General features: G+C 38.3%; 3 protein-coding genes across 8 annotated transcripts; 2 read left to right on the forward strand and 1 right to left on the reverse strand.

The window, feature by feature from the left end:
- Window positions 1-2412: 2412 nt before the first annotated feature.
- Window positions 2413-11355, forward strand: LOC133852767 ((-)-kolavenyl diphosphate synthase TPS28, chloroplastic). 6 transcript variants are annotated; one of them, XM_062289516.1, is made up of 15 exons: window positions 2413-2563; window positions 3401-3493; window positions 3575-3651; window positions 3803-4115; window positions 4227-4410; window positions 4617-4831; window positions 4964-5084; window positions 5161-5273; window positions 5384-5610; window positions 5721-5836; window positions 7084-7182; window positions 7277-7516; window positions 8122-8245; window positions 9350-9544; window positions 10744-11355. In XM_062289516.1, the coding sequence occupies exons 1-15, from the start codon at window positions 2479-2481 to the stop codon at window positions 10978-10980; spliced, it is 2439 nt and encodes an 812-aa protein (XP_062145500.1). In that variant the 5' UTR covers window positions 2413-2478; the 3' UTR covers window positions 10981-11355. The 6 variants fall into 6 exon arrangements, with proteins under 6 accessions (XP_062145500.1, XP_062145499.1, XP_062145501.1 ...); XM_062289515.1 differs by having other exon boundaries at window positions 2414-2563; window positions 8119-8245; XM_062289517.1 differs by having other exon boundaries at window positions 2414-2563; window positions 8119-8245; window positions 10747-11355.
- A 3112-nt stretch (window positions 11356-14467) lies between these two features.
- LOC133851753 (N-terminal acetyltransferase B complex catalytic subunit NAA20) lies at window positions 14468-34005 on the reverse strand. Its single transcript, XM_062288320.1, has 6 exons — window positions 33825-34005; window positions 33647-33737; window positions 29718-29850; window positions 27396-27465; window positions 14926-14986; window positions 14468-14828 (listed from the first exon to the last, which is right to left on the reverse strand). Exons 1-6 carry the CDS (start codon window positions 33900-33902, stop codon window positions 14737-14739), a joined length of 525 nt encoding a protein of 174 aa, XP_062144304.1. The 5' UTR covers window positions 33903-34005; the 3' UTR covers window positions 14468-14736.
- Window positions 34006-35387: 1382 nt separating this feature from the next.
- LOC133851583 (uncharacterized) lies at window positions 35388-42810 on the forward strand. The gene is made up of 2 exons (XM_062288053.1): window positions 35388-36299; window positions 42222-42810. Exons 1-2 carry the CDS (start codon window positions 35466-35468, stop codon window positions 42636-42638), a joined length of 1251 nt encoding a protein of 416 aa, XP_062144037.1. The 5' UTR covers window positions 35388-35465; the 3' UTR covers window positions 42639-42810.
- Window positions 42811-72039: the final 29229 nt, after the last annotated feature.

Genomic DNA, 72039 nt, shown 5'->3' on the forward strand with positions numbered 1-72039 from the left:
GAACGATCACAAATTTTTAGTCCCTCCACCGCGTCATCGCAAGAAGAAATAAACCGAGCAGTCAACCTCACCATATCACTTGAGGCTCGCGTTTTTGAGCTCCAATCTATGATAGAATCTCAGCAAAAGGTGGCAGAGGATCGGCTCAATATTGAGATCTCAAGGCGCGAGGATGCATGGGCAAGAGAGAAGGCTGAGTGGGAGTCTCGTTGGAGCAGCTTCACATTGATGATGACCCCATCCACATCCGCGCTCGCAACCTCTTAGAATACCCTCGCGCCTGTCACAGGTGATGCACCTCGCCAGCTTGTGGGATCATCTGTAGATAGCGCTCCCGGTATAATACGTCATCAACGTTTGTTTACATTCCCCATGTTGCTAAATGCAATATTTCTTGACATGATTTTATCATGTTGTTTGCTAACTCTGTTTGTTTTATCATTCGTAGGTGCTGCTGTTCAGGTTGATATGGTTGATCAAGACCATGGAGTTGCCCATCCGGATCAAACAACAACGACCGATATAGATAGTCGTGACAAACCAACACCTTTGGAATAGTTGTATTCATAATTTCATAATTTTATTAGAAAGTAACTTGTATTAACTTGAGGTTGATTGCTTTTCGTTATTGTAGCTTGTGCCTTAATTTTCAAAGGTTGTGCTAGATGATGAATGATGAAAATATATCAACAGCGGAATATAAATATGGGAGAGCAAATAATTAAAAATCATATCATGTTAAGGTTTAAATATTAACACCTTAAACACTATATATATTATACCATAACCATTTATATTATCTATAAAGTTTTAATATTAACTATATATATATAAACCCTATATAGTATAAATGCAAAAAATATATATTATGCTACTAATACATAGAGCATATTTGATTAAAATATATGGTTAAACTAAGGAGGTTTATGGTGCATTTGAGTTTTCGATTTATGAAATCAGAATTCAATTCTTATTTGGTGCACGAATTTCAAGGTTCGACTTTGTGAGATGAAATTAGAAAAATATGAATAAAATATAATTTGTTTAGAAAAAGTTAAATAAAATATAATTTGTTTAGAAAAAGTTAAATAAAATATGATTTGTTTTTGAAAAAATTGAATAAAATATGATTTGTTATTTAAAAAAGCAAACACTGTAGCAAGTAAAAAACGTTTTTTTACTTGCATCTGAACAGACCATTAGGGTTTACAAATTTTGAACTTTGACATGTGGAAAAAATAATGACGTGGTAAATATCCACGTTACTAAATTGACTATAATTGGAACATGCTATATTTATTCGTTATTATATAGTAACAAGCAAATTTACACGTCCCAATTATAGTAACGTGTAAATAAAGCACGTTCCAATTATAATAACGTGTAAATATAGCATGTTTCAATTATAGTAACGTGTAAAATTATAGTAACGTGTAAATATAACACGTTACTATAATTGGAACGTGTAAGGTTTCCACGTCACTACTTTAGTAACGTGCATCTTACACCGCGTTAGTATAATTTTTAATTTATATGTATTGTAAAAAAAAAATTATTCGAAATATATCTTAGTAACCTACAAAAGATAGCACGTTACTAAATAGTAACGTATGATGTTTTACACGTTACTATATAGTAACATGGAATAATTACAGGTTACTATTTAGTAACGTGTAAATTGTTATAACGTTACTAAGTTTAGTAGCGTGCTAATTTCTGCACGTTAGTAATTTTTGGTTTTTTTGTGATGGGAGATGAATAAGAGATACGTAAGAGAATGAAACCAAATATTTCTCATATATATATATATATATATAGAGAGAGAGAGAGAGAGAGAGAGAGAGAGAGATGTTAAACAACATTTTGCTGTACATTCCTAGTCCTTCTCTTTTGTAAATTCATCATTAGATTTGTAGAACTCTATGGGTGGGTAGGTTCTACAAATCCAATTGTAGATATGCAAATCTGTTATACGGAGATGTACAACGAATTTTCAGCGGCATAATTTCTATCATTTTTCTATTTTTGTTTTTTTAAATAAATAAAAAACAATGATGTGTAAGAAATTGAGGGTGTGTTTGATAAACTGTGAGTTTTTTTTTTTTTTTTTTAAATAGTGTAAAAAAAAAGTGATTAATGTGATATCAAGTAGAAAGAAGTTTTGAATTTTTGTACGGAAAAATGAAAAAAAAAAAAAAAAAAATTGTTAAAAAGTCATTAATGTGATATAAAAAATTAAATGATTTATTTTTTGAAGTTGTGGGGTGGAGTGTTTCATTTTTTATAAATTTGGAAGAGATCGAGGAAAAGGTCAAGAGTGCCCTCAATTTCATGTTTTTGGCCTTTGGATGATCGATCCCATGCACCTATTAGCGGGAATCTCTTGGGAAGTCGTTTCTGTCCGCTTGCTTCCCTCTATATGGTTTTAAATGCTCCCCCCTGTCGCTACCTTACTCTCCACAGCAAAACACAAACATCATGGCCCAATATCTATCTAACCTTCTCCTGCATCCCCCTCCTACACTTCCCGGCCTTCCAACCCGATCTTCCTTGTCCCTCGAGGGTAAGTTCTTCACCTTTAGCCTATTATATGCTCCGCTTAACGTTTATTGTCTCAATCCCATCTCTCTCTCTCTCTCTAATATATATATATATATATATATATATATGAACCTAGCTATAAGTAGATGATATTTATAGCATGTTCAAAGATAAAACATGAACTGGGCGTTTTGAAAAAGGTTTATAATTTATATTAGTTTCTGAGTACGAATTGATGAATACCCATATCATTTTTTTTAAGTACTCCGATCAGATCTTTCTCTTGGAATATTGTTTCGTTTGATTGCTGAGAAAAAAGGTAAGAAAATATCGTAAAAGCTGGAGAGCTTGATTTTTTTTCTTTTGGCTGGCTGCAGTTAAAGGTCGGGAGTCAAAAAGTGTGTAATTATGGTTTTAGAAAGGCAAAAAAATGCAATTACAGTCAAATTTGTAATGAGATAGCTGGTTTAGGTTCACGAATTCATTGCATAGAAATACGTACAGTCCTAAGAAACTGCGTTCTGCAGTAGTTTTATTTATTACTGATCAGCTTTTCACTTGTGTATATATATTATTTCTTTTATTAATTCTTGAATTTCTTTTGAAGAATAATGGTGTGGATAAGCTTTTTCCATTCTCTTTCAAAATAATTAATTAACCAAATTGTTTCTCAATGGCAGCATCGTATATTTCACTACCAAGAGGGCTGCATTTTGTATATATATATGCTCAGCAAAATGTTTTTTCTTTCTTTTTCTTTTTTTTCTTGGCATAGTTTTCATTTTTAGGTAGTATATATATAATTAATTAACAAAATTATTCAAGCAATTGATTGATTGCATCGCTATCATATTTGTAGGTGTCTGGTCATTCGGGGCTAAAGACAAACGAGTTAACTCTGAAAATTCTCGCTTTGGATATTGCAGCGCTATATCCAAGCCTCGCATTCAAGGTATATATATATATATATATGCTTATCCAGAATGTATTTTTATAATTTATATAAATGAATTATTATTTGTTCAATACACAGATGTGTTTCAAAATGGCCTGCCAGTCTTAAAGTGGCATGAGATTGTGGAGGATGACATAGAGAGGGAAGCTCTGAAGGTGCTTTCAAAACTACTCTCAACTTTTTCTTTTGTTTTGGTTTTTTTTTTTTTTTTTTTTTTTTTTTTTGGGGATTTTTCCAACCCTTTGACATATGAACTGTTTGTGTTTGGATCTTCTGCTTTTTTTTTTCTTTTTTTTTTGCTTTAAGCAATTAAAGGTTTCCACATCAAATCATATAAAGGAACGTGTCGAGTCCATCAAATCGATGTTGGGCTCCATGGAAGATGGAGAAATAACCATTTCAGCTTATGACACAGCATGGGTTGCTCTGGTTGAAGATATTCATGGAAGTGGTCTTCCCCAGTTCCCATCCAGCCTTGAGTGGATTGCCGACAATCAGCTCCCCGATGGTTCATGGGGCGATAGTGAAATCTTTTTTGGTTATGATCGGATAATCAACACCCTAGCATGCGTTATTGCATTAAAATCGTGGAATATTCATCCTGAAAAGTACGAAAAAGGTATGTGCATGCATATATTAATTAATTAAAATAAAAAAGTCTCTTTCAAGTTAATTAATCAATCAATATTCTAACCCATATCAGTTTTGTCATCGTAATACATATATATAGGAATTTCGTTTCTGAAAGAAAAAATATGTAAGCTTGAATATGAGAACGCTGAGCACATGCCCATTGGCTTTGAAGTTGCTTTCCCTTCGCTACTGGAAATAGCTCGAAGTTTAAACATTGAAGTACTGGATGATTCCCCTGCCTTGCAAGAGATATATGCAAAGAGAAACATAAAGCTAACAAGGTAGTATCCGATGGAGCTCAGACTTGACCCCCGGCCCGGCCCGGCCATGATTATGTTTGCTACTTTTTATAAATGAAATTAGTTAATTTATAGGGTGGGGGGTGGAAATTAAATTAAATTAAAAATAAAAAATGTTGTGAAAAAAAAAAGTTGTCTTTTTACATGTGTATATATGTAATGATGATAGTGTGTGTGTATGGGGATAGGATACCAAGGGACATAATGCACAAAGTGCCCACAACACTACTCCATAGCTTGGAAGGGATGCCAGGCCTGGACTGGGAAAAGCTTGCTAAACTTCAGTCCCAAGATGGGTCATTCTTATTCTCTCCATCATCCACTGCCTTTGCACTCATGCAAACCAAAGACGAAAACTGCCTCACATATTTAAATAATGCGGTCCAGAGGTTTCATGGTGGAGGTAAAGTACCTTTTTACCCACCCTTTACAGGGAAATTAATGTTACTTTCACTTTCCATATGTATGTGCTTGCTTTCTAATCCTCTTTGATTAATTTCTTGCCTTCCTTCCTTGTGCTTTTAATTTAAATTAGTCCCCAACGTGTACCCGGTGGACTTGTTCGAACACATGTGGGCTGCGGATCGTTTGCACCGCCTAGGAATCTCTAGATACTTTCAGCCTGAGATTAATGAATGCGTTAATTATGTTTACAGGTATATATACATAATTGTTATTAAAAAAATCAAAATCTATTATTAATTAATGGATCGGAGGTATTAAAAAATTCAGATATTGGACTGATGAGGGGATTTGCTGGGCGAGAAACTCCAAGGTTTATGATGTTGATGATACGGCCATGGGATTCAGGCTACTAAGATTGCATGGACATAAGGTTTCAGCTGGTATAATAATTAATTAGCTTAATTCATGTTACTATTATTTACTTATTTTTCAGATTCCAGTATATATATATATATAGTGATTAATTATATTGATGTTTTGTATGTAACAGATGTGTTTCAGAACTTTAGGAAAGGAGACGAGTTCTTCTGCTTTGCCGGGCAGTCGACACAAGCTGTGACCGGAATGTTTAACCTGTACAGGGCTTCTCAGGTGGTCTTTCCCGGAGAGAAGATCCTCGAGGATGCAAAGCAGTTCGCGTTCAACTTCTTAAGAGAAAAACAAGCTGCTAATGAACTCTTTGACAAATGGATCATAATGAAGGACTTGCCTAGTGAGGTATATATATAGATATATATATCGATGCCTTCAAATTCAGGAAAGTATATATATATATATATATATATATATATATATATATCTAACAACAAACAATATTATACTAATAGGTAGGCTATGCACTGGAACTCCCCTGGTTTGCAAGCTTACCTCGTGTGGAGACCAGATTCTACATAGAGCAGTATGGCGGCGAAGATGATGTTTGGATTGGCAAGACCCTTTACAGGTACTTCTCTCCTTAATTTCCTAAGTATCACGTGATCACTTTAAATCTTAACCAATTAAGAACAGAAAAATATCTTGTTCGACATGAACTAAAGTTCACGTAATCGGCCCTCAAACTACCCCCTAATTTCTTAATGTAATTTTAAACTTTTAATATGGACAATATCGATCCCTCCAAAATAAAAATTATATATATATATATATATATATATATATATATATATATATATATATATATATATATATATATATATATATATATATATATCAATATTTTCATTAATGACAAAAATATCCTTCATAAAATAATAATAATAATAATAATTAAAAAAAATAAAACTAAATTAAAAAAATTAAAAAAGAAATACATAAAAATTAAGGGTGGCCAAATTTAAAAATTATAAAAAAAAAAAAAAAAAATTTCCTAAAAGAATTTTTAAATAAAAATTTTGGTTTTTTTTTTTTTAAAAAAACATATATATTTTTTTTTTTGAATTTATAGGGGTATTTTTGTTTTATTGAAAAAATGTTAAGGTTAATTTTATATTTTTGCCGATCTTTGAGGTACATTAACAATATTTTAATAGTTTCAGATAGACATTGTTTCAATTAAAAATTTGAATGAAACATTATTAATTGAGCGATAATATGAAGAGTATTCTATTTTTCCAAATAATTTGTAAACAACTTTCGGTAAAAACTGTACTATATATTCTAGAACTGCATGACTCATATCCTTTTAATAATGCATAGATAATGGGTTTTTACTTTAGGACTTTAACTAGTATACGTGTACGTTCTAGAAATATACACACTTCTACAAATTAATTAAGCAAGGAAACGACTTGTACGTATGTACGAATAGCCATTTGTAGTTGTAGCTGACTTTTTGTTTGTTTGCATACTAGGGTACATGTATATAGCTAGGGATAGAATATGGTTATTTATACAGTACGAATGTCCCACATTCTCCTGAGTATAAAAATTATGACGTGCTTATATGTATGTATATTCATATCCGATCTTCTTAATACAACATGTTTTGAAGTTGCGATGGTCATGAACATATCAGAACTTCGCATTTAAGCGGATAGTAATATCAAAATGCCAAAACAAATAATATTGTATCGTTGAAATGGATCGTTATAATAATCTTCCTATATGACGACGCACATAATTAACTAACAAAAAGTTTCTAGTTTAAATATATATTTGAATTATCATGATGATGAATGTAAATTACCTCAGGATGCCCTATGTGAACAATAAAACATATCTGGAGCTAGCAAAACTAGACTACAACAATTGCCAAGCCTCGCATGGGATGGAGTGGGAGAGAATTCAAAAGTAAGTAGCAATTGAAATCTCATTAATTATTATGTGTACGTATATATATATTTGGGTGGTCTTTAATTGCCATGATCGATCTTCGATCATGCAGGTGGTACTCAGACTGTAATCTTGGGGACTTTGGATTAAGTAGAAGGACCCTTCTCTTTGCTTATTTTTTGGCAGCAGCCAGTATTTTCGAACCGGAAAGGTCCAACGAACGACTTGCATGGGTTAAAACGACAGCCTTGGTCGAGGCAATCACGTCTTACTTTGATGAGGAGGAAACGAGGAGAGCCTTTCTGCATGAATTCAGAAGCAACTCTGATCCACGGGACTCCATAAACAGAAGGTACGTAGGCAATCACGTCTGCTTTGTTGTTTTCGTTGTTTCCTATAATCATATATAATACTGTCATGCATGCACACGGACGACATAAACTCCAGGTGGCCGGCATTCATATATTTTCTCAAATTTGTTTTTTCCTTCAATTTTTCTTTCGTCGCGGTTGGTATTTACTATTTAGGTCTCTGTCTTTTATACATTTTTTATTCATTTGTTTTATAAATTTATGCATTGTCTTTTGCCTTTTGGAGTACATCCATCATTTGGGCTAGCTAGCTCATCAGTAGGCTAGCTAGGTACTCTTTCTTTCAAAGAAACAGTACTCAACAGAATAATCCACTGATATCTAGTAAGAACAATCCAACAAGGGCATGCATATATATCAAAGGGATAAGCAGCCCAGCATACGAAAATTTAGAAAGTCCAAAATGCATTAATGGTGGTAAGTGTCTGCCATACGTACCCTTGTGGACTTACAGTCATTGAAAAGTCATATTCATATGCATGGAAAGTTGGAAAGTCCAAAAATGCATTAATTTCTAAGTGTTTGCTATGGCCCTAAAGTCATTGAAAAGTCATATTCATGTGATTTCTCTTTCTGTTTGAAGAAGGTCAAATACGAACAAGGCAGAGCTGGGACGACTCCTCGGGACCTTGCTTCAAACCCTTAACCATCTCTCTTTGGAGGCCCTGGTTGCGCACGGTCAAGATATCGGCCGCCATTTACGACAAGCGGTGAGTTAACCTTACTCCAAAACATTTTTTTTTTTTTCTTTCATGTTTATACTTTTAAAGTTCGTACATTTAATAATGTACATAATTTTACATTGTTTAAATTTTTTAAAAAACATGTTAATATTAATTTCATATCCACTACATACAGTTAGTTGTATTAACTTTAAATCATAACTATAAAATGAAGACTATTCATTTTATTGAAATAGAGAGAATTCTGTAATAATTAATACATTTATACACAAATGATAATTAATTATATATGTTTTCATATGAGTTTTACTAAAAGTATTATAGCTCTTAGGGGCAAAATTAAAATTTTAGGTGAGAGGCAAAACTTAAAGTGACCCGTTACTATTTCAACTCTTGTTCCACTTTTATTCAACATTCTTTCAAAATAATCATGGGATCTGTTTTTCTAAATCTAAATCATATATATATATATATATATATATATATATATATATATATTCAAATATTGATTTTTTTATTTTTTATTTTTTAAAAAAGGTTATTAAAGTTGGAAATAAATTAAAGAAATAGCGTTTCTGAAACTTGAAAGAAGCTTTCTTGGGAGGTAAAACATTAGTTTTAGACAATCTAAATACATGCAAGAATCTATATAACTTTCGAGGAAATTTTAAAGTTTTGAGATTTGTCTCTTACAACTTTTATTACAAGTCTTTTACAAAATGACATGACAGTACGTCTATGTGACAATTTTTATTACAAGTCTTTTACAAACTGACAAGACAGTACGTCCATGTGACACTTATTATATATGTATGTCAAGTACTAAATAATAAAATTTTTACCAACCAAATTTTGTTGATTAATTCTTTGTTTCCATCTATGTTATTTTATGTGGCACCCACTCATGTAGATCGACCGTGACATGAGTTTTGAAAGGATTTCATTATATTCTACTAAACAAAAATTCAATGGGAAATATTCGCAGTTCCATATTCCATCAACAACGTCAGCTAATTTTGTCAATTACCCCAATATTCATTATTCGTACAATCTAAGAAATAAAGTAATTGTAATATTTTTAATTAATTTGGTGGCTTTTTTGTTTTTTGTTATTAAAAATATTGTATATAGTGGGAAAAGTGGCTGCTGAAGTGGCATAGTGAAGGCGATAGGCACAAAGGAGAGGCAGAGTTGCTGGTGGATATGATAAATTTCACTGCAGGCCGCTCGGTTCGGAAGGAGATATTGTCCCATCCTCAATATCAGCGACTATACGAACAAATCAACAGATTATACTATCAACTTTGTTTTTACCAAAAGCACAAGGTTAGTGAGGGAGACGACAAAAGCCTTTTTTATTTATTTATTTATTATTATTATTATTTTATCATTATGGCTGCAATGCATGCTCTTCTGTCACCGTTTTCAATTGATTTTATATTCCTCTGCTCTGGCCAAGAAGCACGCCGTAAAAAGCAGAGTTTGAGTACAAAAGCAATTCCCTGTCACATTTCTCTGTCACATCTAAGCTTCATGTTATTTTAATAAGGATATATCGGTTGTTTTTTTTACTTGTTATTATGATTAACATATTTTTCGTTTTTTTATTTTTTTTATAATGTAGACAAATTTAAGTAATAACGTATTGGGCAAACACCAACCAATATCAAGATAACAAATTTAAGTAATAACGTTTGATTTTTTGTTTTTTTTTAATTATTTTTTTTCTCGGGCATTTCACTACAAACCAACAGATAAAATTTGAAGTACAAAAGCAATTCCCTCCATAAATTTGTCTCTGAATACCCAATCCATAATTATGAAAATATTAATTAAATAATATTTTATTTTTGATTTTTTATTAATTTAAATTTTTAGAATAAATAGTAATTTAATATGGTATTAGAACAAATGTTTTGAGTTCGAATATTATCACCGTCATTTACCTCTCATTTAAATTAAATATTCAACATGTTAAGCTTCACTTATTTAAAAGAAACTTTGAGCCTATACGTAAGGGTGAATATTATAATATTAATTAAATAATTAAATTTACTATTTCACATCAACTTAAGCTTTTGAAATAAGTGGTTGTTACAAAATTATGGTGAAGTTTTATTAACCCTAAATTATTCTTGAAATTTGACTTTGTAAGTCATATTTTACATGCTTGCGGCATTTTTTTGAAGATAGTGCTGATACAATATTTTTAACTATTTATTCTCAAGTGCTCATTCTCTAACGTGGCAGTGTTATTTAATGATAATTTTCACTATCACGTCAAATGGTGAGCACTTGAGAGTATGTGTAGCATTTCTCTTTTGTAAAAGACATAGCTGTTTGGTTAGGCTCAAAAAGAGACCAATGGTTAAAAAACTTTAGCTTGAATAGAGGGTAAAGTAACTGAACCTGACTCAATTGCATCAATAGCTTCACTAAATGCATGCAACTTTCATTTGCATGGTTCATAAACCTCTTTCAAAGCGATTAGGTTCTTTTCTGACACTTTAATCTTCTAAATCTAGCAGGAATATAATCATGGCAGTCACTCTTCATATCCTGACAGCATCACAAGCCCCGACATAGAATCCAACATGCAAGAACTTGTGCAGTTGGTACTTCAGAACTCCTCAGATGATATTGATTCTGATATCAAGCAAACATTTCTTGCAATAGCAAAAAGTTTTTATTATGCAGCCTATTGTGATCAAGGGACTATCAACTTCCACATTGCCAAAGTACTGTTTGAAAGAGTAGTATGAATTGTCTTTGTAAATGATGTGATTTGTGAATTAAGCACATTCTTCTCCATCAATACATGGGATTAAAAAGTAAAAATAGAAGTGATTCAATCTTTGTCCAAGTGCCCAAAAAAATAGATCGATTATGTTCAAATTAATAGCTACTTATTTGTAAAAGTGAAATTCATAATTACATTAATATAGCACAAGTAGAAGAAGAATAAGCAGAGAAGGAAAGAGCCAGGCAAAAAACACAAAAGTAACCAGTTGACAGAAAGAATGGCTGCACCATCCAAATCTATCTACCATACACCTGTGACAAACGAAATGAAAATATTACCCAAAGTGAAAATTTTATCCGAGAAGATCAGTGCTTTTAAATTTGAGAAGTATAAATGGAGTCGAAAAATCATTGCTTTTTAATTTGAAAATGATACAGTATATGCAACATCAGAAACTAAATCTACCAAACATGCTTAAATACTACTATTTTGATTCTGTACTTAAGAAGTATTTTAGTCCAGAAGTAGCCAAGACATAATTCAGAAGACAAATATTCCAACCAAAGAATTAGATAAAGTGGTGTGCAAGATTTTAGATAGTGGATGAAAATGGTAAACCAAAATTTGTAGTTTTGTGAAGAATATGCAACTCTTTTGAGCTAGTTGACATATTTGTCTCCTTCTTAAGTGTAAGCAAAATCAAAAAATGGCAGACAAGTATCACGTACAAACACGTGACATAGTTGGTGCTTTGGTCTTTAACATGAAGTGGAAGTTCACCAAATCCCACATAAAAGATTTGTTGAGATAAGAAATAAAGAGAGAGAGAGAGAGTGAAACCCTGACTACACCTACTAACTAGTCCCATCTGCATAAAGCTAGGAACCAACTCTTATAATGTTTTGACTGGTGCCTATGACCTACCATGATTTAGCCAGCCGACCAATTCAATGCCACTTCCAAGAACGGAGACTCAGAACTAGCTAGTAAAGGCAAAGAGATTGAGGGCAAAACTAGGGAGAAGTACAATTACAGGAATAGCAGAATGCAAAATAGAATTTCAATCTCTCACTTTTCTGCCAGATTTAGACTGACAAACATAACTGTAAAACGTTCATACGGCAAGTCATTTCCATCCAAATCTCACTCTGGTTTGCAGCTTCAACACGGTAGATAGTTTGTTTGTTTCACAACTTGCAATCTAGAAAGGAAAAAGGACTGAGGAGGGAAGACAAAAAGGCAAGAGAATGAATAAGCGTGGCCACAACCAAAAAAATATAAGAGGAAGAAGCACACAAAGATTAGACTCTTTTTTGATCTTTTAAATTATATACCTTGCAGTGCAAGTTACATTCATGAAAATCAACAAAAAAAATTAGGGAATGAAAAAACACGACCATTTAGAGCCAACTGGAACAGGGCATTTTGCTCTGTGCATGGCTGGATCCTTATAAAACGAACAAAACTAGGTATAAGGAACATGGTGGTAGTTTTGGATCAGCTGAAGTGATAAAGGGGTAGTGTAACTTATGCTCTATCACATGGCAAAATAAACCCTAAGAAAAAAGAAAGAACGCTACACATATTCCCAAATGTTTGTTGAATGCTTGTATTTTCGTTTGTTATTTCATTCAATAGTGATTTTTTGAGAATGAACACTTGGAGAATATAGAGTAGTCAAAAACTTAGGTCCATCCGGCAATCTAGGACCACTTGGAAATTATTCAACTGGTAGGGAAACCTCCAAGTCACAAACACCTCCATCTGGCTGCCATGTTGTACTTGTATGCTACACAAAAGCAGGCCTATACCCATTAACCCAAATAAAACAAAACAGAGACAGAGGGAGAGACAGAGAGAGAGAGAGAGGGAGAGGATATGGTTGGCATCATTAACTGCTAAGAATAATAATAGGGGCCACGACAGGATAGGGAAAAGGCTTAAGGGAATATCAATGGAAGAAGGAGATGAAGGTTGAATGTCAGTACAAAAAGACAAAAAAGGGCGACTCTGTTCGGACGGTAACCCGTTTTAGTAGTGCCCCTCCAATCTCCATCAAGTCTTTGTGACTTTGATGTGATTCAATTTGGGAATAAGGACAAGAACACGTGAGGACCTCTTTTCCTTGCCTGTTTCTTTCTTCTGCAAGCGGCGAACATGCAGATGGCATGGAACCCATCTCTCTAAATGGCGGGGCCCCTACAAAGATTGCGAGGAAGAAGTCAATTGGGTTCGAATTCTGCTGACTTTAGTGTACCTTGGTGGTCACTGGTCAGGGTCTGGACTCTGGACCACTCTTCGTGCTGTGCTGCCTCTTTTTTTTATGCTTGGGAAATAGAACCGAATTTCGTCTTTTAAAAGGCTGTACCATGGGATAATTCCCTCCTTTTCTCACTTCTTATCCTTTTGATTGCAGTGATATATATATATGACCAAGATTTCTTCACGTTAACCAACACACCCTACCCTTTTCTCTCTGGAAAATGAAAAGAAATGAACTAGAAGGAAGCAGTTGTTCAAATGACCGGACATCTCCTGTAAAGGGTTTGAACAGTCAAGATTTAATAACCGAAAACAATGCCGTTGATTGACCGAATTTTACATTAGATGCTAAAGGCAAAACAAACGCCATTTCTTGGTTCTTCCTTGTCTACAAACTTTGGTCTTTCTCTAGTGGTTGCTTTTATTTCTCGTCGTTCATCACTCACTGTCTCACTCGATGTAGAAGAAATATAGAAAGAATTAGGTATTGTAGGTAGGGTTGACAATTTTTGAAATGACTCGTAAATCTAACATGAAATTAAAGGGTTAGAGTTGAAGAATCTGACATGTTTAATTAAATAGATCAGGTTAGGGTTGACCAATATAGTCTTATATCTATACTTCGACACGACTTGAACCTGACACGTCCTATAATAACAACTAATTTTTTACATAGCCTGCAAACTTGACACTACATCCCAAAATTAGAGGATTCAAAGACGAAAGAAGTTTGTCTAAATTTGAAATTGAACACAACGAGTAGGCATTATTCCACCATTTCTTCCTCAGGTTTCTTCCCTCTCCTATGTTCCATGACGTCGTTTGCCCTGGACCCTCAATTTTTTTTTTTTTTTTCCTTTTAATTCTAGGGTAACCTGGGCCTACTCGAGCTGATTTGAGGATGCAAACCTCTGAAAGTATGTTCCATATGTATGCTTTGAGCCCACTTCAAATTTTGTATGTATGCCATGGATGGTACTTCCATTGTGAATGAACTCTTTAAGACTTGGATGAAAATGCAAACTACTCATTCACAAAAGAAAAAGGTAATAATTCTAGGATAACCTGAGCCTACTCGGGCTGATTTGAGAATGTAAACTACTCATTCACAAAAGAAAAAGGTAACAATTCTAGGATAACCTGGGCCTACTCGGGCTGATTTGAGGATGCAAACCACTGAAAGTATGTTCCATATGTATGCTTTGAGACCACTTCACATTTTGTATGAATGAACTCTTTAAGACTTGGATGAAAATGCAAACTACTCATTCACAAAACGAAGAGGTAATAATCTTTTTTGGGCATGAGAAAGAGGTACTAAGGGTACAAGAACTACAAAACTTTAGTTACGGTACTGGACAAATTGTATCAGCAGATTTCCGAAATCATATCTCGAAATAAGATTCTAAAACCAATCTAGGATGCCTAACCACCACGTCAAGAAAAGTCTCAAACACAACATGGTAATGAATAACCATTTAATTAGGTGGCAGAAATTCCATAGAACGCAGATCTAATCATACTCTAATTCATCGGGAGTAATCGGCCGCTTAAGGGGGATGACAGACTTTTTCTCAACATCCTGAGATAATGCTTTCCTCATATCTGAAAACAGAAACACATTGATAAAAGAAGATAAGATGGCATATAAGTTTAATAACAAGAAATCATGATCTTTTTATGCTTGGATGTTGAAACTCACCCAGCCCGTCTTCCTCGCCGGAATAATAACGTAGTACCCGTCTATAGATTACATACCCAAGCTGAGGGATAAAAGAGAAAAAAGAAAATCAATATCAGTGAGCATCATCTTGACCCATTGAGGGGGCCATTGAAACAAGAAAGCATCATCCAGTTGGTCCCTAACAAAACATCTCTAATGTGACCTATCAATATCAATCAAGATATCAACCCCAGTAAATCCAACTCCTCCCAGCAAAAAAGAATAAGGGTGGGGCCAGAATTGGAGACAGGAATTTTCTTTTTTTGAGGGAAGCAAAGAATGACATCTTTATAGCACATGGTAGGGATTGGCATAATGATTCTTGATAGAAATGCATAGTGATAGACAGTTATGAAATAACAGTACTAAGTGTCAACAGCAATAAAGGTTTCACATAATACAATAATAAAAGATGGTGATAGTTTAGCACAGCCTAAAACCAAAGGCTATTGTGTTCCCTTCCTTTCTTTTTCCTTTGCTTTTTGGTCCATTTGAAGGTTACAAATTTAGTTCCAACAATAACCTAAAGTATGTGAAAACTGTGTACATAAGCACGTTGTTCAGAAAATCCAGCATAAAATTATCACCACATCGGCTGTCTTATTGTACTGCTCGCAAAAGGTCACCTCCAAATTATTCTAACCTTCCATTAACTTTTTTCTACAAGTAGATCATAATGTAAATGCAAAAAAATAAAAGGAAAGGGAGCAGCATTATATATGCAGTGGCAGAGTCAGGTTTTGTAACTTGGGAGAGGGCCGGACTGATATATAGAAAACTGATGAACAAACAAACAAACAAACAAACGAAAAAGGTCAAGAAAGTGTGACCTAGAACTTTGATGTGTGTAACAAACCGAAGAACTCTTTTTTTTCCTCTTTTATTTTTTCTTGGAGGTTATTATTTTTGCAAATTGTTTAACCCTCACAAACCACACCTTCCAACACCTAAAAGGAAAATGGTAATGCTACATCTAACATCTCACTTTACTGTTTCCTCACAGATCTAAATGAATTAAATAAATCTTTATATCTACAAAAAGCTTGAAACAGCTCCTAGACACGCAAACACCTACACAAATATCTTTTCTTGACATGTCCAAATCAAAATTCCTACTAAAGGTCAATCCCTTTAAATCCTAGTCAATTTTCCTTGAATTGTTCTTCTCAAAAACCAAGAGTTTTCTTTTGAAAGACTTGTATACGAACTTTATAATCCAAAATTGACAGGAACGGGTAGGGTCCCCTCTAGCACCTGCCAAGGGTTGATGTAGAACCAACAATAATCACAAGAATCACACAGTGAAAATAGGGAAAAGAGAGGAGAAAGTTGCTAAAAGGGGAGAAAGAAAGAAGCTAAGGGGAGAGAGACAAAAAGAAATAAGCTAAATGGGGGAGAATGAGTGAAAGAACGCGAATCAATTCCACATCTTTTTTATTTTATCGAAGTCTGCCTCCATTGGAATATAAAACACACCTAAATAGACTAACGGCCAAACCCTAATTTAACAGGCGCTAGGCAAAGCCCATTTATTAAATTACCAAAAATGGCCTTAACTCTTGAAAATTAAGTAAAACATAAACTAAATACTAATAACCCAATTAATTAATAGGACCTAAATAGAACTACATGGTGAGCTCTAAAATTATATAAGACTAAGCTAAAGTAAAATCCGCGTCTTGCCCCTGCATCATTCTCCCCTAGTTAGAGAAAATTCAGCCTTGTTTTTTGAAACATTGAAATGTTGAAAATATATGCTCAATTTTTTTTGGCTCCAAGCCCAACCTCTCAAGTCTTGAAAAGGGTCTCACCAACCTCTTTTCTAATAGGACCAAAATAGGACCTAAATAGAACTACATGGTGAGCTCTAAAATTATATAAGACTAAGCTAAAGTAAAATCCGTGTCTTGCCCCCGCATCATTCTCCCCTAGTTAGAGAAAACTCGGCCTTGTTTTTTGAAACGTGGAAATGTTGAAAATATATGCTCAATAAATTTTGGCTCCAAGCCCAACCTCTCAAGTCTTGAAAAGGGTCTAACCAACCTCTTTTCTATTCAAACAATGTAGCTCAGAGAAACACTGTCAAACAGTGCACTGCTGCACCCATATCCACTCACATAAGAAACTAGTGGCACTTGTGTGGGACAAAGGCCAAAGCGAGCTGCAAAAGGAGCAAGGAGGTGAACGGCGGCGTGGGTCTCTCAGCTACATGAACTCAAAAATGGTGCAAGCTCTCTAGCACTCTGACAAACTTGAAGTTCATGCAAAGGGCAGTAGCTACAAACATGGGGTTGAGCCATGCTTCCCGATAACTAACAGCAGCAGCAACAACACGAAAGGGAGTAGGTTCTCAGCAAGGTTGGCGGCAGCACAGAGATCGGCGGAGGTACTGGCGAGATGGTGCAGCTGCAGTGTGGGCTCATGACAGCGATTGAAGGGGAAGGCCGAGCAGGATTCACCAATCGAGATCTGCCGGTGTCGTGCAAAACCAGAGGCCGAGACGTCCGCTGCGAAGCTTGCATGAGCGGTGGCAACCAGTGGACGGGTAGGCAAGATTGGTTCTGGTGTGGGTTTATCAAAAAGGTCGAGACTTTTGGTTGGGGTTTTGGTGAATGGCGGTAGTGATAAGTTCTTGAAGTGGCAATGGGGATTTTCTGAGGATTTTTTTTTCCTGTTTGGGCTGGGTGATAGATCAGGTTTGTGTGGTGGTTATCGGTTGGGTGTTTAGAGCGACGAGAATAACGTGATGCTGATGTGGGTTGTTTGAGACCGGCGGCAGGCGCCGAGTTTCAATGGACTGTGGTGCTAGGGTTTCAGAGCAGGGGAACGACAAACTATTTCTTGCATTAACGGATGCAGCACACCATAATCAAAGGACCGAAGTTCTCTCATATCAAACTAATGTAGAACCAACAATAATAACAAAAATCACACAACGAAAGTAGGGAAAATGGAGGAGAAAGAGGCTAAAAGGGGGAGAAAGAAAGAAGAAGCTACGGCGAGAGAAAGAGAAAAAGAAAGAAGCTAAATAGGGGAGAAAGAGAGAAAGAACGAGAATCAATTCCACATATATTTTATTTCATCAAAGTCTGCCTCCATTGAAGTACAAAACACACTTAAATAGACTAACAACTAAACCCTAATCTAATTTACTTTGGGAAAAGCCCATTTATTGAATTATCAAAAACACCCTTAACTCTTGAAAATTAAATAAAACATAAACCTCAATACTATTAACCTAACAAAGAAGTCCTATTTCATTTGGTGGTTTCCATCGTCATTGGCAAAGTGATAGAAATGATCCAAAGAGATTCCTATGTACAGGTCTCTGCAAATAGTTATATAACAACTACCAAACAGGTATATAATTTGTTTACTAGAAGGAGATACAGACTTTCGACCCGTAACAACAACAAATATAGGTGGATTTATGGTCTATTAAAAGGGGATGTTATGATCAGCGTTGTGTAAGGTATTGATGTGCTGTTTCTCCTAGTGGTGGCGCGTGCAGGCGCATACTGCCATTTCTCATCACTACTGTTATGGTTCTCTTCGTCCCTTAGCTTTTACTGGACTTGGGTAGTTTCATGGTTATCTGATAGATGTTCTCGACGTTGTTTGAGGTGTTTGCTATTAGTTTAGCGTCTTGGAGTGAGTAGTTGTTGGCTTTTCTGGTGAACCAGTTTGCGTTGTTTTCTTTTTGGTGTGCTGCGATGGGTTTGTTCATATGGTTTTTCGTAGAATCAAAGTCTATCGAGTTTGCATTGGGAGGAGTCGTCCGCCGCCTTACGTGTTTTTGAAAGGAGTAGGGTATTTATGCGCTCTCTTTAAGGGTAAAGCTAGTGTTCTTTGGATGTTATCTGTCATGAAGGAGGTGCGTAAAGCATAGGCAAACAATGAGTTTTTGAAATCTTCCAGAGTAGGCTCTAAAAGTGTTACGTAATGTAATGGGATATAATTCCCTTAAATTAGGGATTCTTGCTTTATGAGGAAGAATCCAAATCCCCCTTAATATCTTTTATTTAATAAGGCAGAATATATAATTTCATGACTGCCCTTGTCCAGAATGCCCTTGTCCATAACCCTAGGAACGTAACACTCCTACCCTTTTCAAATGGACCTTGTCCTCAAGGTCCTAGAAATATGCCGCCAAGAGATGCTGACATGGAGGGTAGCACTGTAAAAATAAAAAAATAAAAAAATTGCATAATATCCCATATTCAATGCCACACGAGCCCTAGTTTATTTTCCCCCAAATTGTGCCTGCCATATTTTCCTCATCCTCAAGCTTCCAGTTCGGGAAACACAGGCTGCCAGCTGCTCCACAACTCTGGCCCCTTCTCTTACGGCTAAAATTTCTTGAAATTTTCCTCCAGCCGCATATCCCGAGTTTGCTGCTCTTCCACCAGAAATTCCGAAAATCCCAGATATTGCCATAATGCTCTTCAAATTTCCCCCAAGCAGCAAATTCTAGTTTCCCTTCTTTGTCAACAGAAAACCAAGAGATCTCAGACGACCCAATCTTCGGTCTTCCTTCGCCAGTCAAGCAAGAAAAATTGCTCCTCCGTCCACCTCTCGCCAAGAAAACTCCATGTTTTGGAAGGGAAGGTCTGGGCTACAGCTATTCACGCCAAAACCGTCGTTCTTCGCCAGATCACCTTCTGTGGAATGGTTGTGGCCGCTGGTGACCGGAAAAATCTTCAGGGGAAGAACCTCGCACCATTGGAACTCCACCCATCCTTCCGACTCCTACTTCTTGTCCCCGGCCAAGGGACGACGCTCTGGGCCACGGCCCAATTTGAGTTTCAGTCTACTACCCAAGCCTCCTTGCCAAACACCAAATTGCCGGCTTCGTGAAACTTCAGATGTTCTCCTGAAGCACCTTCCTCTGCCTCTTCGGTCCTCCTTTGCCCAAGCCCTTGCCTCTCTTCCCACAACCCGACATCTTCATGCCCAAATCCGACACGGCAAGTAACTCTTTTCTGTCAATGAAATTTCCTGGTTGGTACCTTGCCCTTTTCTTTCTTCTGAACCAATCAGTGACGAAGAGATTGAGTTTCAATGATGGTGGTGGTTTTCTTGGTTTGGTTCTTCTGTTTTGTGGCTGACAGGGGGTGGTCTTGAGGCATGGGGGATGCTGGGTTGATGAAATCGTGAAGAGGGTGGCTAGGCTTTGAGGTTCCGAGGGTTGGTACTGTGGGTGATGGAGTGGCTTGTTGATGGGTGAACTTGGTGGTGAGGCTGTATGCGGATTGATGGTGTGGTGGATATTGGGCAATGGTGTGGCTAACAAATGTGGTTTGTGGCGGGTTTGAGGGCTTCCAACGGTGGGGGTGGCTAGGCTTGGAAGTTTTTGGGGTGGTGTTTGTGCCGATGGTGGGGGTTGGTCTTTCTTTTGAGAGGTGATGGGTTCTAGGTCCTTGCATGGTGGTGGGGTTGGATTTTCTTTTGTGGGTTGTGTTTTGGGTAGATTTACTAAGGGTGATGGTGATGGTGATGGTGGGGTTGCTATTGTGGGTTGCTCTTCTACACGGGCGACTTCTGGGCAGGATGGGTCTTCTACACGGGGTGGTAGGGCTGGTGTGTCTTTTGTGGGTTGTCGTTTGGGTGGGTTTTCTAATGGGGAAGATGAGAGTAGTACCTGACGTGCTGCATTTCATCTTTCCATTGCTGGAAATACTGCTTTGTCCACTCGCGAAACTCTGCCCAAAATTCTTTGAATGATCTGACAGACATGGTTAACCTGGCTTGGTCCGTAATCGCAATGCGGCTCTGATATCAAGATGTTACGGTCCTCTGTAACGGGGAGTGAACAATGGTAAATTGGATAGTAGGTGCATGTGAATGGTGTGATAGAAGGGTATTCAAGGTACCCTGGGCCTCCTAATATTAGGATTATTCGAGAAATCCTAAAAAACTCCCAAAGCAACTACTAGAGTTGAATTATAATTTTTCTTCTTCATTTTATTTCATTCTTCAATATCCTATTTATAGGGTTACAAAGCTGGAAATACCGATACGATAAATAAATATTACTAAACCTAATGGGATAATTAATTCACTTATTTCATTCCTAATAGAAAACCTAATATAATGGGATATAATTCCATTAAATTAGGGATTCTTGCTTTATGAGCAAGAATCCAAATCCCTTAATATCTTTTATTTAATAAGGCATAATATATAATTTCATGACTGCCCTTATCCATAACCCTAGGTATGTAACAAAAAGCCTTCATCGTTCAGAGATGTGCGAATAGAAACAACTGTTTTTTGGTCATTAGCGAATATGGCGGAGGGTGGCATGGCTCCATTGTTATCTTTGAGGGCCAAGAGGGAAAGGGTTGGCATGGCTGGGTGTTTGAACTGTGAATTGTCGCAGCTTCCTTCGGCGTTTCAGACGGTAGTGGACGTAGGGGAGGTACGGGTGGGTCTCCTCAGCCACATGTTCGGCAAAGGCTACGGTGTTGCGCGCTCGAGGAGAGCTTTTCATGGGCTTGCGTCGATAAAGATGGAGGCTTGTTTTCCGCAACTAGGAAGCCTGAGCAGGGGCCAGAGACAGTGTAGTGGTTGTACAAAAAGGCATGCTTGGTTGTACAAGTAACCATGTGCCAGTAATGACGAGGCAGCATTTACGGTTCGTACGGCCAGCTGTAAAGGAGGTACGGGTGAGGCCAGTGCTAATTTTTGCACCGATGACAGCTTTCAAAAAGGACGTGTGGCAGAAGGGGAGAAGGCTCATTTTATTTTAGTTGTTGTTGGGATTTGAAATCCTAGCTAGAACGTATGGGAGAGGAGTTGGACCGTTTGATTAAAAAAGTTGGATGTGGGACCGGGTCCCAGGTTGGATGGCCTCTTGCTTGATTCCATTTTTTTTTTTTGGGGGGGGGGGGGGGGGGGGGGGGGGGGGGGGGGAGGGGGAAGGGGAGGATGAGGTCTTTCAAGTAGAGAAAGCCCTTATTAATGGTGACAAAAAAGGCTCCGAGTCATGATGGTAATAGGTGTATAAGATTGTGGCCAAAGTTCTAGCTAATAGGTTGAAAATGGTTGTGGAGAAAATCATTTCTATGCCTCAGAACTATCATCAAGGGTAGGCAAATCCTAGACTCAGTTCTCATCGTCAATAAGTGCATTAATAGTAGGCTTAGATATGAGGTTCCAAGTGTTCTATGCAAGCTGGATCTTGAAAAGGCTTTTGCCCATGTCAATTGGGACTTCCTTTTGTATATGTTGAAAAGATGCGGTTTTGGGGAAAGATGGTGTAAATTGGGCATACTATATTTCCTCTTTGCGCTTTTCAGTCTTGGTAAATGGGACCCCGTCAGGTATCTTTAGTAGTTTCAGCGGCTTGAGACATAGAGATCCATTGTCTCCCCTTCTTTTTGTTATTGTTATGGAGGCGTTAAGTAAAATGATTTCAGCTTTACTGGATGGGGGTTTTCTATCGGGCTTCACAATGGGGTCAAGAAGTGGTGATCCTATCAACATTTCTCACATTTTGTTTATGGATGACACCCTGATTTTGAGCAAGGCAAATCTAGATCATCTTCACAATTTGAGTAGCTTGTTTTTATGCTTTAAAGCAGTTTCTAGTTTGAAGATTAATCTAGCTAAATCAAAGTTAGTCCTGGTTGACAACATAATAAATGTTAAAGGTCTCACTAGTATTTTGGGTTGCATGGTATCTTCCTTACCTATGAAGTACCTAGATCTTCCCTTGGGAGTTTCATTTAAAGCCAAGTCTATTTCGGATGACATCATTGAGAAGGTAGAGCGGTAGTTTGGCTGGATGGAAGAGGCTGCACTTATTAAAGGGTAGGAGTTACTTTGATTAAAAGCACTTTCTCTAATCTACCTACCTATTTCATCCCCCTTTTCCCCCTTCCAGTTGGTGTGGCCAATCGCCTAGAGAAATTACAGCGGGATTTTTTGTGGGGTGGTATGTGTGAAGAGTTCAAATTTTACTTGGTTAGTTGGTCTAAAGTGTGTACTCTGATAGAAGGTTGGGGTTCAGAATTTACTTGTGTTCAACCAGGCTTTTCTAGAGAAGCGATTGTGGTGCTACGTTCATGAGAGTGAGGCCTTGTGGAGGGTTGTTGTAGATTCTAAATATGGCAGTGCTAGGAGTGGGTGGTGTTCTAATAAGTTCATGGGTCATATGAAGTGGGGCTCCGAAAGAATATTACGAAGGGCTAGGGGCAGCTTTTTGGCCACACTAGATTTGAGATGGGGGATGGCTCCAAAATTCTATTCTAGCAAGATGTTTGGTGTGGGGATCAAGTGCTCAAGACATCTTTTCTAGACTTGTTTAGCATTGCCCGTTTTATGGAAGCTACTGTAGCAAACCATTTGGAGCTTTCTACTACCCCCAATAAGTGGAATATTACTTGTGTTCAACCAGGCTCTTTTGGAGAAGCGATTGTGGCACTATATTCATGAGAGGGAGGCTCTATGGAGGGTTGTTGTGGATTCTAAAAATATGGCAGCACTTAGGGTGGGTGGTATTCTTGAGGGCCAAGAGGATTACCTGAAGGAGCATCCATGGAAGCCCTAGAGGAAGAAAAAGAATACCTACATAGCTAGAGCTCTTAGGACGAGCCCAAAGCAAAATGTCGTGGCAGGAACAGGATCGATCAAATTGTCTGCAGGTACATAAGCTGCTTGAATAGAAGTTACGGATCCTGCTTTGGTAGAAGTAATACTTTTTTGTAAAGAACCCATTACGGTACTAAGAGTGGGTTGATAACGCACAACGAAAGGCATTCTATGCAATAAGGCAGATACTTCGGATTCTGTTTGAGGTTCATGGGTCATATGAAGTGGGGCTTTAAAAGAATATTATGAAGGGCTGGGGGGAGCTTTCTAGCCACACTAAATTTGAGATGGGGGATGGCTCCAAAATTCGATTCTAGCATGATGTTTAGTGTGAGGATCAAGCGCTCAAGACATCTTTTCCAGAATTGTTTAGAATTGCCTATTTTATGGAAGCTGTTGTGGCAAATCATTTGGAGCTTTCTACTACCTCCCATCAAGGGAATATTAACTTCCTCGTAGCGGCTCATGATTGGGAGATGAATCTCTTTACCTCTCTACACTTTGTTGTATTCCATTAGAGTGAGACATGGTAGTGATGACGAACTTTGTTGGATTCCTTCCATAGGGTTGTTTGATGTAAGATCTTACTATAATGGTCTTGTTCCCTGTGATAACACTTCTTTCCTTTGGAGCATTTGGCAGAATAAGGCTCCCTTGAGAGTGGTTTTCTTTGCTTGGTCAACAGCCTTAGGAAAAATCCTCACCATGGACAATCTTAAGGAAATGACATACCATTGTGGTTCAATAGTGTTGCATGTGTAAGAAAAATGCGAAGTCAATGAACCATCTTCTACTCCACTGTGAATTTGCAGGTGCTCTTTGGAATACTATCTTCAACAATGTAGGTTGGCTTGAGTTATGCCTAGAAGGGTGGTAAACCTCTTTGCCTATTAGAGTGTGCCAGGGGGTAGGTCCCAACTTGACACAGTATGGTAGATGACTCTGCCTTGTCTCATGTGGTGTATATGGAGGGAAAGAAACGATCGTAGATTTGAGAACCATGAGGACCTTAGTGGAATCAAAGGTTTTATTCTTTAAGACTCTTCCTTTGGGCCGCTGCCTCGGATTTTAATTTTTTGAACTTTCATGTATTCTTAAAGTAAGAAAAGTTTTATTAAAAAGCGTAAGGCTCCCCTAAGTATACCGGTAGTATACAAAGAAGCAACCAAAAGCTAGCCAAAAGAAGAGCCCAAACAAACCCAAAAAAACCTCAAAGGAGCCCAAACAAACCCTACAAACCGAACAACCCAAGACCAAAAAACCCATCAAAGAGAACACAAATCTACATCATGGGATCCTTTCCTTTTCGACGTCTTGGAGGAAGCGCTCACATCTCCATAGTTAACGGAGCTTTTCAAATTGAAAAGCTCCCTCTTGCCTTTGATCTTTTTGCGAGCTACCAATTGATCTCGATAAAAATCCTCTGTAATAGCATCGAGAATAGCCAACGACTCCACCTCAAGACCATCATCCATCTCCCAATCCAAAGGCACCCCATCCCAAAACTCTTCATCTTGCTCCCACACCACAACATCCCCAGAAGGATTGAACCCAACAGGCCACTGTTGAGACTGGGTAATGCCATTGTCCCTCACAACACCAACTTCCTTGTCCTCCGAAGTCGAAGACAGGGCCAACTCAAAGGACAAGGAGAGAGAGGTGGAAAGGGCTAACACAGTCGGTCTCAGGTTGAGAAATCCTTTCCGAAGAAAGCCCTTCTTCCCATTGTTCTCTTCCTTCTTCTCATTGCTCGTCGTATCTACAGAAGACTTCAAAGGGGGCACTGTAGAATCTTCCTTATAATAGGCTCTGCAACCGAAGCCTTATTACATAAGCCGCAAGACTTCTTTGAAGCTTCCATGGAATCTGCAAGTAGCCCATCGTTCCACTTCACTTGACCTTCCTTGAGATCCCTAGCCTTTCGGTAGTAACGCTAGAAGGGCTTAGAAGGCTGCAACACAGGGAGAGAAGAGCGAATTTTCTCACCCATCTCTTCTCCACTTTTATCTACTCTTCTTCTCTCTTGTATACTCCTTGCGTACTTGGGTTGAACCTTTACGCCTTTTAATAAATTTTGCAATTACTTAAAAAAAAAAAATTAAAAAAGAAAAAAAAACAAATAGAATAGACTCTGTAGTATGCTGGTTACCATAGAATAGAAGAATGTGGTCATTTTTTATTGGGATTCTAAAATTGTATCTAGTCCACATGGAGATGGTCATCAGAAAGCTATTGTCAAGAATAGAAATAATCAACTTCCCAAAAAATATGTGCTTTGCGGGCGATTGTAGGTATCCAAGGTTTACTATGCAAGGGTGAGTCCAAAGGGCCCTACTTTTTTTTTATAAGTAAGAGAGGTTTTATTAAAAAACGCAAAGCGCAATTAAGTACACAGGGGGTATACAAGAAAGGCAATTAAGAAGAAGAAGAAAACAATACAAGGAAATCGTTATAGCTAATCACTAGAGGTGCGAGATACGCAGCCGTCCAAGAGTACAAAGAATGAAGAAAAAAGGAAATGAGCTCCTCTATGGTTCTTTCTTTGTCCTCAAACTGTCTATCGTTGCGTTCCTTCCACAAGCACCACATAAGGCAACAAGGAACCATTTTCCACACGACCGCACTCCGAGAGCATCCACCCGTCCACCAGCAGGCGAATAAGTCTATCACCCGAAGAGGCATCACCCAAGACAGACTGAAGCGACTAAGGATGGCATACCAAAGAGCGCGTGCAACCTCGCAATGAAGAAGAAGGTGATCCACAGTCTCCCCGTTCATTTTGCACATGCAACATCTATCAATCACAATGACATGCTTCTTTCTGAGATTGTCCAAGGTAAGGATTTTCCCTAGCGCTGCCGTCCAAGCGAAGAAGGCCACTTTCAAAGGAGCCTTGGTCCGCCAAATGCTTCTCCAGGGAAAAAAGATAGCATCTTTGCAAGCAAGAGCCTTATAGAAAGAACTAACATCAAAAGACCCTTTGTGAGAAAGAGACCACCAGAGCCGGTCTCCCCCATCATCAACAACTCTGGAGGAGTACAGTAAAGAGAAGAAGGAAGCCATGACGTCCACCTCCCAGTCGTGGACCGCTCGAAAAAATCTGACGTCCCACTGATAGTACCCGCTAACCACTACCAAAGGGCCCTACTAGTTTAATGGTATTCCTCTGGGGAAAAAAATTAACATTCCCATGTCTTCATGGTAATGCATAAGAAATATTTCTTTTATTGATAAGTAATGCAAAAGAAATATGTAAACCCCCACCCAAAAAAAAAAAGAAGAGAAAAATGTAAGCACAAAATCATGAAAGCGCAATATCATTCGCTCAAAAAGTGAAATAGGTGCAAAACATGTTAGAGCAACTTAATAGCTACAGTTCCTCAAAAAAAAAAAAAAAAGAACTTAATAGCCACAGACTGTGGCTATTTCCTAAAGAAATTACTATCAGATCAATATTCACGCTAACAATTGTAAATGTTTATTGCCAATGAAGATCATCTGAATATAATGTCCTAAACACGGAAAGGATAAGCGATATGAACATCCCTCAAAATGCAATATTTTGCTAGAGCAAGGCCGGATTTCTAAAATTAAATGACTTAAATAAAACTCAATCAGAAATTGAATCCAGAAGTTTAGGAACTTTTCTTGCATACAAAAGCATTGGAGGTGACAACAAAGACAGATCCAAACTTCATACAGTTGACAAGAACGCAAAATTTTCAATTAAGAAAAAAAAGTTCCTAATACCGTAAGAAGTTAGAAACTTAGAACAACATTCCTGAATTTTATATTCGGATAATATTCAAAGCAACAAATGTCTGTGTTGAAAAGAAAAGTTATAGAAATATCACCTTTTCATACATCTTTATTGCTGGTGTGTTTGATGCTCTTACAAAAAGATCCACAAAGTAAGCCTTGTCACTGCCAGAACAAAGTTCTTATTAGTATATACAAAGATGGGGTGGGGCCGAGTCCCCAAACGCCTAAAACATCTACAAGACCTAGTAAGGCTGCAAAATTACTCACCATCTTAGAAGTGATTCAACAAATAAAGAAACAAGCCAATGAGAGTTTCTACACACATCTAACACAAAATTCTACAAAGATGGCCTCGATCCAAGCAGTTCGACTTAATAACAGCATATACAGGATCACATCTCAAAAGTTGCTTAAAAATCTCTGTGCTATGTCATGACATCAATCAAAATGAAATGAAAATTTATAATTGCAAGTACAAGCACAGAAGAAAGATTTTGCACCTGAAAAGGCTAATAATTTCATCAAGTAATCACCCTAAACATGTGCTGGTTACAAAATTGCAACGAACCCCCCTCCCCCCCCCCCCCCCCCCCCCCCCCCCAAAAAAAAGAAAAAATTGATCACTATTTTTTTTTTTCCATCTTTTCGGGGTAGAGTGGGTCATTCCAATCAGGTGGTGGAGTTATTGGTCAGTTGGAGTGGCCAGTTAAGTAATCACCTTAAACATGTGCTGGTTACAAAATTGTAGTTCAAATCCCCCCCCCCCCACCTTCTTTCTCTCTCCTCTTCTCTACTTCCCTAGACTAAGCTGGGAAAAATTGATCAATATTTTTTAAGATCACTTTTTTTTTTTCGGTAATTCCAATCAGGTGGTGGAGTATTGGCTAGTTGGAGTGGCCAGTTTGGTAGTCTTGGTAACTCAGAAGCTTGGAGGATGCTCCCCATAGCGTGATGCGGTGCATTTGAAAATAACATAATTCCCGAAATTTTGAAGACCATGAGAGAACAGTTGTAACTTTCAAAGATATTTTACTCAAAACTCTCTATGGGTGGATGGAGGGAAAGAAATAATAGGAGCTTTGAGGATTTGGAAAGTACCTTGGAAGCGATCCTATCCTCGTTCTATCTTACTTTGTACTTTTGGACCACGGCTTATGTCCACCCTTTGTCTTTTACTTTTGCTGAATTTCTCGCTCGCTTTTCTCTTTCTAATTAGGTGTTTCCTTGTATACTCCCAGTGTGCCAATGGGCGCCTTACGTTTTTTTAATAAGATTGGCTTCTTACTTATAAAAAAAACAATTCTCGTTTTGCTAACTTTGTAGAGTTTATGGATATGTGTTCCTTTCTCTCTCCCTAAGTGGGTATTTTTCTTGTATACTCTCTGTATACTTGGGTTGCACCCCTTTGCGCTTTAATAAGATTGATTTACTTATAAATATATATATATGTGTGTGTGTGTGTGTACCCCTTTGCGCTTTAATAAGATTGATTTACTTATAAATGTGTGTGTGTGTGTGTGTGTGTGTGTGTAAAACGCCCCATATGTGTATTAGAAATGTTCATGACTACACAAGATCTGTGTGGGGAAAACGCCCCATATGTGTATTAGAAATGTTCATGACTACACAAGATCTGCATGTTCAACCCAGTGTCATGGGGAAAACGCCCCATATGTGTATTAGAAATGTTCATGACTACACAAGATCTGCATGTTCAACCCACCCCAGGTTGAGCGATAGCAACTTAAATTAGTACCTTGCACCTAAAAACCCACAGGCTTTTCACCTAAAAACCCACAGGCTTTTCAATCTAATGTTTGTACTGGATGCTTTAGTAGTTTATTTCAAGAAAAAAAGCTCAAAAGGTCCAAAATAACACAAGATAAATCAAAATTCTAGCTTACTATTACATAGTAACACTGAAAATTTCATCACCTCCCTTTGCAATTAAACTAAGAGCATGTTTGAGATTGCGTTGAGAAATAGAGTTTTTGCCTATAGTAAAAGCCTGAAAGAACTTTTTAGAAAAAAGCCTCATTTTTAAGCTTCCCTCAAAACCTTGTAAATTAAGATGCAAGTGGTGGTTGTGGCTTCACAATGTATAATTCATAAGATAATATGGTTTAGATCGATATTATTAACATGAAAAAAAAAAAAAAATAGTTATTGCCAAGTTAAAGGGAATAACCATGGAAGGAAGATCGCATCAAAACAGAAATCTCATATTCAAAGCTAAACCCAGAACTGATTCTAATAAGACTAAGTCATATTATAAATGTTCGATATCTAATTTTTTATGATCATAAGAAAATAGCACATGAAAAGTGAAAATTCTGGATGGACATTAGAAATCTAAACAAACTGATATGTTCAATTGAGAAAGATACAGTAAAGACAGTTTGGAACGTTCTTACATCTTGTCACTGATCTCTTCTAGCAGGTTCATCAATTTCTTGGCTAATTGCTGCCTTCGATATTCCGGAGCAACAGTTACGGCAGTTACATGACCATGCCAAGACTCACCTTGCCCTTCAACTTTTCCCATAACTGCATGATAGGCCGGTCATCAATGTATAGAACAGAACATGCTTGATTTTACAGTATATTAAGGTTGGAAATGGATTTGAACACAAAAACCAGCAAGAACAGTGTCAACTGGTAAGCCATCCATATCATATTCTTATACAAGCTAAATCAGTTAAGCCTTGAAATCCAAATCATAATTTTTAAAAATTTATATTTTTGCAACCAATTTGGAGAATTTGTCAGTGCTAAAATAGACACTGAATGTGCTTAGGCTCCATTCATTTTCATGTAAAACGGTTTCTATAAAACGTTTTCCGCATTTTTGGGTTTTGACTAGGGTAGAAAAGCTTGGTCAACCGAAAACATTTTTCAGTCATCCATAAAACAAAGCCAAAAATCAGTAAAATGGTTTACATTTTGCAAAACGTAAACTATTTTCCATAACCTGCCAATGCCCTCCCAAACCCACCCAGCCCCAATCTCCCCATACGAGACTATCTCTCTCTCTCTCCTCGTTATGAGCCAATGGAACCTGCCATCCTTTCCGTTGTGTGAGGGCAAAATGTGATGGTTTTTTGGCAGTATGAGGGCCATGTGGGATCTAGACAATCCCGTTCAGGAGCACAAAGAGCCATTTTGGTTCAAGCCATGGCTTCCTCGTTCAGGTCTTGGCTCAAAGAGATTGTGAAGAAGGCACGCCAAGACCCTCGTTGTTGTTTACTCCAAAGCTTTTCGCTGTAGGTTCAAAACATTTCTATTCGTGTGTTTAATTCTGCAGCATTGATGCTAGTTCTTGTGTTTTCAATTGTGGGTTTAGTTTGGTTTTTGCAAAATTTCGAATGTGTTTTGTTGGAATTGTTGAAGGTACTCCTCTGAGTCACTCAAAAGGCTTGGGGTGCAGCCATTGGTCATTGAAGTAGATGAACTGGGTGATATTATTTCTCTTTTCAAAATGTGTGTGTGAATTGTAAATGGATATGCTTATTAATGGTTTGGATTGGTACTGACCTTGTGGATGCTTCCTTCCCATCTATGAATTGTATTTTAGCTTACTATCGAATTGATAATTGATGACATTGATGCAAGGTTTAAAATCTAATATTGTCGTTTTCTCTACGAGCTGCTGTGATCTATACTTTTTGTGGGTATGGTATAAACACGGGAATAGGTCATTAAGATTAGAATTTGTTGTTATTGTAGAAGTGGGTATGGCTATTGATTATAAGGTTGTCAACTGCCAAATCGAATTTTGTTTTGAAGGTCATGTGGGTTGATGCATATTGTGGTTTTGTGTTTCTGGCTTGATGTTTGAATGATTTATGGCTGCAGGACACTCAGTAAACAATGACATCCTCATCTTAGGAGTCAGTAAAGTAGGTATTGATTCAAGAAAACACAATTTAAAGGTGAAAAATGCGATGATTTACTTCTGAGGATGAATTGGGGCATGAGGTTCTTCTCATCAGGACATACTGATGCACTTCATGAAAAGAAGTATATGGAATGCCCTCTTGTCTCTTGAATGAAATTTAGACTTTGAATGGAAGGGAAACATTACCCACATAATTGGAAAGAAACTCATTGAGCTACTAGTTGCACATAATAGTATCTTTAAAACAACGTACGACTCTGTTTGTTAAAGTGTTTTGGGAGTTTTTATTTTTTATTTTTTATTTTTAAATAGTCTTATGATTCTCATTGCTTCTTTTCCTATGAAATACCAAGGTCTTCCTCTAGGTGCCCCCCTTCAAATTGAGGGCTATTTGGGATGGGGTAATCGAGAGAATGGGAAAAAGGTTGGCTAGCTGGCAAAAGATCTACTTGTCAAAGGGAGGGCGTCTTACACTCATCAAGAGCACGTTATCCAGTCTTCCTACATACTTTCTTTCCCTCTTCCCGTTACCAGCAGGTATAGCTAGGCAATTGGAGCGCCTTCAGAGAGACTTTCTTTGGGATGGTCCAGGCAGGAATCCTAAAATACATCTGATTAATTGGAAGACAGTTAGCTACCCTGTTTCCAGCGGGAGGTTGGGCATTAAAAAGTTAATGGTATTCAACAAGGCTCTTCTAGGTAAATGGCTTTGGAGATTTGGGCGTAAGGAGCATTCCTTATTTTGAGATAGGTGATTGAATCGAAGTATGGGCTCAAGAGAGGAGGTTGGTGCTCAGAGGAAGCTCGAGGTCCTTATAGGGTGAGCCTTCGGAGGAATATCAGAAATGGTTCGGGTTCTTTTTCCAATTTCCTATCCTACAACTCTACAAGGTTGGTGATAGTTCTCACATTAGTTTTTGGCATGATGTATGGTGTGGAATAGAGCCACTTAAGCATTCTATTTCCGAACTCTATTCCATTGCTCGAAACAAGGAGGCCTCTGTGGCCAATTATTTAGACCTATAAAGTTCCTTTATCCATTGGAATCCTAGTTTTATTAGGGAGGAGGTTGATTGGGAACTGGAATCTTTTGACTTGTTCTTTAGTCTCTTATATTCCTCAAAGACGCATCCGGGGGGAAGTGGACAACTTGTTGTGGACTCCCTATAGCAGCTAGAAATTTACAGTAAAGAGTTATTATACTCTGTAACAGTCAGGTGAGCACAGTTCTTTTCCTTGGGGAAGTGTTTGGAAGGTCAAGGCGCCTCCTCGCATTGCCTTCTTCTTGTGGACCACAGCACTTGATAGAACTCTCAAGGTGGATACTCTTAGAAAGAGGGGCTTCTCTTTAGCTAATTGGTGTTGTCTGTATAAAAAGAATGAGGAAAAGATTAATCACCTTCTCATCCACTGTGAGTATACTTAGGCCCTCTGGCAATTGATCCTTAATCTTTTTGGAGTCTCGTGGGTTATGCCTAACAACATCCAAGAACTTCTTCATTGCTGGAAAGTACAAGGAAGGGGTCATCCCAAAAAGGCAATCTGAAAAGTTATTCCTGCCCTCTTAATGTGAAGCATTTAGAGAGAAATGAATCGCCATATTTTCAAGGATAGTGAGACTAACGTGCTCTTTCTAAAATCTTTCTTTTTGAGATCTCTCTTGGGTTGGGTTCTTGTTAATGTTCCTAACTTTGTCTATACATATTTGGTTGATTTGATTAGCTTTTTACATTGTAACAGCTTATAGGGTTGAGTCCATATTGTATACTCTTCGTGTACGTGGGTTTAACTCTCTTTTTTTCTCAATTCATCAAAATAAATAAAGGTAAACACTTTTTTGTGTTTTTAGGAGTGTTTTGTGTTTGGGTTATTTGTTAAAATTTGTATTTCCTTATGTTACGTTAAAACATTCTTTCAAACAAAAAACACCCCTCAAAACACATTAACAAACATATATGCGAAAGTACTTCAAGGCCTTGTATATGATATCAGATATGCTATATTTTGACATCTTGCTTTAAGCAGAATAAGTCGCTATAATTAAAAACCATAAGGTGACAATTGTAAGTGGCACAACAACCAAATGAAAATTTGCAGAAAATCAAATAAAATAATCTTTCTTCTTATTTGATCCTTCTGGTTCTTTTGATATCTTTTTTCTGTCTCTCACCACTCATAATGTAGTTGGCTTTTCCACCCCCACCAAATCGTTTACAACCAGTATAATTGCATACTAGCCTTAATGTACAAACCATCAACCACTACAATTTTAAATCCTAATTTTTTCAGTTCTTTACAACAGAAACGTAATTTCTGTGAGTAAAATACCAATATGAGTGAGGCATTGAACACAAGCCAGTAAAATTTTCAGAGAAATAATGAGAGAAAATTAAAAGGGTAAAGCAAAAAGAAATTAAATGGGAAAGCAGAAGGGGAAGAGCTCACTGTAACCCATGACTCGGCTTCCGGGGCCTTCGGCGACATGGAAATAGTCAGGCCATCTTGCTAAATAGGTCATGTAGAAGGACATGTTGAACTGTAACATACAGACTCACAATTATACCTCACCAATTTGCCAAAAAATTAAAAGAAATGAACAAAAATCTTAAAGAAACAAGCTTACGGTTTCAGTTAGGTGGTCTAGATTTACAGAAGCGAATTGGAGAAGATCGTTGCAGCAAAACCTGCGTATCGTCGTCATCTCTCTCTCTCTCTCTCTCTCTCGGTTTCGACTCTCGAGACGGAGCTGAAAACAAAATAACGATTAGGCTGGCAAGGGAGTACAGCAAATTTACGGTCTAGCCTCGTACTTTAACATTTACGAAGGCGGTTTTTTTTTTTTTTTTTTTTTTCTCTTTCATATTTGAGGGATAAAAGAAATCTTTATCAAACCCGAAATGAGCATGTTCGGTAAGCGAGTGTAAAATAGAATATAGATTTGGATAGCAGTAAGAAGTGATTGATGAGATATAAAATTGATGAATGTTTTATGAAAAAGTTTTATTTTGTAGTGAATTTTTTTTATTTGAATAGTAATAAAAAATTATTGATATGATGTAAAAAGTGTAAAAAAGTTAGAATGTTTTTTATTTAATTTTTTTGGGAGAAGTGAAAAGGAAATTGAAAATTTGGCAATGGGTTGCCAAACAGGTTCAATTATCAACTAATGCTCCTTTTGTTTTAGCATAAAATGGTTTCTGAAAAATAATTTTGGTATTTTTTGGTGTTTGGTGGAGAAAAAAATAATAGTCAACCAAAAAACGATTTTCATTTGACAAAAAATGCTTAATAAATTTTGAAAAATGATTTATACCTTTTAAAAACATAAATTATTTTCCTTAGACGGCAGACACATTTGACATTCTTTTAAACGACGTAGTCGATCTTCACGTTCAAGCAGTCAACTACTATCGAAATCTAGCCGGAATCCAACAACGTCCGGTAACTATTACCGGATTCCGGCCAAGGTGGCCGGAATCTGATTAGGCCAGATTCTGATGGCCAGAATTCGGTCGTTTTGGCAAGATCCTAGCACAAATGGTTAAATTCCGACCACCTTCACCAGAATCTGGCCAACCTAGATTTCGACAAACTGTCAAAATTTCGACCTTTATCTCGGAATCTGGCAACAATACCCGGAATCCAGTGAAAGTGGTTAAAATCCTGCTAGTCAATGACGAAATCTCATCACTAGTAATTTTTATATTATTTTATATTAATATTTTTATGTTTTGAATAAAAATTGATTTTTATAAGTTAATATGATTGAATGAAAATATAAACAATATTTGTGATTTCTCGTACACTCCAAACACCAAAAAATATTTTTAGCAAAAGCCTTTTTCTTGAAAAATTACTTCTCTAAAACCATTTTATGTCAAAAGAAATGGAGAAAAAAAAAAAAAAAACTCCTTACACGCTTCTATTTTCATAATTTTATTTTTTTCGTACCTTTTAAAATTATAGATCTATTAAATTTTAATTCAATATATTTTAAATAAAAAAATTGTAAGAGTGAAATTATAATAGTAAAAATGTGTGTACAACTTTAAGCAAAGGATCAAAATCTAGCTTAATTTAAGTCGGGCCGGGTGATATATACTTTGGGCCGAGTATTACGAATCGGGATCTGCTCCGGTACCCCGTACCCAGTAGTAGTAACTAGTGAGTAATAATTATCCGAACCTTAGCACCCTCTGTATCAGGTTCGTCTTCTTCCTCGTCGTCATCGAAATTCAAGCGCAAGATCAGAGAAAAACCCTAGATGGACCTCCTGAAGCAAGAGCTCCTTAAGAAGCGCCAGTCCCTCGCCGAGAACACCGGCGGCAGGCGAGTCTTCAAGCGCTCCGAGATCGAACAGAAACAGATCCAGAAGCTTCGCGAGCAAGAGAAACTCGAGCTCCAAGCCAAAGCCCACCGCCAATCCAACTCCACCACCCCAACCGACTCGAATCACAACCCTTCCACCGCCGCCACCAACACCTCCACAGCCGCGTCATCGTCATCCACATCTATCGCCTCCAAATCCCTCACTGACGAGCAGAACATAGACAATCTCGTCCTCCCCAGACAAGAGGTGATCCGCAGACTCCGATTCCTGAAACAGCCGATCACGCTCTTCGGGGAGGACGACGAGGCCCGGCTCGACCGGTTGAAGTTCGTGCTCAAGGCTGGGGCGTTCGAGGTTGACAGCGACATGACCGAGGGGCAAACGAACGATTTCCTGCGCGACATAGTGGAGCTGAGGAAGCGGCAGAGAACGGGGATGCTGAGCGAGAGGAAGAGGCAGAAGACCGACGAGGGAAAGGCTGAGGACAGGGACGGAGGAGGCGGGGAAGAGGAGCTGAGTGGCGATGGTGGTTCTAGCGGCACGGATGCTGTGGATAAGGATTCAAAGCGAATGAAGGGGAATTTTGAGGAGTTATGTGAGGAGGATAAGATTTTGGTGTTCTTCAAGAGGCTGTTGAATGAGTGGAACCAGGAATTGGATGAGATGCCCGACGCTGAGAAGCGGACGGCCAAGGGGAAGTCCATGGTGGCCACGTTTAAGCAGTGTGCGCGGTATCTGAATCCACTCTTCAAATTTTGCAGGAAGAAGGTGAGTGCTTTAGTTTTGGTCTTAAATACCTAAATTATGTTTGGTTCAAATATTTCGTCTAGTAGAGTTTTAATTTTTACTTGGTACTGGTTGGGGAATATGGTTTTGTGTGTAGCTATGGATGTGGCTTTTCTTAGGAATGTGAATACAAGTACTAAGAAGTAGGGTGATAGAACCTGTTTTTGTAACTCCTAAGAGTAAATTTTTTTTTTTTGATAAGTATCTCCTAAGAGTAAAAATTAGGGTGAGTAAACCATATGACATTATCGTGATTGATATTTTAGAATATTGCCGTGGCCTTTTGCAATTGAAATGAGCAGTGCTTGCCACCTTCTATGTGTAAAACAACCAATATATCTGTTTTATTGTTTATGTTTTGCATAAGCTCCCAATACTACATTTTTGCGAATAATAAGGTGGATTTAGCCTGCTTAGATTCTTTGGAATCATAAGGTTGTTGGGTTTTACGTCAGTGCTGGAGGTTTATTAAGAGCTAATCAGCGTAGTATTTTTCTTTCGTTAAGTACAATATGGCCAATGTGAATCAGCAAAACTAGATATGCCTGCTACTTCTAGAGCAAGCAATATGGGATTCATACACTAATTAAAAATAATAATAAATGTCACTATTGTTTTTGTTTTCCCTCTCCGTTAAAACATGCTGTTTAGGTTGTTGGAGATGACATTATCGCCCTATCTCATGCCTTCCTCCTTGAGAGCCTTGTGATAGAAAGCCTGAAACTTGTGACTATACTTCATCTGGTGAGTTGAAAGATACAAGGTTTTCGAATCCATGCCTTGCTGGAAAACTATCAGTGCTTAGACCCTTCTCTCTCTGTCCTTCACCAAATTTGAATGTAAAATATATGTAACGCTGCCCATCCCTTTAACACTTGATCTAAGCTACAACCCAATTTAATAGAGATCTAAAAATGAGGATTTTAAACATGGTACATTAGACTCGCAATCCTCAAATAGGTACCAATTTCTCTCTCTAAATGTTCCACATTAACAATGCGGGGATAACTTATCAAAAAAAAAATTCCAGATGAATTCTTTGGAATATCCCCATCCTTGAGTCTTCCAACAACAAAGCAGTTCTAGGATATTGCTAGGCATGTCCCACGAAACTCCAAATAAGATGAGAACCAAGTGCTAGATCTTGCTAGTAAACTCACAATGGATGAGGAGGTGGTTTATAGTCTCCTCTTTCTTTTTGCAAAGACAACATCAATTAACAAGGGTAAGACCCCACCTCCTAAGGTTTATCAATCGTAAGAATTTTACCCAAAGCTGCTATCCAAGTGAAGAAAGCAATGCGAGGTGGAGCCTTCACCTTCTAAGCGCTCTTCCATGGAAACAAACAAGACTCTCCCGATTTTAATCAATTATAGTACCTCTTCACCCTCTTCACCTCAAAGCCTTGATATTGTGTGTTGGGGTCCACAACATTTTATCCGTCTCTCCCAAATGAGTTTTCGAGGAGTACAGTAGGTCGAGAAATACGACAAGGGACTCTACCTCCCAATCCTGGGTTGCCTTAAAAGAAACGCGGACTCCAATGGATATATGTGCTTGAGGGGTCCACGTAATTTGACACTGAAGCCTCTTTGTTATGAGCTAAAGAATAGAGTTCTGGGAATGAGGACTTGAGAGCCACTTCTTCGTACCAAACATCATGCATAAAAGGAATGCGAGACCCATCCCCAACTCTATAGGAGACCAAGTTGGAGAAATTATTTCCCCTAACTATTCCTAATATTCCTCCAAAGGCCCACCCCGTATGGCACTCTAGTTTCCTTTGAACACCAGCCCTCTTTCTGGATCCCATACTTCGCAACAATCACCTATCTCCATAGGGAATTCTCTTCTTGCGCGAATCTCCAATGCCATTTACGCAGTAAAGTTTTATCAAACACAAGTTTTTCACACCCAATCCTCCTCTAGGAACTAGGGAGAAAACAGTCTTCTAGATCACTAGATGAAGCTTAGGTTCACCACAAATTCTGTTCCAAAACTGTCCCTTTGAAGACGCTCCAACCTTCTAGTTATATTGGAAAACAGACAAGAAGTACATAGGTGAATTGGATAACATGTTCTTGGTAAGGGTTAGACGACCACCTCGAGCCAAATAAATCTTCTTCCAACTAGCCAATCTTCTTTCCATTTTTTGAACTACCCCACTCCAAATAGCTTTTGACTTAAACGAAGCGCCCAGAGAAAGTCTCAGATATTTTAGTGGCAAAGAAGATGTACTAAAATTCAGAATGTCAGCCAACTCTTCTTGATGTGGTACCTGCCCCGCTGCAACTAATTCTGATTTCCAAGGATTGACCTTCAATCTCAAAATAGCGTCAAAATACAAGAGAATGTGTCACAGGTTAAGGATCTAATCTCGATTTGCATCACATATAATAAGAGTGTCATCTGCAAAAGGAAGATGGGAGATATCCAAAGGAGCTGTGTTTTGGAGGTCGACCCGGAATCCAGATAAATAACGCACAACTGTAACTCTATACAGCATCCTACTAAGAGCTTCCATGACAATCACAAATAGGAGAGGCGTAAGTGGGTCCCCTTGGCAGAGGCCCTTGGAACTAGCAAAGAAAACATGTGGGGTACCATTAATCAATATAGAGAACTGGACCATGGAGATACGGAACATCCATTTCCTCCATTTTGAACCAAAGCCAAGGTGCACTAGAAGGTAGGAGAGATACAGGTGGACATCCCTTCTGACTCTCTCTTCTACAATAGGCCTTTCCTCTTCTAAAATATCAAGGGAATGGATCTCCTCCATTAAGGACTTTTCACTCTCCTCTACATTTTAAAATACCTCCTTGTTCCAATGTTTTAAATCGAGCTTCAACCGTTTAAGTTTATTAGCAAAGACACAACAGGGAGTACCGAGACACTGGTACGAGTTCCACTATTGTTTCACCAAGTCTACAAAACTTTCTGTTTTCAGCCACATGTTCTTAATTTGAAAATAGCGTGATCCTTTAACCATACCTCCACTATCAAGCAAAAAATAGGAAAATGGTCTGATAAGAGATGAGGAAGACAGTGCTGAATCAAGTTTGGAAACGCTCTTCCCAATCTGGAGAAACTAGAATTTTGTCAATCCTGGACATAGAGGGCGGGTCTTGGTTGTGGACCAAGTGAAAGAACCTCCCGCCAACAGAATATCCATGAACCCCTGTTCTAAAATAAAATCTAAAAATTCCTTCATAGCAAAAGTTAATTGAGACACCCCATATCTTTTGCTTGCAACATTAAAGTCCTCCACCAACTGAGGACCCCTGATAACTCCTGCAAATAATGTCTTTTAGAAACTGCATTGGGGCCATAAACATTCGAAAAAGCCCAAACAAACTGATCCAAAACAGATTTGAATCTACATGAGATAGAGAAAGTGCCTGCCACCTCTTCAATGCATTATATTACACGATTATCCCACAATAAGAGAATACCCCCCTGAAGCTCCTGTGGCTGGCAGAACAGACCACCCCATGAAGTGACCACCCCACAAGCCCGAACAAAACCAACTGAAATGTGCTCCATTTTAGTTTCTTGCAAACACACTATGTTGCGCTACCAAATTTTCAGTAAGTTGCTAATTTTGAGCCTTTTCCCTGCATTGTTAAGTCCTTGAACATTCCAACTGATAATCTTCAAATTCATAATAGGATAGGAGCCGTACCACAACACCAAGAGGACGGGTTGGTTGGATTCCTCTTAGAATCATAGTTTATTGAGCAAGACAGCCTGAGTTCCTTAACCCCTTTAACCCTACTTCCTGTTTCCTTTCTAGAGCCTGGCATTACATTGTGTCCCTTACAGCTGGACTCGATTGCAGGGAATAACACTGCAACCTCTTGTTCAAAGCCTTCATAAGGAACCCCCAAAAATTTCTCAAGTCCATACATTCTCCTCTTGACCCAATCTGAGCACTTAACTTCCCCTCCTATAGGTTTGAAGAATTAAGAGAGGGAAGCTCAGGAGCACTACAAACAGCATCTTCTCTGCAAGAGAAGGGTACCATAGAAACTGAGCTGGAAGGCCCAGGCTCTGCTATGACAGCTCCCTCAGGTAGGTTGAGCATAAACCTATCCAACCACGCTCAGGGCCTAACGGGTTCTCTGGTGGAAGCAAGCAGTCACTCCTCTCAGAAGCACTGGGTTCCCCACTAGAGATCCAACTGGACCACCCGCCCGAAAGAGATAATTTGACCCGTAAGGCGCAGCTCGGGCCACGTATGTGACAACTGCAGGTTGAGGCTCACTGATATATGGGCCTTTGGAAGGCGGTGCGGTACAGAAGCCCATTTAATGAGCAAATATTCGAGCAAAGCCCGTTGACAGCTAAGGGGCTGTGAGAGCCCAAGGGGGGGGGTCAGTTGCTACCACACTTTCCTAAATACCGGGTGGCCTTAAAAGACATGAGCTTGCAGGTTTCTCTGGGCCCAAATGACCAAGAGGGCAGTAATAAACTATACCCCCGACCCCACTCGTGAAGGGGTCTTGTGAGGATCTTTTGTCCGTGGAGCCCAAACCTAGTTCTCCTGTTCTAGAACATTTGTCCAACAGATGTGGCGCCTTCCTTTATCATCCATGTGTCTCAAATGTGCCCCTTTGCCGGTGCTAGAGGGGTACTGGTGTTGTACTCCTTTGTTTTTATTCATCTTCCACGAAGGGAAATACAAAGCTCCCACCGTCCTGCCCCTAATGAGTTGCTTTGTCTATTTTCGGGCGTTGGGAGGAGCTGCAGCGTTGGCAGCTCGGGGCGGTCTTGCTGCTGCATTCTAATCCTGCCTAAGGGGCCATACCTTATGATGAGCTCTGACAGTCCTCCCACGGGTGCCCCTACTGTTTATGGTGGACAAGTTGCCCTTTTTTGTTACCACCTGAGCAAAGGACTGATACAACGGTGCTGCCTGATACTCCGCAAACCCACACCATCCCCGTTTCTTCTGTAATGATAATGAATCCTCCCTACCCACTGCCACTGTACTCAATGGCCAAGTAGTTCTTGTGGGAATTTCTGCAACATGATCCAGAAAGGCTCTCTGAGAGTCTCTAAACTTTCGGGAAAACTTCTCATTGTCTTCCTCTCTTGCCACATCATTAATTGTTGAGAGGAACCACAAAGCTCCCTCTTTCTCCAAGAAAATCAAACGTAAATAACCCTTCCCTCATTCCACCATTCTTAGCGTGAAGGAGTTTCCCACTGCTTGATAATGAACTCAAAGGACTTCACTTCTACAAAGAAGAACCTCCCCATGTGGCCTACATTACACGGAATACTCAACAACACAAAACCCACACCTACCTCTTCAGCAAACGTCGACGAACAACAACTCAAGACACCCATGCAACCAAACGATCAATCAAAGAAGCTAAACAACGAAGAAAACCCACACACCAACTCAGATGCTCAGCGGGATGCTCCTTCACACACCGCCGAGAGAGGGGTAGCAAGAGAGGGAGAGGGAATAGGGAGAGTCCTTTTCCTCTTGGTTGGCATTTTTTGTCCTTTTCCCTTCTTTTTCTGTTTGTTGGAAAATGGCTCGGTCTGTTGTATATATTTGGTCATATAAATCAGGCTGCAACTGCATGCTGAAATCTATTGGGCTTCTTGGAGTCTTCTTATTGATGTAAACATTAGACCACAACCAAAATTGAAATTTCCTTGTGACTGACTGATACCATTATCTTGAACTGTTTGAATCATTTGAAAGCTTCTGTAATGAGAACAAAGTGGGCCATAAATTGGATCAATGAAAGGAATTTCCTCCCCCCAACCTCCTCCTTCAGATCCATGTTATGTAAATGATCTACTTCTGCTTATATTTGCTGTTCATTGCTGCTGCTCTCTTTGTATAAAGAACGGTGCATCGACTCATGATAACTCTGTTTATAGGTTCTTCCCGATGATATTCGCCAAGCATTGCTATTGATGGTTGAATGCTGCCTGAAGCGAGACTACTTGGCTGCAATGGACCATTATATTAGGATGGCCATTGGAAATGCACCCTGGCCTATTGGTGTCACTATGGTTGGTATCCATGAACGTTCAGCCCGTGAGAAGATCTACACCAATAGTGTGGCCCACATTATGAACGATGAGACAACTCGCAAGTACTTGCAATCTGTGAAGAGATTAATGACCTTTTGCCAACGACGCTACCCAACCATGCCATCCAAAGCTGTTGAGTTCAACAGCTTGGCAAATGGTAGTGACTTGCAATCTCTACTAGCAGAAGAGAGGTTTCCTGCGGGCGGTAATGAAGCCTTTGAGGAAAGGCTTCGGATAATGCCTGCTCCAAAGGATAGCTAGCTGTTATGCAGGGATGCTATCATCTGTTTATTGGGTAGCATCGTATTTGAATGTTCTAAATGCCATCCAATTCTATGCTTTGGTAAATGGTAAATCCACTCTCTGACCTTTGGATGTTAGATTTGATTATGTATCAATGCAAAAATGTTCTAGTGCGGAAAATTTAGCTCAAGTCCGACTACTTAGTATTTGTAGTTGGTTCCATTTTTTTTTTTTTGTGTATTTTTTATTTTTATTAATAATGTTATTTAGTAGACTCTTATAGGATTTTCATACAACTGCGATGTCAGCCTTTGAATCAGAAAAGGCTTGTAAAAAAAAAAAGTTAATTTTTATTGTCACGTCATTCCAGTCGTATAATAATAGTATATCTTTTTATTTTTATGAGGAAAAAGGCAACTGGTAACAATTCATTGTTTTGCAATGGGGCTTCATGTGGAATTCTTAGACTCTTGAGATTTTCAGAACGTGACGCTTACATGTAAAAGAGGAAACAGCAAACCCTCATAGACTGTTGCCGTTATAAACCGTAGAGGCATAGGAGAAAAACAAAGGGTAAAAGTCGACGTCCCCTACAAATGATGAGTAATTTTAGAAATTTTTTGTGTCCTCCTTTTGTTCCTTCAAGAATGATGCGGTTTTTAAAATCATCACTTGATCAAAGTTCAATAATGATCAATCATAAGTTCAATAGTAATTTTAAAAGTCATATTATTCTTTGAGGGACATAAGAGTGATTTTTACCATTACTACCCCTCTATCAAAAATTGTCACTGTTCCCCAATAATAACGAAAATACCCTTAATAAAATAAATAATAATAATTCCAAAAAAATGAAAAAACAAAAACAAAAACAAAACATAAAAACCAAGAGTGGCAAAATTTAAAAGTTTTTCATTTTTTTTTTAAAAAAAAAAATTAAAATTTTGGTTTTTTTTTAAAAAAATAAAAAATAAAATCAGGGCATTTTTGTTTATTGGGGTATTTTTGTTTTATTAAAAAAATTATAAAGTCATTTTTATTTTATTTTTTTGTTGGTCTTAAAGTACATTGATAATGCGTTCATAATTTAGAAAATATATTCTCAATTAAGTGATAGATTGGGAGAGGTATATAGACTTTTTTTCAAAAACAAATGAAAGATGATAAAGTACATAAAAGTAAAAACAACTAGTTTACAAAGGACAAAGAAAAGGTCAGGTTTGAAAATCCTTATCCAATACAAAAAGACGACTCTAATAAGCCTACCTATAGCCCAAAGAACGCTTAATCGGAAGAAAAAAATGAAGCCTTCGGCTTCACCCCTGCCTTAAAAATGGACCCAAAACTCCATTACGGATCGTTGAAGAAAAATATTGGAGGGTAGTGGGGCCTATTTCGTTGGGTGGGGGGGGGGGGGGGGGGGGGAGTGTTATACACTCGAGTTTAGAATTTTTTTTTATCAATATCTAATAAAAAAAAAGAATTTTTTTTATCAATTACAAAGAATATTTGTAGCAACCCGGCTTTAAGGCTAGGTTTGCCCACTTTGCTTCTTAGGGACGCAGATGTACATAAGGTAATCCCACATGAATCTAAAGTAAATTCATTACCTTTTATAAGGATGGGCTGTGAATTTCTCATTTTATAGTTATCAATTATAAGTAGACAAGTCATAAAAAAACAAAAAAAATATAATAAACATGAAAACATCCAATCCTTTGAAACAAATTAAAGAATGACAATTTCTGGACAGTAGAGCCCTCATTTCAAAACTCTTACTTTGCCGATCTTCGTGCTCGCCATGAAGTTCTCGCTCATTCTGTTTTCTCTGCACCGGCAAATATAATGAGAAATATCTTGCCGGGCACAAAAGTAGTATACTTCATTATACAAATTTCAGCAAAGCCAATACAGGTGTACCTTTCGAACACCAACACAATTAATAAAGAATATCCAATCAATTCTTAAGAAGTAAAAACAATTTACAATACCCATTATTTGATATACATTCACATCCGCATATATATTAAATTCTTAAGCACAAGCAACACAACATGCCCTCCCTACATCTGTGGGCCTATAGGACCTGAAACCTTTAAAAAAAAAAAGAGTAATTAAAGAAGTCAAAAAATAAATGGCTTTGATTTCTCACTATTAATTAGAAAATAGAAACATGGAACCGAGTAAGAAAAACAACCCAAATGGAACACACATACACACACACACACACAGAGGGAAGAAACTTCACTGGAGTACGGTGGCTTTGGGTGGTGGTCTTCAGCAGATTCTGGCGATGGCTTTCTACGTGAAAAATAAAAGGACTTCTAATTTATACAAGTGTGTGTAAACAGTGTGCAACAAAATATTAAATGCAGAAATTAAAGGAGACAAATATTTTGTTGATGAAGCGGAAACTCGATTAAGAGAAAAACCACTCCGGGACAGCCAAACCCAGGATATCCACTATTCAGAAGACAAAGCTAGATACAAAGCAGTAACACTCACATACCCCTGATGCAGTGGTCGTACCTTGCTCTCTAACGTGTAACCCAACACGAACACCTCCCAACTAAGTCTCCTACCTGAAGGGGTCTTCAATGGAATCATTTACCTTAGGGCCAACCCCTAAGATAAACTTCACGGTTGATCAAATCACACACTTGGCAAAGCTAGAGAGCTAGTAGATCTTCAATATCTCCCTAAACACCCTCTCTAAGCTGTAGAGAATTCACCACCGAATTCTGTGTTGAAAGCATGTCTCAAGCCCCTTATTTATAGGCTTAAAAAACCCAAAAATGAGTCTAAAACGGAGTCTGAAACACGCGCGTCCGGACCAGTCAAGTTTTTCTTATCCGGAAAGTAATTCTGGAATTTTCTGCGGGGACGTCCGGACGGGCAAATCTTTCCGTCCGGACGCTTATAGTGGCCGTCCGGATGGTCAGTTGACAGCATTTTTTGTCAGCTTTCCAACGACGCCGATTTTGTCCCAATCCGATATTTGAGTAAAAAGTTATGATCAAAATACCGGAGGGCGTCCGGACGGCTTCACTGAGCGTCCGGACGGTCAACTGCAACCACCTTTCTAAAATAGTACTGAAAGCTCCCATAATAAGGCCACGTCCGGACGGTGTTGCCCTAGTGTTTGGATGGTTGCACTTTGGCTGCACGTAATTACCATAATAAGGCTTTGGAGCATTCGGACCCTGAAGGGTGATGTCCAGACGGTTGAACTGGTGCACACAATTTCCAAATATGAAGCTTGATCGTCCGGACCATGAAGGTTGACGTCCGGACGGTTGAACTTTGTATGCATGTCTTGCCTTATGGAGAACATCGTCCGGACGGTAGCAGCCGTCTTCCCATAACTGTGTCTTGAGGTAGAAACCCTAATGCTTGTCAAACCCTGAATGGCATCCGGACGGTATAACCACGTCGTCCGGACGGATGCGCTGGAGCACTAGGATCTTCTCGAACTCTGAAGAGCATCTGGACGATTTTCCATTACATCTGGATGGATGCAATCTTGAACTGTTCGAAGCTTCTAGACACTGATGGGCGTCCAGACAGAAAGTTCTCGTCGTCCGGACGGATGTTGCTGACTGATGAGCGTCCGGACAGAATTCCACGTCGTCCGGACGGCTGCCAGGGAACCGAAATAAATCCTTGAAAACTTCACAGAATCTTCTCGAAGAACATAGCTGAAGAGTAGACTCTGGATAAAGCAGCATCCTTGTGAAAGTAGCAACATTACATAGAAGTGATTTTGTCCAACAGAATGCAGCCAACACAAAAACTAACAAACTCCCCCTTTGGCCATTCTGGGACAAAAATCACATGACCGGTTAAAAATACAATCTTGGTCCAAATAAAAAATTACTCCCCCTTTTTGTCACAAAGGGACAAATGGTAAAACAGAGTAATGAGAAAAACCATACAACAATTACTCCCCCTAACGGTCTCAGAAGGACCAGGGTAAACAGAGTAATAATATCCACCGACATAAACTTTCTAAAATCCAAAACAATAGGAAAATAGAGAAAAAGTCTGCAAGTGGCCCAAAAGAGAGGAACATAAATCCTCCAAGTACCAAATCCTGCTGATCAAGTATCGGAGAGAAATCCGTAAATGCTGGATTTGTACTACTTCGGCTTCTAGCTCCGGAAGCCGGGAACCATGGACTGAAAAATCTTCAATCTCTTGATTTTGCAAAGCTTGAAACTGGTTATCCGCAGATTGACATCCTCTAAGCATTTGGTCTGCAAGATAATGAGGAGATTCACCACTGAACCTTTGACTGATGCAGATATGAGAGAATGCTACGGAAAGCTTTGCATGAGCTGGGGAAAAAGCTCATCTCAAACCCAAGACCTTTGGAAATTTTGAACATCCGACTTCAACCACTGTCAGTTTTCCAAAGGATCCATCTGTCATACATTGAGCTGAGAGTTGCTGGACAACGTACTCCTAAAGGATTTAACAGAAATCTATCCAAATATAACACCACAAGGAAATATTAGTTCTTGTTAGTTCCAAAAAAAATGTGGTATTATGACAACTTGCAATTTGGATGCACATGAATTACACAAGCAAATATAGCAATCCAAATAGCACAGATATAACAATATCCACCCAACACATAGACAGAATAGAATTTTCATGCACTCTATCTCAAGAAAATATCCCAACAAATATTCCAATATTCTAAAAGCACAAAAACTTAAAAGAATAATGGAAAACACAATGAAGATCATGGGATGAGAATAGATGTGCAAAGAATGCCAAAATCTAGGGAGAAATCCACAAGAAAAATACACAACATGCCATGATAAATCAATAAAAATGAAAAAATGTGTGTATGGCAGAAAAAGAGACGCAAGTCTTAAAAAACCTGTAGAGATCCTGTCCGGATGTGTCACTTAACCATCCGGATGACAACTGCTAGATCAGCATATGGCAAGATTGCGCTCGTCCGGATGTAAGAGTAGGTCCATCCGGACGCTTCACACTGAAAATCTGAAACTGGAGAAAAATTTGCAGAAAAATATTTTTCTCAAAAGTTAGCTTCAAAACACACATGTATAATCAACTGATAAAACAGTCAAATAGCATTGCAAAAATATGCAAAGATATAAATGAGAGTTAAGTATTCAATAAGCATAAATTTCCCTAAAGATAGAAATTTTAAATAGATTACTCAACTCATGCAATGCGTGTGTGTGTGTGTGTGAAGACTTTTCCCAAAAGGTATGAATTCAACTAATATGACAAAAAGCAACCAGATTTTCCAAATAAGAGAGAAAATCAATGAAAAATCAGCCAAAAGTCAAACCTTATCTTACTAGGGCCTAGCCACCCTCATATGATACACCCCCCCTAAGATGCAGCATCTAATTGTTTTACTTGTACCATGAAGGACAAGGTAAAATTTTACTTGCACATGAAGGGCAAGGCATATTTTAGCACATAAGCAGAAACTATACATATATCGCGCAGAATTCATAAAGGTAACTACTTGATTCTTTTGATGCTGCAACCTAGAGAGAATGCCAGAATTTTTAAGTTCTAGGTTCAACTAGCATTTTGTCAATTTGGCCATCTTATCGAAAACCTCTTCTCTTATCTAGAATTTCTAGAAACAAAAAGTCAAAGAAGGAAAAGATGTACCTTAGGGGAGTCTTAGAAAGTGCACATTTTCATCGCATGAGGAAAGTAACTATCTAAAACAACAAACACATGCTCAGAAAAGGAAATGACATCTAATCTCAGCATGTAAGGTAAAACCAAACCTGTCCTCATGGAGATAGGTTTAGAAATACCAAGACAGAAAAGCAGCCGTCCGACGTGCTTTAATTGTCATCCCCAAAAATATCTGCAGATGTTTCTCAAGACAACAAGAGAAAATATGGGGACAAAATAAACGATTCCTCAAACAGAATGAAGGCATGAATAAGATATGACAAGATAAACAATGCAATGCAAACATACCTGACATGCACTAGGATTTAGGAACCAAAATCCTAGGCATAGGAAACATCACCTAATAGGTGAGTCAACTCCCCCTCAAGGGGTGAATGGTCTCATCCTTCCTAACCCATACCTGCTTAACCCGTGGCGGTAACTTGCAGGTTTTGCCCATGTTGTCCATTCTCCTTAGCATACCTTGCATCAGGCTCAGAAACCCTTCATAGTCATGGTAGCTAATGGGCTTCTGCGGCTTTCTCTTGTAGCGCCTTGATTTGTTCTTTTTTGATTTGCCACTCTGATAGGCAAGAACAAACAACTGCTGATGCCGTGGAGCCTGAAGCTTTAGTTGGCAGCTTCCTCTGAACCTTCAACTTCTGGAGTTGTGGGCATTTGGATCGGATGTGACCGGTGATGCTGCAATGATGACAGGTAGGCAAGCTTCTTTTGTTTGAATGCTTCTTTGTATTCTCTGCAAAATTATGATTAACATTCTTACAAATAACATTGCCTTTACCTTCTATATGTCTCCTATGAGGAGGGACATATTTAGATGAGGAAGAATCTTCAGCTTCACTTTTCCTCAAAGCATCCTACTTAATCCAAGGCCTGTGGGATCTCAACAAATAACAATTTGGCCTAATATGACCAATCTTCCCACAATTATGACAAGTAGGGACAAACTTACCATGAGCTTGTGTACCTGTGTCTTTGAATTTTGGCATCACATGATTATTCAAGCAAGAATTATCCAAACAAGCAGTGTCTACTATCACAGGCTTAATAATAGTGGAATCTAATTCAGAATCAGAATCATGTGAAGTAGAAGCACTCAAATCATTAATAATTAAACCAGACTTGTTAGGAACATCTGAATGAATACAAAGCATGCTTTTCAAATTATCACTTGAGAAATTTTTCAAGAGATTATCAGATTCTTTTAATTTATTCTCTAGTGTATCAATAATATTAAACAACATGGTATTTTCAAATCTCAAAGAGTCAATCAAAGCATGTGATTCAGACAATTGTACAATCAATGACTCTTTTTCTTGCTTCACCTTTTTAAGCTCTTTAGAATGTTGAGCATTCTTCAATTTATTAAAAATCTTAAAGAGCTTAATATCAGAATCTTCATCAGAAAACTGAGAAGAATTCATGATAAAAAGTGTAATAAAAAATAGAAGTCACAGGAGATGAGGATCACACTCAGAAAATAAATCCTAAACAGAGTGTACCTGCTATGATACCAATTGAAAAATAAAAGGACTTCTAATTTATACAAATGTGTGTGAACAGTGTGCAACAAAATATTAAATGCGGAAATTAAAGGAGACAAATATTTTGTTGACGAAGCGGAAACTCGATTAAGAGAAAAACCACTCCGGGGCAGCCAAACCCAGGATATTATGAGTGTAAACGAGCTGAGCTACTCGTGAGCTTACTCGAGATCGGCTCGAATAAGCTCGACTCGTGCTCGAATCGATTATTAAATGAGCTATTCATGAACATGAAAATCAAACTCGATTATTAAACGATGCAAACTCATATAAACTCGGCTCGACTCGACTAAAGCTCGTGAACCCGCTCGTATAAGGATCAACTCGTTTATTAAGGCTCGACTCGTGTATATATATATATATATATATATATTAAAAATAAGTTATATATTAATTTGCTAATATATAACTTATTTTTTATAATATAGTATATTAATAAACAATATACTATATGTAAGCAAAAGTTAAATAATAAATAAAAATGTTTAATAAATATTAATTGGCTATAATTGTATGGTTATATTAATATGTATATAAAATAGTAAAAGTGAATAATATCAATACTTAATTGTCAATCACTTAATCATATGATATAATGATAATTCAGATACCTAATCATATGATTCGTATTATATTATTCATGTAATATAACATGACTATATGATCATATAATAATATAATATTGTAGCATATAACATGTAATCACTGATTCACTATATCAAATGTTATAACTTATAAGTATTATTATTAGATACTTCTGAATCATTACATCAACGTCATCACGTGATCTAAGATCTGAGATCATATGAATTGTTAGATAACTTAGATCGTATGAATCATATGATCATACGATAATACTTAGATTATATGATCATATGATTCATAGGATATTAGTATTACTATAAGATAGTTAAGTATAAATTATAGCACATAATGTCAAATAAGTATACAAATACAATGATTAAGTATTTGGATACTTAGATATATTGATTAAGTATGATGTAAGATTTTAAGTGTGTAATAATTATCAATAATACTTAGAGTCTTAGATACAATGATTAGGTATATAGATTACATACATAAGTATGAATTCACATTAATTACATGATATAATAACACTTTTAAAACTTAATCATATTATTCATATATAATGACAATTTAATACATATAATCCAAAATTAAGTTATTAAGATTGGACAGTTGGTCCGATTGGAATTACCAATGTGTTAATTATAACCACAATTTAGGTGTTATCATTAGAATTCAGATCATATGATCTAACATTGTACATTTGTGCTACATAACTATTAGATATGAATCATATGATATAAGAATTATCATTAGACTTAAAAAAAAAAAAATATTATTATCATTAAATATATAGGATGATATGAAAATATAATAAGTTAATAACTATCATTATTAATGTTTTAACTTAATGTTTATATTGATTATTGTTACATTTTTTTTTTTTATATAAGTAAATACTTGTGAATCGATAGAATCGTTATATATAATATACTTATAAATTATATCACATGATTTACATGATTTAAGATCAAAAATAAAATGATAATACTTTTTTTTATTTGAGAACATATGATAATACTTAGAATATATGATACTATCAATATTTTTATATCTATATTAACTTATTAAGTATGTATTTATTAAGATTATGAATATTTTGTATCATAATTCATGAAGAGCCATTCGTATATAATTAACATACCATATATACAATTAAAAATATATATTATTTATTAAATTACTATATACATATATATAGTAATAATTATATATGCTACTCATTATACTTATACATTAAGTACATATAATGATACATATTAAAATGTAGTATTTAGTATATTTGCAACTGTTATACTTAATTTTGAAACATAGCGTGTTAAACTATAATTTTGATTATTTATAATACTAAATTATATCATTAATACATTGTAGGTTTAAATGTTTTTTTTTTTTTTAAAGTATAAATGGTTATTGTGAGTGTAAATTCAATAATGCAACTTTTGTTGGTGGTATAGGGAAAAAAAATTAAATAGTGAAATGTGTCAGATGATATATAGACTCTGCTATCCCACTCAACCGATGTTCCAACGCTAATTAATAATTAGTCTTTAATTTTTTTTTTTTTGTAAAAATTAATTTAAAAATAAATTGACACTACCATATAAATAAAATATAAAACTACAATTTTTTTGCATTAGTCATCACATAATTAAACTAAAAAGAAGTGCAAATCAGTCGAGTAACACTTGGGTGTTATGAGGCCACGTAGCTTGCTGTGCATCTAGTTAAGGGTAGAAGTAGAACATAGTTTGTTTAGGCTTGACTAGTCAAATTCAAAATAACTTCTCCCGTACGTAGCAACTTGGCTGTTAAGGGTAGAACATATATCATTTGTTTATTCTATTTTTTTTTTCTCACTTTTTGCTCCCACCCATTATCAACCTGTTATTCTCCACTTTTTCTTTTTTCTCCGCATTGAGCCGTGCGCACATCAGTGACTCCTTCAGACATTGAGCCACGTGCACTTTTTTTTTCTCCTCCCGAAATGACCTCAACTCTTCTCAATCTTCAATTCTTCCTAATTCTTCCATCGTAGGTATCTTTCCTTCTTCCCATTTCTTATTCTTGTAGCTTTTTTCTTCTACCTTTTGAAACTCTGCAAACACTACACCTCTACAAGCCAAACCTAATGCCCCTGGTCTCACCAGAAATAGCATCCTTGCTTAAAAAAACTGGTTTCTTCGGTAGAGCAGAAGATGGAGGACGCATTCTCCCTCACGCGCACATTGAACCTGGGCCTCGCGAGACAGTCGTGAGTCTCTCTCTTCTATCTTCGCTAAAAACTGGTTTTTTTGTTGTCTTATTTTTATTTTTTTGTTAAAATAAAGAAAATAAAAATTTAAATTATTTGATTCGGGCCGAGCTCGAGCCGAGTACTCGAGCTCGGGATCGACCAAAATGATCGAGCTCGAGCTCGATCAGTAAATCTTCCATAGCGAGCCGAGCTCGCACACCAAATTTAGGCTCGTGTCGAGCTCAAGCTCGAGTTCGAGCTTCAAACCAAAATAAACGAGCTAATCCCGAACAGCCAATACTCGCTCAGGATCTGCTTGTTTACACCCCTACAAGATATCCATTATTCAGAAGACAAAGCTAGATACATAGCAGTAACACTCACATATCCCTGATGCAGTGGTCGTACCTTACTCTCTAACGTGTAACCCAACACGAACGCCTCCCAACCAGGTCTCCTACCTGAAGGGGTCTTCAATGAAATCCTTTACCTTAGGGCCAACACCTAAGATAGACTTCACGGCTAATCAAATCACACACTTGGCAAAGCTAGAAAGCTAGCAGATCTTCAATATCTCCCTAAACACCCTCTCTAAGCTGTAGAGAATTCACCACCGAATTCTGTGTTGAAAGCATGCCTCAAGCCCCTTCTTTATAGGCTTAGGAAACCCAAAAACGCATCCAAAACAGAGTCTGAAACACGCGCGTCTGAACAGGAGCCTTGGGCCGTTCGGACGGGTCAAGTTTTTCTTGTCCGGAAAGTAATTCTGGAATTTTCTGCAGGGCCTTCCTAACGCTTATAGTGGCTGTCCGGATGGTCAGTTGCCAGCATTTTTTGTCAGCTTTCCAACGACGCCGATTTTGTCCCAATCCGATATTTGAGTAAAAAGTTATGATCAAAATACCGGAGGGCGTCCGGACGGCTTGATCGAGCGTCAGGACGGTCAACTACAACCGCCTTTCCAAAATAGTACTGAAAGCTCCCATAACAAGGCCACGTCCGGACAGTGTTGCCCTACCGTCCGGATGATTGCACTTTGGCTGCATGTAATTACCATAATAAGGCTTTGGAGCGTCCGGACCCTGAAGGGTGACGTCCGGACGGTTGAACTGGTGCACGCAATTTCCATATATGAAGCTTGATTGTCCGGATCATGAAGGTTGACGTCCAGACGGTTAAACTTTGTATGCACGTCTTGCCTTATGGAGAACATCATCCGGACGGGATCACACATCGTCCAGACGGTAGCTGCCGTCTTCCCATAACTGTGTCTTGAGGCAGAAACCCTAATGCTTGTCAAACCCTGAATGGCGTCCGGACGGTATAACCACGTCGTCCGGACGGATGCGCTGGAACACTGGGATCTTCTCGAACTCTGAAGAGCGTCCGGAAGATTTGCCATTACGTCCGAACAGATGCAATCTTGAACTGTTCGAAGCTTTTAGACACTGATGGGCGTCCGGACGGAAAGTTCTCGTCGTCCCGACGGATGTTGCTGACTGATGAGCATCCGACGGAATTCCACGTCGTCCGGACGGCTGCCAGGGAACCGAAATAAATCCTTGAAAACTTCACAGAATCCTCTCGAAGAACATAGCTGAAGAGTAGACTCTGGATAAAGCAGCAACATTACATAGAAGTTATTTTGTCCAACAGAATGCAGCCAACACAAAAACTAACACTACGGATTCCGGCGGCTGGGTGGTTGTCTTTTCCCCTTGATTTTATCTTTCCTCAATTTTCTTAGGCCTATACGGTGGGGTCTTTCCAGGGAAGAAAATTAAAAAAGTACTCCTTTGTCCACTGGTTTTTTTTGTTTTTGATATAAAAGAGTGTTTTCATATCTAATGTTTAGTGTGTGTTTAGATAATGTGTCAATATCTCATTGGAGGTTGTAAAAGTTGAATTTTATAGTACATCCTTATCAAAGGGGCTCTCATTCATTAAAGGCTTGATAAAAGTTATTTATTAAAATTTAACTATTGCCAAAATGTAAAGTCAACTTCCAAAAAATAATTTATGTAAGTTCTTAAAATTTCTTTGTGTACTAAGCACTTTTTTTTTTTTTTTTTTAATCAATAAGGAAAAATGGTATGTATTGAAGAAAGAATAAGGGAAGTATTGGGAATGCTTCCAAAATTTCTATTGGAACTGGCCCACTTTGCAACCTAATGTTCAATGAATTGTTATTCACTCGCTAAAACGACTTTTTTTCACTATTACCATGTTATTTCTAAAATTAAGTCTGACCTATTATGTTTCATGAAATATTAGGACCCATTTTAGTAAATAAATGACTTGTAAGTCAGTTTAGTGAAATCATAACGTAATTAGGATAAAATATCAATTTTAGCCTAAAAAACGGTGTACTTGAGTTTTCAATTGTCGACGAAATTTAAAACTGCTAAGTTTTCACCACTTGACCAAATCCCTCTGATTTTTTCAGCATTTTTGATCTTCTCAACTGATAGCCAACAATGTTATTAATGAGAATGGAGAAAAATGATCATGTTAACTTATCTCCCTCTGATTTTTTCAGCATTTGTGATCTTCTCAATTGATAGCCATCAATGCTATTAATGAGAATGGAGAAAAATGATCATGTTAACTTAGATAAGACTTGGTTGGAAGGTTTGTTGATTGCATTTTTTTTCTTCCCTTTTTTCTCCCTTGCTTGACCGGCCACCCTAGGGTATTTTTGTCATAACATGATGCTGGCTTCTCCTATAAATTAAGGTGATTAGCCTCCGTCATTCATTTATACCAAAAATAGCTATAAAACCTTAAGTGCTAGAGTTTTAGTTTTGCTCTCTCCTGCAATACACCACATGGCCACTTCTTGTTCTTGGTGTGTTTTTATGTTCCAAACTTCCAGCAGCCTTGTATTAATTTAGAAGTGAATTTAGGAGTTGTTTTCCTTTGCAAACATAGCCTAGTTTTCAAGGAAATAATCAAAACCTCATCTTTGCCCTAAAATTGCACATATTCGGCCACCTTGAAGAATTTTGGTGATTTCTTTCCAAAATCATTTCTAGGTATGTATTTTGATGCTTTATGATGTTTCTTTTATATTATCAAAAGGAATCTCTAAGTTAACTTCAACTAAAAAAAAAAAAAAATGGGTTTGGAGTAATACTTTCAAAAGATTACAAGTTTCCTTTATGTTTCTTTAAGTTCTTTTTAATTGCTATTGTTTTTCTAAAGACCCAAAAGCATATGGATTAAAAAGAAGTAAAAGAAAATGAGATTGATCGTCTCTATTAGTCCTTAAGACTTCTATCAAGAAACATTTTAGCACGATAAACTGAATTTACATTATTGTCTTTACTTTTCGTACTCTGATTGTCCGTAAGACTTTCATCTAGCGACTCTATCCTCATTGAATAGCATGAGTCGATTGTAGTTACTTTTAATATTCTTAAGGTACATCTTAATCCTCAAAGTTCATATTTGGTTGTATTAGTTTTAGCCTTGTCACTAAATTATGAACTCAAGTGTTAAGGTTATCCTAAGGAATGTCTCAAGATGACTAAAGGTAATGGATAGAATGAATTATAAGATAATGATGAGATAGTTGACAATAATGAACTTACAAACAAATTGATGTTATGGACAAGTATGGACTATGGACAAATGGAGTAGAGACAAATAGATGGGTTCTCTGGACAAATGAAAGAATACTCTCTCGCATGTGATTTCAACTTAAACTGAGTTTACCAAATGATAATGTGTATCATGCATATTATTACTCACTAAGTCGTGGACTTACGCTTGTATCTTTTCACCTATAAAATATGTATTGTTTTATAGATAGTTTTTGTGATGACGGGTTCGGAGCAGCATATGGTCCTGCTAGAGGGAGTGCTCATGATCATCTTTGAGGAGTTAGATCTCATTTGGCTGGCGTGAATCTGAAGAGGACAAAGTGAATCCCGTCGTGATATGATAGATATCATGATCTTTACGCTTTATCTTCTTAAGTGTGGATTTGATTCTTGATGTTGGTGACTTTTAGACCTTTGGCTTTGGATCTGTACTTATTATTTTGATGACTGGTCTGATGATCGTACTTTGAAAGTTTAAGTTATTTATGATGATGTTTTAGTTTACTCTAGCTATTCTTGTGGTGATTGTGGATTTTAGAATGTTATCTTTATTCTTTTAAGTGAAATTCTTCCGCTGCAGACTCTCTTCAGGGAGGATGAGATCCATGTGGTCTTGTTCTTTTTGGAATAAGACTGTGAGACGAAGCATGAAGTTAACTACCAATTAGTTAATTTCATTAGGGCGTTACAATTGGTATCAGAGCGTTAGGATCAGAAAGACTATTGGACTTATAAAGATAACCCTAAGGAGATAATCATGCTAGATTAGGGTAGTTACCCCTTAGAATCATGCCTTAAGTGTTAATTGAATCGAGTCAATTTTTACTCTACTGCTTATTGTAGACAATGTCACCCCGAAAGAATCTAGCGACCAGGCCCAACGCCCCAGAATTGGGGTACAATTGGGAGGACGCCCACCCTGCACTTGTGGACATACCGATTCATGGAACTATCAACCCAGAGTCGACACAACTCATAATAGCAATTACCCAACTAGTCACAACAATGGAGTAGGACCAAGAGGCTAAGCATCTTGCCGAAGGACGGGGTTGTACCCTAAAGGACTTTTGTAGTCACAACTCTAATAACTTTGATGGGAGTGGTGATCACTTCAGCGCAGAGAATTGGTTGAAAAAGTTTATGAGAAGTATGAGATGAGAAACCCTCTTACACGTCGCCCTAAAGATATCAAGAGATGAAAAAGTTTATAAGATGAGGGCATGTGTGGAGGAGATATTTTTGGCCCAAAAGACCTAAATGAAAACACGGCTTGATACTAATGCTAGGATGGAGGCGCAACCACTGAAGGAGGCTCTGCCAGAAGGTGGTATTCCATCGCATTTTGCCATGTTGGGTGCACCAAGTAAGTTAATCGGCTAGCAAGAGGGGCACGTATGCGGCCGCATGCGTTGCCATGGTCGCAAGGACCACGCAACCCCAGTACACGGGGGTAACAATGTACATGGGCCCTATTATGAGAATGTTAGTTATAAATAAATTTATTTATGTGTTTTGAAGAAGAGGAATGGTTTTATCGTAGCTTTATTGGAAATTGATTCATTTTGAAATTAATTTGTGTTTTCATTTAAATAGTGATTTGTCTTAAATATGCTTTGAAGTGGTTTTCAAAGAAGAAAAAGTTTTTTAAAGAATAAAGATCTTCGCCTAAATAGAAATAGGTGATAAATATGTTTTGAAGTTTTATAGGAAATATATGGTTTTAAGTGAACGGTTTTAAAGAAAATGTATCTATCTCAATTGTTTTATGGTTGATGATTTACTTACTAAGACTTTCAGCTCATTTAGTTTACTTTTTATTTTCAAGTAATCAGCAATTTGAGCTAGGAGGCCGGAATGAGAGCGGGGTTAATTACTGAGGCCATCTGAGCTGCATATTATTTTGTTTTAAATAAGTACATTGGCACAATTTCTAGGTTATTACATATTTAATAAAGAATGTTATTTATATATCTTTGAACAAACATTTCCGCGTTTTATGAAGTTTTAAATTTGATGTTTTTATTCTATCACGCATATAGCAATTGCTCTGGTAAACCGTAAAAATATGCTTCTGAGAGAGTAAATTGACAATCCTATTCCTAGCAAGTTGGGGGTGTTACATGATGGTTCATGGGTCCTATTGGGAATAATCCCACTTCGACCCAGCCCACTTTGGTTTGGCCCGGCCCATATTCGAAGCCACGAGCTTGGCAGCCCATGTTGGGTCGGGCTAGAACCTGGGCCCAAGGGCCGCTTGATATAAGGCCCACAAGGATAGGCATTCAGAAGCCTCATATTGCCTGGAAAGAACGCAACGGACCGGAAGTCCATTACGTGCGATCTCGGATATCCAGGGAATGTATCCCGCGATAGTATCCCGGAACCATCCGGGATTTATGTTATTCTCGGATTTGCCTCTGTAATTCTTGCCTTGAGATTATTAAGGAAAGAGTCCCGATATGCAAAGTGGGAGGTTAGTAGGTTACGAGCTATAGTCTGACCTTGGCAGCGTTCCTAAGGGAGGAAAGGAGAAAGAGACAAAACCTTAAGGGCAAGAAGGTAATTAACACCCGACTTCTAAGTATGCTAGGACCTCAAGTATGAAACCAAGACTACAATTATCTACACATATACTCAATACACACTTGCATACTAACTTAGGTAACGGAGAGAGGAATGCCGGCCAACCCCCGACGTGTTCTCTTCACCGTGTTTCTTTTGCACCAAACGGACGAAAAAAGATCGCAGAGGAGTGAGCTATCACAGCCATACTGAAATTTGTACCAACAGTTTGGCACCGTTTGTAGGAACGTATTTTGTGTTTTCATAAAAATATAATTGGCATGGCAGTAACCCGATCCGACAACAGTTTCAACAGGTAGAAAAGACCACCACCGGAGGCAACGGGTCAACAAAACCCACCTCCAAAAGTCTAGAATAATCCGTCACCGCCTCCTCACACTCCGCCACCGGACGACAACGAACATAACCAAACAGACTCGTTAGAGGTACGGATAGTGTTCCTGGCAAGGCAGAACGAAAAGTTGTTATGCCGAATCCCCGAGTAATCTCATTCTAAGGTGAATCGGGAAGAACGTGAAAAAGAGAAGTACAATAAACAAGCGGGCAGCCGAGCCCATCATGGAGGTTACCCCTACGAAGAAGATCACCAAGATAGAGAACCCCTAGCAATGCACTGAGATGAGAGAAATATGAGGAGAGGGCCGAAAGGAGACTTCGAGAACTTGGATAAGGAAATCGCTAACTTAGAAAGAATGAGCGCCGACATGGCCTGGGAGATGAAAAAAGGGACAAAGGCAAGACTGATGTGGTAGACAGGCTCTTGATGGGCACAGGCACCCCATTTACCTGAGGGGTGGCAGAGTACCGGCTACCCGAAAAATTCAAAGTACCCCAAGTTTAGAGCTATGCCGGGATCAGAGATCCTGTCAAGCATATAGAAAATTTTTGGGTCCACCTTGACCTGTACAAAACTCCCGACGAAGTAGCTTGCCGGGCATTTCCACTAACCCTTAATTGGAACGCCCGAGATTGGTTTAGAAGGTTATCCCCGGGATTTGTGGACTTATTTGACGAGCTGAGTAGAAAGTTATTAGGGCAATTCATGGCGGCCCGAACACGCAAGAAACCCTTTGGGTACTTGCTCACTTTGCAACAGAAAAGCAATGAGACGCTTAAAGAATTTGTGGCCGGCTTCAATGTGGAGAAGATGACTGTGGAAGATCCTCCCGATAGCAGGCCGAAGTTCTCACTGTGATAAAGGGAGACTTAGAATTCCATAGAGCCCTAAAGATAACAAGGACTCCCTCTCCCCGCAACAAGAATAAGTATTGCGAGTACCATGAAACAGTGGGCCACACTACCAAGGGATGCATAGTCTTTAGGATATTGATAGAGAAGTTCATTGTGAAAAGGAAGCTGATCCGGTTCGTAGGAGACCCAGAGACCAGCATCGAGACCATCGCCCCCCAAAATTATGAGGCTCGGGAATATCTTCCTAGGGACAGGCAACCTCGGGATGACCGTCCACAAGAACCTCCCTGGCACCATGACAGGGGATGGGATGAAGCCCGCCCGGACCTCAGAGAATGGAGAGATGATTTTTGGTGGTCGAGAAGCAGGAGCCAGCATCGATGGGAGCTGGTCAATCAGGAAGTAATTGCATAAATCCAGACTATATCCAGAGGATTCGCGGGAGGGGGCGAGTCCAATTCGGCCAAGAAGGCTTACGCTCGCCAAGCGAAGAACTTGGAAGTGTATGTGGTAGAAAGGCCCCTGAAGCTTCAAAGGAAGGATCCCTTGGTGATAGGATTCTTGGATGACGACTATGCAGGAATCTTTTGGCCTCATAGTGATGCCCTAGGGGTTGCGCTAACGATAGTGAACCATAGCGACTGTCGAATCCAGGTAGATACCGGGAGTTCAGCGGACATACTGTATTGGTTTGTGTTCGAGAAGTTGAAGTTAAGCCAGGAAAGAATAGTTCTGGTCAATTTTCCACTAATGGGGTTTGTGGGTGAGTAGGTACACCCGATAGGATCGATTGAGCTTCCATTGACAGTTGGGTCAACTCGAAGTAGTCAACAATCATGGTCAAATTTCTGTTGATAGACAGCCCATCGGCATACAACAAGATCATAGGAAGGACAGTCTTCAACCAACTCGGGGGTGTAACCTCAACCCCACACCTTAAGATGAAGTTCCCCATCGAGAATGGAGTCGGTGAAGTTAAAGGCAACCGGTGGGAAGCCGACAATGTTACAATGTGACATTGAAGGATAATACGGAGAAAGCGAACCCTAGAGCAAGATGCAACATGAGAAGATAACAATTACAGGATGATGAGCTAGTCGAGGAATTGGAAGAAGTCCCAATCGATGATTCAAGCAGAATAGTAAAGGTTAAGTCACAGCTGAATGGGGAGCTGAAAGCACAACTGGTAACATTCCTCGGGAATAATATAGACTATTTTCTTGGAGCCACGAGGACATGCAGGGAATAGAACCGTCCATCATGGTTCACAGGTTGAACGTGGATCCCGACTACCGGCCGGTCAAGCAAAAAAGAAAAAGATACGCTCCCGAGAGAAATCAGGTAGCCGAGAAGGAAGTTGAGAAATTGCTTCAGGCCGGGTTCATCCGAGAAGTGCACTACCCAGACTGGTTGGCCAATGTTGTAATGGTGAAGAAATCCAATGGCAAGTGGAGGATGTGCATGGACTTCACTAATCTCAACAAGGCTTGTCCGAAAGACAGCTTTCCCCTGCCCCGGATTGACTTGTTGGTGGACTCAACCTCAGGACACGAGCTGCTGAGTTTCATGGGCGCTTTCTCGGGATACAATCAGATCAAGATGCACGAGAGGGACCAGGAGAAGACAACCTTCATCACTGACCGAGGACTGTACTGCTATAAGTCATGTCGTTCGAACTAAAAAATGTCGGAGCAACCTATCAACGCCTAGTGAACAAGATGTTCCAGGAGCAGATCAGGAGAAATATGAAGGTGTATGTGGACGACATGCTGGTAAAGAGTATACGAGTTGCTAGGCACATCCTCGACCTGATGAAAACCTTCCAGACACTAAGAAGGTACGATATGAAACTTAACCCTTCTAAGTGTGCTTTCGGAGTATCTTCAGGGAAATTTCTTGGCTTCTTTGTGTCCTGACGAGGTATAGAGGCTAAACTAGAAAAAGTACGGGCAATATTGGATATGTAATCCCTCGGGAGCACCCAGCAATTGCAACAGCTGACCAGAAGAATAGCCGCCTTGAATAGGTTCATCTCCCAGTCAACAAACAAGTGCCTCCCCATTTTTCAAAATCTTGAGGAATGCCTTCACATGGAGTGAAGAATTCGAGGAAGCTTTCAACCAGCTAAAGCGGTATCTTAAGAGTCCCCTATTGCTCAGCCAACCCACTGAAAGGGAACCCCTCTACCTCTACTTAGCCGTATCATCGTTGACTGTAAGTTCTATTTTGATTTTTGATGAAAGATCTTGTCAAATGATAAAGGAAAAGTGGGAAGACAAAGGGGTCCAAAAGCCAGTGTATTTCACAAGCAAGGCCTTCCAAAGGGCAGAAGAACGCTATCCCTGGATCGATAAACTGGCGTTGGCACTGGTGGTCTCGGCAAGGAGGCTGAGACCCTACTTCCAGGCACACACAATCAGGGTCCTAACCTAGCATCTCCTCAAGAAGATACTCCAAAGGCCGGACATCTCAGGAAGAATGGTAAATTGGACGATCAAAATAGGGGAATTCGACATAGATTTCCTCCCGGAATGACGATCAAAGGGCAAGCTTTGGCTGACTTCCTAGCCAAATTTAGTGGTTTCCCAGAGGATGTCGGACTTCTAGACAGAGAAGTTTGGGTGTCCTGCGTAGATGGATCCTTCACCCAAAAAAGAAGTGGTGCAGGTGTCGTGCTCATAAGCCTAGAAGGTGAGCATCTAGAATTCGTAGTAGGATTAGCCTTCACTACGACCAACAATGAGGCAAAGTATGAAGCGGTTATTGTCGACGTGCAAGCGGCACGAGAGTTGGGAGTCAAGGTCTTGAAAGTGAGAAGTGATTCTCAGATGGTAGCTGGGCACATCCGAGGAGAGTATGAGGCACGAGGTAAAAAAATAAAGAAGTACTTGTCCAAGGTACAAGAATTAGAAAGAGCCTTCAAAAGGGTACTAGTCACTAGGGTACCCCAGGAAGACAATGCCTGAGCCGATTCTCTCGCTTGGCTAGTATCAGGAACGGATGAGGAGATAGAAGCCTCAAAACTATAGGTACATATTTTGCACGAGTCATCTATTACGCAACCCATGAATGTGATGCCAGTGTAGGTTGCTGAGTCCTCGGCCTTCCCGGAGTGGGCCGAGGAAGTTATCTAGTACTTAAAGGAACGAAAGCTTCCCGAAGATAAGAAGAAGTCCCGGTAGATACGGATGCATGCTGCCCGGTACACTATGATCGGGAATACTCTCTACCAAATGGGGTATACGTTGCCACTCCTTAAGTGCATCTCGAGAACTAACGCAGACTATGTCCTTTGGGAGATACACGAAGGGGTGTGCAGCAGCCACGCGGGGTGTAGGATGTTGGCACATAAACTAGTCAAGTCCGGCTATTACTGGCCTCGCACTTGGCCAACTTTGTGCGGAATTGTGACATGTGCCAGAGATTTGCTCGGGTGATGAAGAACCCTCCGGAAGAACTGAGCTCAATCTCAGCACCCTAACTCTTTGCGCAGTGGCGGGTTGACCTCGCAGGTCCCTTGCCAAAAGGAAGATGGGGTGCAAGTTCATAGTGGTGGCAATTGACTACTTCACCAAATGGCCAGAAGCCGAAGCCTTAGCAAAGATAACAGCCGGGAATGTTCGGAATTTCTTATGGAAGTCGGTAGTATGCTGTCATGGCATCCCCCACATCTTTGTAATCGACAACGGCGCACAGTTTGACTGCGAATCTTTCTTACAATGTTGCTTGAAACTACGTATCTGGCATTATTTCTCCACACCCATTCACCCTCAGGGAAACAAACAAGTCGAAGCAACCAACAAAACCCTCTTGAGGATTCTGAAGAAGAAGCTCGAAGACCGGAAGGGAGCTTGGGTAGACTTCTTGCCAGAAGTGCTATGGTCCTACAAAACAACCCCCCAGACCCCCATAGGGAAGACTCCATTCTCCCTCACTTTTGGCGCCGAGGCGGTGATACTGGTTGGAATTGGGTTGTTGAGCTACCGGATGGAGCACTATAACCCCGGGCTCAATAATGAAGGAATACGATTACACCTGGACCTACTGGAAGAGCAATGGGAGAGGGCACAAATCACAATGGCGGCTTACCAATAGAGAACAAGGTAGTACTTCAACAAGACAGTTAGACACTGAAGCTTTGGAGTCGGCGACTGGGTTTCACGGAAAGTCACACTTGCCACCCGGAACCCAGACAATGGAAAGTTAGGGCACAAATGGGAAGGTCCTTATCATGTGGTCAAATCCCAAAGACCAGGTGCCTACTACCTCCTAACAATCGACGGAAGGCCTCTACCTTGATCGTGGAACATTAAGCATTTGAAGAGATATTATCAGTAATGTTAGAAATTTTTTTTTTTCCTTTTTGGTTCATGTATTTCAGGTTATGTTACAATTACCATGCATCAACATCAATAAAATGAGGAATAGTATTTGTTAGTCTTGAAAACCGAACAAGGAGACAACTTTGTTAAAAAACCAGACAATGAGACAAGTTTGTTAAAAAACCAGACAAGGAGACAACCTGGTTAAAAAATTGGACAGCAGGTCGACCCCACGACAAGGAAACCTCAAATCTCGAAGGAAGGTCGGGTTTCACCCTAGGAACAGGATATTCTCGGCCCAGGTTCTCAAAACTTGGCTTTTTCTCAAAAACCAAGCCTTGAAGGAAGGCCGGGTTTCACCATAGGAACATGGTATTCTTGGCCCAGGTTCTCCAAACTTGAGGGCCAGGTTTCACCCTAGGAACAGGGTATTCCCAGCCTAAGTTCTCCAAACTTAATTTTTTTTCAAAAGACCAAGTCTCGAAGGAGGGCTGGGTTTCATCGTAGAAACAGGGTATACCCGGCCCAGGTTCTCTGAACTTGTTTTTTTTCTTCTAAAAAATCAACTCTTGAAGAAAGGCTGAGTTTCACCCTAGGAACAGGGTATTCCCGGCGTAAGTTTTTCAAACTTGGTTTCTTTCTCAAAAAGCCAAGTCTCGAAGGAGGGTCGGGTTTCACCCTAGGAACAAGGTATTCCTAACTCAAGTCTCGAAGGAGGGCTAGGTTTCACCCAAGGAAAAGGGTATTCCCAGCCCAGGTTCTCCAAGCTTGGTTTTTTCTCAAAAACCAAGTCTCGAAGGAGGGCCAGGGGGTAGGATCCTACCCTTGTGAAGGATTTCCTGACCCAGGCCCTGTAAAGAAATTCTCATTTCAATTTCATTTTTCCTTTATTAGCCCGGATAAATGTTAGTGTACAGCCCCGACTAAGGGGGGTACAAGTAACAAAAGAAGCAAGAGCAAACAAGAAAAAGAGTCGCAAAGACAAAAAACACAAATAATAATAAAAAAATAAAAATAAAAAACACAAATACACAATTAGGACTTGGAAGCAGCCGCAACATCATCATCCTCGGAAGACTCCTCAAGGTCTGTAAGAGGCGGGGGAATCTCAACTTCTTGCGGATAGTCCCCATGAATATTGTTTGCGGGAACATCAGTGTAATGCCCCAGATTCTTAAACCTTGGATTATAGTGTCTTAAATTAAAATTTAAGACTAAACAAAATGACTAGTCTGGAGTTGGCGCTCAATCCACAAATTCTGACGATCGATCATGGCAGTAATCGATCCATACGATTGGTGGTCGATCCACCTGGCGCTCGATCCACTTAATACTACGGGGAACAATATTCATATCCAGCAGCTATTAAAATTAATTGTCCTGGGACATTAAAATTATATTAACACTTATATATTGATACAATATTAATTCTTGAGGAATTTATGAGATTATATGAATATTTATGAAAATAAATATTCATTAGTTATGTTATTTTATAAACTCTGATTTTATTAATAAAGAAAATTATTTTTAGGCTATAATAATATTGCTGAGTGACCTAAATAATAAATAGACAGACTTAAATATTCAATGAATTAATTGATATAATATTATTTGTGTATAATATTATTGTCTAATATTTATTGTGTATAATATTGTTTAGTGCATAGTATGATTTGGTATAATATATATATGGTATATATTATCTAACACCCCAGAAAATATATATATATATATATAAAACACTTTAAGTGTAATTAAAAGAGATTAGGTTTAATTTAATTCTTTTATAAAGACTTTTGAATAAAATATTGATAAGTATTAAAAAATAGGAAAGAGGAAAAAAGTTCTAGAAATGCATGTGGACCTAAATTGGGTTTTGGACGTGATGTCCTTCACGCGTGGCCCACCAGCCATGTAAATATATATAGAACCAACTAGAACAAGCCAGCAATGAGTCTTTTTCTTCAAGTATAGCGAAAAGTGTCACTGCAGGTATTTTTTTTCTTTTTTCTCTCTTTCAACCACCTCACTCTTTCCTCTTCTCCACGTAGCAGCAATCCCCTTGACACCTTGCAGCCATGCATCTTCACCTTAGCATGCTACTGCCATGACAATTTCTGCTTCATTTATTAAAAATAAATCAAATTGCATCTCCTTCATCCATCTTCCACGTTTCAGCTTTCCCCCTCATCTTCTTGAACACTTGTCTGTTCCCATCCTTTATTTTAAAAAAAAAAATCGCACTTCTCGTCAATTCCACCCACAAGCAAATCACTCAGATTCAATCTTCCACAAACAGAACTCTTACTCGGTAAATTACTCCCTCTTTTCATTGTTGATTTTTTTTCCCTGCTCTAATTGCTGTTATTTATCTCTCTTAGTTGTTTTTCATCTGTTCAAGATGGTGGTGGTCTGTTTGATCAGGTGTTTTTGATTTGTTGTCCCCACAGTGGCTGTGGTGGATGGGCTAATAATCATGGTTTTAGACTTTTAGTCCTAGCATGATCTGCAATGATTGTCAATTGTTTTAGACTATTAGTTTACTTTTTTCTACTGTTATGCATATAATTTTCTTGAATGTTCATTTCTGAATTAGCTTAATTGGGGCTTGTTCCGTTTCATTTTTTTTTTTAGATAATTTGGGCATTGTAGATTCTTGTGTTGTTTAAATTGTTTGGGTCTGAAATTTTTGGGTGATTTACCCGATTGCTACTGTGATGTTGTAATTTTGGGTTACTCTTGTTTATTCACGACTGAGTATAGGTATTTTGAGTATCGATTATTCAGGGTTGATTTGTGGTGTTGTAATTCTTGATCTGCTATGGTGATTTTTGGAGTTATTAACCGAGTGGATAAAAGAAATGATGTGTTGGTTAATTGGGTTTTGTTGTGGGCCGTGTCTTGACCGATTTGTTTTATACTATTGAGATGATTAAATTGATGACTTACTGATCAGTTGAGTTAGGTTTTGAGTCGGGTACTTAGTTTATAAATTGAATGACCCTTTAAGTTTATCTTTTGATATTAGTAGAATAGATCTTAATTATCTTTTGAATGACTTCTAAATAATTTTTATGGTCTAATCTAGATAGAAGTATCTAAGAGTTGCTCAGGAAATCAAGGTAAGGGGATCCAACACTGAAAAACCTCCCAACAAGATTTTGTTTCAAAATCTTTTGATAAAGTATTGGGAAATTTTATAAAGCATTTACTTACATGTTTTTTTTAATTATTTCAATGCCAAGCTTTTATTACCCATAAATTATTATTCAAGAATTTTGTGCATAAATTATAGTTATGATTAAGAGCATTTCAATGTTATGATTACGAATAGAGCATTCTAAAGTTTATGATTTATACATGAATACAGTTTTGGATGAAAAGAGGATCTAAAGTTTAAAATCTGCATATGACTATAGTTATGAAAACGGCTCTTACGGTTTTTAAAGTAAAGTGTACAATTATAGCAGAGCCTACAGAATTACAGAAAACGTTTATGTGCAATAATTGTTTAACCCCGAGGCACTACTATAGTTAAGATCGGTACCATAGAGGGTAGCATGGCAAGCATATCAAAGGACAGTGTGTGCTATTGGCCAGGGTTGGCCTTCACCTAGGGAAGTTTCCCAACTCGGCGACTCTCCCCTGTGACGACAGACTGAGTCTATAGGTCTTTGGGACAAAAGCCAACGTGCTCCGCTCACGGATAACAACGGTGTAGAGTCTAAAAAAGGGGAGACTACAGTTTTAAAGGAAAAATAAGTGAAAAGATATAAATTTCTTATGCCATTATTCATGTTCCTTGTTCATTTACTTATAATTTCTGTTTTAACTGTTAATTATGTTATTTCATAGCATGTTTTATTTCCTTGGTGTTGTGATTTCCTTACTGAGTTGTCGAACTCACCCTTCTCCCTTTCAACCCTTTTCAGATGAAGGTTTCTATCATTGTTATGAGGGCGGAAGTTCCGGTGGGACTCCTCATTATTAGCGATCCACAGATATGGCCGTATCAGTGGGAAACTTGGACCCACTGCACAGTCGATTAGCAGAGGCTGTAGCTATCTGTAAATAGTAGCAGTTTAGTACCTGGGGACTCCACCATTGACACTGGCTGTAGAGCTAATAGATTGATGTAGTACAGTTTTATTTTGTTTATGTAATTGTACATCTTACAGTCCTTTACTTATTTAGGAGGATATTTTAACAACTATGATTGTTAGCTTTTGTAATTACCTCCTTACTTTTGAGGTGTAATGAACTATTAACCCCAGTGTAATATTTTGATACTGCTAATAGTACAAATATTTCTATTACTTGTGTCTTGCGACTCTTTGTCTTTATATGGACTCACTTAGTTTGCATTTCTCCTTATATCCCAAAACGGGGGCGTGACATATTATAATATTGGCTGTGTTATAATATTATTGGTATTATAACATTATTGGTGTAATAATATTATTAACAAGATAATATTGACCTCGAGATAAATTAGAATTAAAATAAAATGGGTCCAAGTTATAACTCTTATGTGAAAAATATCTACCGTAAAAAAATAATTAGTAAATTTTATGAAAATATTGTAAGTTTGTGAATATCTTCCTGAGCATATTTAACAATAACACCCCCCCTTTGGTTCATGGCACCCTTCTCCTTTCTTTTCACATTTCTTTTATGCATCCTCTCTTTTTTCTCTCTTCTCTCTGCTTCTTTCTTCTTTCTCTTTGTTAGTATTTTATATCGGCTACATTCTGGATAAACAAAAACACTTTATGTAATGGTTGCAATTTAACAAGATGGTCGGTTTTCAATTCAGAATCTTCATGTATTCAGACAATGTTCAAATCAAAGAAAGTATCTGATCACAAGCTTTCAGAAGATGTCCATGAAGAGTCATTGCAAAATCCAAGACAAAATAGCCGGTTCCTATGCAACCGTCTGGACGGGCCTTTGAGGCGTCCGGACGCCCTTCAGTGTCCAGCAGATAACGATGAGGACGTCCGGACGCCAGAGCAACACCATTCGGACACTAAGTCAATCAGTATTCAACAAGGAGTTGGATTTCAAAAGTTGACACTGTTTGGGAAGTCTCTGTAAGCCGTCCGAAAGACGTGGCAACACGTCCGGACGATGTCCAGTATTTTAGAATATTTCAAAGTTCCGTTCAAACGTGGAAAGGATTTTAGCGAAAAATCGTCCGGACACTCGGTCAAGCCGTCCAGACGTGAACCTGATAAAGATAAAATTACGCTGTTTCTAAAAGGATATCGTAGATAACCGTCCGGACGTGACTAACTTCCGTCCGGACGCTCGCCAGCTAGAGCCCAAATCTCAGCAGTTTTAGGTTTCTTGTAAGCCTATAAATAGAAGGCCCTAGGCTTGTGTCTTGTATAGAATTCGACAGTGAATTCCATAGTGCTTTGAGATGGTGTTTAAAGAGAATCGAAGATCCTTTAGCTCTCAAGCCTTAACCGGTGTGTGCTCAACTGTTCGTGTGAAGTCTATCTTAGGGGTTGGCTTTAACGTAAAGGAATCCATCAAAAACTCCTTCAGGTGGAAGATCTGGTTGAGAAGCGTTCACGATTGGCTTCTTATGAGAGTTAAAAGTATGACTACTGCATAAGAGTATGTGAGTACGATTGTCTTGTAACTAGCTTTGTTTTTGGATAGTTGATTTCCTGGGTTCGGCTGCCCCAGAGTAGTTTTTCTCTTCACAGAGTTTCCACTTCGTAACAAATATCTTGTCTTATTTAAATTCCGCATCTAAGATATTTTGTTACATACAAACACACATTTGGTTTAATTAGAAGTCAATAATTATTTTCACTCTTCTTTTTCTCATCCTTCTCGATTCTTCTTTTCTTTCTTCCTCTCAACAGAACATGGAAAGTAGAGAGAACAGAGAGAACGATCAAGAGAGTGAAACCGAGAGATTGAGAGAGACACCGAGAGACACAGAGAGAGACCCAAGAGAGAAAGCCCGAGAGGCCGAGGGAGAGACAGGGAGATCGGAGGTCCGATTTCCGGTGGGTCTCCGATGGGCGACGCCTGTGAAGCGAGAGGCACGATTTTCTATGGTTTAGAGGTAATTTATAGTGAGGTTTGTGGAGAATCAGTACCTTGCCGATTTGATGATTTTCCAGTGATTTTTGAGAAATCCTCAAGTAGGTAATTCCTTGTGATTTCTTGTAATTTCATTTTGGGTTTTTGTTGATTTATTAGGTTTATCCTTGTTAATATATGAATAGATTTTGAAGCTTGAACGTATTATTCTATTTTGGGTTACTTGATCGGTTGGTTGTGTGTATGTGTCGGCTGTGGTTGATTTCGGTTATGTGGTTGGCCGATTGGTTTATGATGTAGAGATTTTGAGTAATTTTTTTAGAGGTGATATGTGGCTGAGTTGGGTATTTTGGGATTTTCTGATTTTTGGCCATATTCCTGGTTTGATGGTGTTCCTGTTTCGATTGTGATAAATTGGGTTTTGAGTGTTTTGATTAACATCATAAGTGTTGTTTGATTTAAGTTTTAATTTTCTAGGTTGTTGATTCATGGTTGAACCGTGTTTGGTGTTTGATGTGGTCTTTTGTTTACCAAAATATATCAATAATAAATAATCACTCGTAATAGGACGAATCCTTGTAGGATAAGACTATAGAGAGGGTGTCAAACCTCAAGGACTGCAGGGGTATTACTATCAAGTTTGTGAAGATTAAAAAGAACTAAAGAAAAGATTGTTGAATTTGAAATTAACTAAAGTGCATAAAATAAACGTAAAAGAGATTTGAAATATAAAAGAGAGAAATAGTAGAGTATTGACTTCACTGCTATCTGCACATCAATGGTTAACCATATTTAATTAGAGAAATTCAATCTATGCATGTTGTAAATAAAAAAGAAATTACCTTATTAAAGCATAAGTATAATTCATCTTCGGTTGGCATGGACCGTCCACCTAATCACTAAGATGAGGTACGACCTGTCTTCCCTAGGGATGGATTAGCTATGTATTTAATATGATATATACAATCAATGGAAAAGTATAACCCATATTCGGTTGGTACGAATCGTCTACCTAAATTACACTAAACCAGGGTATAGTACGATTCGTCTTCCCTAGGTATGACCTATCTAATCCTTTTGATCATATGTCAATTAAACCCGTTGTATAATCATCATTCTCATAATCACAGAAATAAGAATGATTTGAGTTCAATAAAGCTAAAAAGCTTTCTAAGACAAGAGAAAAATTCTACCAATATTGATTATGAATTGAAGAACAATTGCATTAAAAGATGAAGAACAATATCAAATTGTAGCAATTCTCATAATTATACAACCAAAATGCATAAACTAAAATTCTCTAAATTAAAATAGAATCAAACCATTGTGCTTGGATAGGGCTACACCAATACCCTACAAAGGTTTTTAGCCGCTCATGACGCTGCTGCAATGGCCTCCTGCCATGATTACTTCTCTTCAACTCTTCAAGCTTTCAAAAAGTTTTTCTCTGAATTTGCTCTAGGTAGCAGTGTGTCTTTCTTCAATGTTTATAGGCCTATTTACAGAGATTAGGAGAGGCCTAGAAACTCTTGGAATTCCAGAAAAATCATCTCTTGAGTCTTCTTGTCCAAGTAGGAGATTGAAATT

The sequence above is a fragment of the Alnus glutinosa genome, chromosome 12 (genome assembly GCF_958979055.1).
Source record: "Alnus glutinosa chromosome 12, dhAlnGlut1.1, whole genome shotgun sequence".
Taxonomy (NCBI): Eukaryota; Viridiplantae; Streptophyta; class Magnoliopsida; order Fagales; family Betulaceae; genus Alnus; species Alnus glutinosa.

Excerpts from the sequence above, each read along its gene's own strand:
- LOC133851583 (XM_062288053.1), top strand. The coding sequence starts at position 35,466 with ATGGACCTCCTGAAGCAAGAGCTCCTTAAGAAGCGCCAGTCCCTCGCC. Across the intron at positions 36,300-42,221 it reads TCAAATTTTGCAGGAAGAAG|GTTCTTCCCGATGATATTCG; the intron begins GTGAGTGCTTTA and ends CTCTGTTTATAG.
- LOC133851753 (XM_062288320.1), bottom strand. The coding sequence starts at position 33,902 with ATGACGACGATACGCAGGTTTTGCTGCAACGATCTTCTCCAATTCGCT. Across the intron at positions 33,738-33,824 it reads TAGACCACCTAACTGAAACC|TTCAACATGTCCTTCTACAT; the intron begins GTAAGCTTGTTT and ends TGTATGTTACAG. Across the intron at positions 14,829-14,925 it reads CGGCGAGGAAGACGGGCTGG|ATATGAGGAAAGCATTATCT; the intron begins GTGAGTTTCAAC and ends TTCTGTTTTCAG.
- LOC133852767 (XM_062289515.1), top strand. The coding sequence starts at position 2,479 with ATGGCCCAATATCTATCTAACCTTCTCCTGCATCCCCCTCCTACACTT. Across the intron at positions 4,832-4,963 it reads CCAGAGGTTTCATGGTGGAG|TCCCCAACGTGTACCCGGTG; the intron begins GTAAAGTACCTT and ends AATTTAAATTAG. Across the intron at positions 9,545-10,743 it reads GTTTTTACCAAAAGCACAAG|CAGGAATATAATCATGGCAG; the intron begins GTTAGTGAGGGA and ends TTCTAAATCTAG.